Source organism: Sitophilus oryzae, unplaced genomic scaffold (assembly GCF_002938485.1).
Source record: "Sitophilus oryzae breed Bouriz unplaced genomic scaffold, Soryzae_2.0 scaffold_1110_pilon_pilon, whole genome shotgun sequence".
In the NCBI taxonomy this organism is placed as follows: domain Eukaryota; kingdom Metazoa; phylum Arthropoda; class Insecta; order Coleoptera; family Curculionidae; genus Sitophilus; species Sitophilus oryzae.
Window position 1 is genome coordinate 808,283 of NW_022145739.1, and position 68,033 is coordinate 876,315.

The 68,033-nt window shown below is 33.1% G+C and overlaps 2 protein-coding genes across 2 annotated transcripts in view; both read right to left on the minus strand.

Annotated features, from left to right (window-relative positions):
- The window catches only part of LOC115881375, a 651-nt gene extending 290 nt beyond the window's left edge, over positions 1–361 (minus strand). Inside the window, exon 1 of the mRNA XM_030898832.1 lies at positions 1–361. This exon is cut by the window's left edge and continues 290 nt beyond it. Within this exon, the coding sequence (XP_030754692.1) occupies positions 1–361 (361 nt within the window).
- Positions 362–23,708: 23,347 nt separating this feature from the next.
- Positions 23,709–57,152, minus strand: LOC115881383. The gene is made up of 3 exons (XM_030898844.1): positions 56,927–57,152; positions 24,207–24,476; positions 23,709–24,157 (listed from the first exon to the last, which is right to left on the minus strand). Exons 1-3 carry the CDS (start codon positions 57,150–57,152, stop codon positions 23,709–23,711), a joined length of 945 nt encoding a protein of 314 aa, XP_030754704.1.
- Positions 57,153–68,033: the final 10,881 nt, after the last annotated feature.

Sequence of the window (68,033 nt, forward strand, 5' to 3'; positions counted from 1 at the left end):
TGGGTAATTTGTTGGGCACGGTTAGGATACCAGATTCATCCATGTTGTACAAACGGTGCGGCAGTATTTTTTTCTCATTCAAGATTTGTCTTAGGTTTCTGAAAAACAGTTCTACTTGAGGCCTATTAAAGCCAGCAGCGCGAGCAAGGCTTGTTTTTTCTGGAACACGTAAACTAAGTTTATGGCGCTTACAAAATGAGTACACCCAATCTTTTCCGGCCGATCTTTTTTCTTTATTAAATCTGTGGTTTAAGTTATTTCTTTCGGCATACTCAAAAACCAAGTTACCAAGTGCCTTAAGTGTGAGCCCATAGAATGTTTTATCTAAATCTCTACAATAAATAGCCAGTTCCTCTTCCATTTCTGGGGTAAAACTAATTTGAAGCGACCCAGTGATGTAGGCACCGTTCCTGCTTTTAGCCGTTTTCTTAATGTTGCTTCATGTACGCCGATTGAATCTGCTATTGAGCATTTACTCATTCCTTGCAGCAGTTTCTCCTTTACTTGTTCTAATAGTTCTGCCGTAAATATTAACTTCCTATCAGTCTTGCGTCGATATTTACCCATATCGATCTAAAATAATAAAACATACTTTAAAACTGTACTATGAAAAATCTAACAGGTAAAAAGTACGCATATTAGGCTAAGAGCACGCATCCAGCTAAGAGTACGCATGCGTACTCTTAGAACGCGTACTCTTAACCTTCTCACAGAAATTCTATTTATTAACTCATGGACACTTTTTTTCAACATAACCTATAAACTTAACACATCGATCAAAACCTCGAAAGCATTAGTTTTTAATAATACTTACATAAATTGAACAATAAGCAACAGGTACTATTCAATCACTACCAAGTTACACGAAAAAACTAGATCAAAACTGGTAAAATTCTTAATTATTGGATTTCCGCGCGACAGCCGCTTGAGACACAGAGAAATATTGTTTGTTCTGAACGTACACACTAAAATGAATAACCGATCGGGTCTATAGCACCATCTACAAGTGGGCGTCTAAACTAAGGGCAATGCGGACTCTTGGTCGACGCGTACTCTTACCCTTCATTACCCTATAGAGTTAATTTTCTATACTGCATACATATAAGGTGTTTAAATAAATAAACTAAGTAATGAATGTTTTGCATACGGCAACCAATAATACACACACTATCATGACAAGGACTACAATGACGTCACAAAGCGAAGAGTTTTCGCATGCACCTGGTAGACACTTTCTGCTGAACGAGCAGTCCTATTAGGTTAACTGTTCTTGGACTTATGAAAGACTGATATTCCCATTTCATTTGTTTGGCTTCACTTTCCACTCATTGTGTAAATGGGCTATTAACCATATAGTCTTTAAATATATTTGTTCTGGACCTATGAATGGGATTGCAGGGGATGAACCTTATTGGGCCATTTCATCTGACTTTTGGTTACCCTTGTGATCTTCGTGCATGGTGTCCAGGCTACAAAATTATCCTAAAAGTTACATGGTACATAATTTTCTAGGTAGGTAAATATTAAATAAGTTAGAATAACCCCCTCGGGTTTGTTTTGCAAACGTATTGCTGTTGAATTTTATTTAGCGTAGGTGATTGTTGCCGCGGAATAAACTGGTTGTGTATGAGCGAATAAATTATCGTTTTGTTTGGTTGCGTGACGGTTAATTTATTTAAGCTTGTAAAATTGTTTAATAACGATTGAAAAACGTGGTATAAAATCGCAAATTATCAAATAACAGAGAATAAAAAAGCTTTTAAATTTGAAAACAAAACACCCATAAGGGTATACAGGGTGCTTCTAAATAAGTGTCCGATATTTCTATGGGTAATTTTCAAGTATTTTTAAGGTAAACAGTTTATGTTAATATGTGCCATAAGGGTATACAGGGTGCTTCTAAATAAGTGTCCGATATTTCTATGAGTAATTTTCAAGTATTTTTAAGGTAAAAAGTTTATGTTAATATATTCGTACGTTTTATACGTTAACGAATTTTACATACAAAACACCATATTTGACTTTAACAATTTCGCCATACAATAAAATGGTTTTTATTTTTTCACGCGAAAACCGTGCGTCTGACAAAAAAGGAAAGAGACACAATTTGTTCTAAAAGGAATGAGAATCCTAAAAATAATTTTTATTTTAAGAAAAATCGTGGGTACGATTTTATCCCTCAAAAATATTCATTAGGTACCTGTATATCCTGTACGAACGCCACTGGTAAAAATTGAAGAAAATATTTTTCATCTAAAATGCTCCTTAATGGTAAAAATTTATGTAATTCTATTACTTTGGAGAGAACTATCTATCTATCTATCTAACATAATTATAAATATACAGGGTGGTCCGAACTATATTCCGGGAACTTCGGCAGCATATTCTGCAGATAAAAATAAGTAAAAGAGTTCTTATAAATGTATGTCCTAAAATGTTTAGTTTGAGAGATACAGGGTGTAGAAGTTTCAATTTTATTTCGATTTTTTCCAAATAATTTTTGAAGTAACGTTAATATTTGGATGAAAATTGGTGTATAGGAGTTTTTTGACATGAGAAATTTGATTTTGATGTCAATATGACTCCTATTTATTAATATATATATATATATATATATATATATATATATATATATATATATATATATATATATATATATATATATATATATATATATATATATATATATATATATATATATATATATATATATATATATATATATATATATATATATATATATATATATATATATATATATATATACAGGGTGTCCCAGAAATGAGTGCAGATATTTTAACTGGTAGTATAGTTCAACCCCAGAAACACGCCTATGAGGTTTTTTTGCGAAAAAAAATGTTGAAAATTTTATATTTTTCTTGACATTTTCCGAAAATGTTGAAAAACTTTGAGTGCCACTGTTCACTCCCCGGGAAATTCGTTTACCGGACATAGAGAGTGTCGGAGAGAATGCAACGTTGCCACCTCCTACCATACCCACATTCTGCATGTTTATCTATAAATTCAATTATTTTAAGTTGCTACAGAAAAAAATACGAAAATTAATTTTATTCATATTAGTGTAGATTGCTCTACTAATTCTAGAGAAACGCGCAATATTTTAAATACTTTTTACAGTGGAGTAAACTGAAAAAATAAATCTTAACAATTAGCTTCTTTTTTCGCCATATTAGGAAATATTTTCAATCGTTTCAATAAACAATTATAACCTTTAATGTTTAGTTAGAGCTTACCCTTTTAATGAAAGTGTTTTTTATCCAGCACATACAGGGTGTCCCAGAAATAAGTGCAAATATTTTAAATGGTAGTATAGTTCAACCCCAAAAACACGCCTATAAGGTTTTTTTGCGAAAAAAAAATGATTGAAAATTTAAAATTTTTCTTGACATTTTCCGGGAAATTGGAAAAAACTTTTTAGTGCCTGGCAGTGTTGTAACCTCCTATGTTATCCACATTCTACATAGTTCTACATTTATAAATTCATAGAAAAATTTCTACTCAAAAATTAAGAATGTTAAATTTTTATCAGTGCTCATTATTAATAATTATTATAGAAAAAAAACACATTAATTATTTTTAGTACTTACCCTTTCAATGAAAACTTAACAAAAACCACCGAAAATTAACTAAAACATTACGTTTATGACGTTTACGAAAATGATTCATCATATTATTCACAACCAGGTCACAAAAAAGAAATTCCTAAAATGTTTATCGTAATTTAGAATTCCATATTTGTTTTCTTTCATGTTTCTCTGTTTTATTTGAACCACTGATTTACAAAACACCTTGAAAAGCGCACATTACTTTGAATACCGTCTCTTATCGCCACTTTACGAACTACTTTCAATTTAAGACATGTTTCACTCAACAATTTTAAATACGTATTTTGTTTTTTCGCTATTTTTTCGATGTATTTTGACAGCCCGACCGTCGCGTGTCGGCCAAGAGTGCCACGTGTGAACTGGTCCTTTGAGCCGCGCCGTCGTGGCAGGCTTGCGTCAGACGACGATGTTAAGCAACGTTGCCGTAGGTACAACAATTTCAAATTCAAGAGATTCGAAGCAATCAAATTTGTATTAAATTTTAAAAATAAAACAGAGAAACATGAAGAGGAAACAAACAAAACGAAAATGAATTGATTATTCGTCGGGCTGTTTTCGATATATTGAATTCTGAATTACGATAAACAATTTAGAAATTTCTTTTTGTGACCTTATCAATAATCAATTCATTTGTGTTTTGTTTGTTTCCTTTCATGTTTTTCTGTTTTATTTTTAAAATTTAATAAGAATTTGATTGCTTCGAGTGTCTTGAATTTGAAATTGTTGAAACTACGGCAACCTCGCATGACGCAAGCTCGACACGCCGGCGCGACAAAGAAGCAGTGAGCAGTTACCAACCAGTGATGCGTGGCTGTCTTGGCCGACGGATGATTGGGCTGTTGAAGGAATTGTCGAAATACATCGAAAAAATAGCGAAGAAGCAAAATACGTATTTAAAATTGTTGAGTGAAACATGTATTTTCTTAGATTGAAAGTAGTTCGTAAAGTGGCGGTAAGAGACAATAATTCTCAACATTTATTCATTCAGAAAGATATTCAAAGTAATGTGTAATGTGTGCTTTTCAAGGTGTTTTGTAAATCAGTGGTTCAAATTGTGATGAAGCCTATACGAAAATAATGTGTTAAGTTAAAAATGGGGACTGTTATTTTAGCAGTTTTTATAATAGCACGTACAAGTAAAGCAGCACAATGAAGTGTATTTTAGTTAAGTGTGTATCGAAAAAGAGAACTGTCGCAGTTACATCGATCTGTCATAAGTATCTTTTTTAATGTTGGGTAAGTTTTTTAATTTAACTTTTAAACATTTAACTTTTAATTTATTTTATGTAATAATATCACAATCTTAAAAATGTAATGCATCTCTGCAAACTCCTCAGGTGTTGTGATTTTATGACTTACTTGTAAACATATACTTTCTTGTCCATATGGCAACACAGTGCGTCGAATTAACTGAAATCCGGGCTTGATCCGGGTAATTGGATGTAGTTGGCAATACCTGCCGGCGGTTCTCAAAATGTTGCGATTATTTTTTGAAATTTTCAAAGTTAAATAACTCAGTTATTTTCAATTTATTTTAAAAATGGTAAAGAGAAAATATGTTTATTTTGACCAGATCTACCACCTCTTAAAATATCTGCACTCATTTCTGGGACACCCTGTATAATAACTTTTTGTCCGTACTTGTATATAACTACTGAGTTAAAAAATATACATTTTCGTGACTTTTTACGTAAAAAATGTCTTTCGGTAAAAATCGCTACGGGCAACCGTTCTCAAGATATTTCGAATGAAAATAGTCAATACATGTCATTATTGACAAAAAATAAATTTTTATTTATTTAAATTAATCATAAAACAGTTTCTGTTGAACTTTTGGCACAAAAAACATTTCAAATTTATGATTTCAGTCTAATAACTATTTAGTCAGCATGTTTAATTTATGTAACGATCACAGGAATTGATAATTTCAATTCCAAATATCTCGAGAACTCGAGAACTATTACCTACTAGTAGCGATTTTTACCATGATACTTTTTTACGTAAAAAACTTCGTAAATGTATATTTTTTTACTCAGTAGCTTTATACAGGTACGGACGAAAAGTTATTAGTCTTCAAAACAGTTAATCACATGTAGGTAGCGCCCCCTACAAATAGGAGTCATATTGACATCAAAATCAAATTTCTCACATCAAAAAACTCCCAGACACCAATTTCATCCAAATATTGACGTTACTTCAGAAATTATTTGGAAAAAATCGAAATAAAATTGAAACTTTTACACCCCGTATCTCTCAAACTAAGCATTTTAGGACATACATTTATACGAACTTTTTTAGTTATTTTTATCTGCAGAATATGCTGCCAAAGATTCCGGAATATAGTTTGGACCACCCTATATACCACCCCTTAAATATTTGAACTTCTTTAAGACTCTTCCTGTATAACTATGATAAATTGATAGCACCCTGTAGTATCAATTTGTTTACTAGAATAAGAATTACGTAATTTTTTATGTTATTTTTCTTATAATTATTTTTTTTTTCTTATATGAGTTTGCTTTTAGCCTGCATCATTAGTAGAAATTTAGCCGATACCAAGGGCGTAGATAAGGGGGGGGGTACTGGGGGACAGTACCCCCCCCCCTGACGCTTGACGAGATACGAGAATTGAAATAGTCATTGACTATGAAAGGATTTTTTTTAATTAAAATCCGACATAAGAACACTTTGTATGCTTTTAATTATGTTGATTTATCGTTTATAATATGTTCGACCTAATTAAAAGCACACAAAGTGTTCTTATTGGCCAGGACAGATTAGTGGGGTTAACTCTAATCAATATCCATAAAGATATTGAAATAAATGTTGATGCTGTTATTGATAGGTTTTCCAAACAGCGTACTAGAAAACTTGATTTTGTTTTGTAGTTTTATTTATAGTTTATAGTTTTTATAGTTTTTTTTGATAGTTTAGAGTTTTTTTTTATAGTTTATAGAAAATTAACTAATAAACGTCGTTGTTTCATTTTTGTTTATGTTATTTACAAATCTATATTTTAATTTTTGTGTTATGTTTTTATATCTTTTTGAAGACAAAAAAATCGCCGTCGTTTTAATTCGACAAAAAAATTCCGACGGTGATTTTTTTTGCGACTTAATCATAGTACCATCCCCATAGCATACACCTATCTACGCCCCTGGGTAGCGCCCCCTACAAATAGGAGTCATATTGACATCAAAAAACTCCCAGACACCAATTTCATCCAAATATTGACGTTACTTCAGAAATTATTTGGAAAAAATCGAAGTAAAATTGAAACTTTTACACCCTGTATCTCTCAAACTAAACATTTTAGGACATACATTTATACGAACTTTTTTAGTTATTTTTATCTGCAGAATATGCTGCCAAAGTTTCCGGAATATAGTTTGGACCACCCTATATACCACCCCTATAAATATTTGCACTTCTTTAAGACTCATCCTGTAAAACTAAGATAAATTAATAGCACCCTGTAGTATCAATTTGTTTACTATAATAAGAATTACGTAATTTTTTATGATATTTTTCTCATAATAATTTTTTTTCTTGTATGAGTTTAATTTTATCCTGCTATCATTAGAAGAAATTTAGCCGATACACTATCTTCTCCAATGGATTATTTCGAAAATTTCTCTTAACGATTTTAACAGCAAAGCTGAAATAAGTCAGAATCACTCCCCAATCACCATCCTTTGACACCAACCCATTTACACACTCGCATTATCGAACATCGCTCCCATACACGCACCAGCAGCCTACAAACAAAATCATCGCGACACCCAAATTAGATAAATTAAACTGTTGTTTTACGACGCGCTAACCCCTAACTCTCCGAGCCAATTAATTATTCCCAATTATAATAATTGAACACATCATTACTAATTAAGCCCCGCATCTATTCCACATCCCGAACCGGTTGATCCGAAACGCGACCTTAAACGCCACGCACATAAAGACGCTCGACCGGCAAACGAACTGTAACTCCACCTTAAAGCGCCGCGACTGCGTTCCAGAATTCGTAATCTCAGCTACGAAAATCTTCGATCTTTTTCTGACGTGTGGGGTAGGGTAAAGTTCGGGTGCGTTCGAGACAGGGTCGGGGGAACAATCAAGCGAGCTTGGGCTTCATGGCGGCTTCAGACTAGAGCGAGAATCGCGGCGCGCCATGCAAAACAAGAGAGGGGCGCGTTATTGGTCGCGGGGAAGCGCCGCCTCCTCTGACTGAGTCCTATTCAAACGGGAATATTAGGGAGTATCTCGTAGTCAATAGCCTCCCTACACGGGTATTTTTCCCTTTTGTATTAACTGCGGGCGTCAGTTTACGATGGGACTCGGCAGGATCGGTAGCTAGGTTAGGCGCTAACGGCTAGTTATTGTTTTTTTTGTTAGATTTGCGAAAGACTGTCTATATCGGGAATGATTAGTTAGGTTTGTGTCGGGTATTGCGAGTTGAAACTGGGAGTATAAAGTTGGAAAATGATAATTTGGCGGTTTTGGTTTACGGGTATGCGACGGTAAATGGTGTTGAATGATTCGGTGGTGACTTTTTTCGGTGGAAATACACTCAATATGAACAATGAAATAGAGAGTGGAGTGAAGAACTTTTCTGGTATGGTATTTTGTGTTGTTTTGTTCAAATTTTAGTTTTAGGCCTATATGTATTTTTGGCGCTATTTGATTTAAAGGTAACATATTTTCTACATATGTCAAAAAACAATCAATTTAAGACAAGATATCTAAAATCGAATGAAAAGTAATATGCGTAAATAAAAATTTTAAGCATATAGACATAAAACTTATTCTATATTAAATCAAAATATTGTTAAATTAAGTCAGTTTGCATGATGATCAAGTACTGTCTTTATATTTTGCCTTGACTATATAATTATAAAACATTTTCAATTTTTTTGAGTCATTAAATTTTAATTTAAGAAAAAATATAATAATTATATTTATAATTTGTAATTAAACCTTCCTTCCAAATTTTGCCGTTTATTTTTGAGTTAAAATTAATATTTTGTATAAACTCCTACAATTACCAAATATGTCAAATCTTAATTTAAAAAAATACAACAATTTCTAAATAAACTTCCTGTCAAATTTGGGTCCTTGTATGTTTTTGAGTTAGGGCGAATCTACCAGTGGTCGGACAGTTTAGAAAAATCTGTTTAGAAGTTTAAATTGTTGATTAAATTTTCTTTATTGGTGGCATGGGAATGAAGAAATTTTATGAAATAGATAGTGTGGTTATTGGGCTTCACGTTAAATATAACAGTTTTTTTCATAACCATACCAATGATTTTAACCAAAAACTCATGTTTCATTATTATTTCAAACGAAAAAGACAGTAAATGTTATATATCAATTATCAAGCAAAAGACTAAAACAAAAGAATTATTTGAAATAAAAAGTACTTTATAAATTAGATACAAAATTTTTAACTTACCTGACAAACTGTCTCACCTCCATCTTTAACAGGCAAAAATTAGGAAGCCCAAACATGTGGTCACTTTCCAGAATTTTTAACGGTTTCAGGATGACCATTTAGGCGAAGAAAATGTTATAGAACAAAGCGGAAGAATTGGCAGAATTGAGTTTTTAATTATTTCAAGCAATACTAAGCCATATATTTTAAGTTATTTCCCAATAAATACGTTTTGTCCGACCACTGGTGTATGTCCGACTACTGGCATATTCACCCTATTTTATACATTTTTTGGGTTTCCAGTTTTTATATGTTTATATAGTATAATTTTTTGTTTCTCTCATTTATAGCATTTTTTCAAATTTGTACTAATTCAATTGTTAACTGTAATAAGTAAGTTAATCTTCATGCCAACTAGAAGAAAATTTACAAAATATAATAGTTACACTGAAAAAAAGGATCTCTCAGTCGAAATGAATATGACTTTGACCCAAAAGATTGGCGCTTTTCAATAGGGCCAAGAACGACGTTTCTTTGCCCAAAGAGAAATCTACTTTAGAGAATAGAAGAATCTATCTGTCCAAAGTATTTCACTCTTGACCCAAAATTAATATGCAAAGAAGTTCTTGCTACAAGAACAATAGTCTTTGATCATGCAAAAATTCTTGATTGAAAAGGGACATTTCTTGATTAAAGAGACACTTTTCTTAAACCAATAGCGAATACTATTGATTCAACTAAAATTTATTTTGATCTAAGAGAAGCCTATACATCATATACAGGCATATTACGAGGTATATTATCTTCTGATAAATTTAGGTTTTCCTGGTCTGTAGTAAGTAAAGTGATATTATTTTCCTCGATAGTAGTTATTTCTGCTTCTTCACTTCTTGGTATTTTTTGGAGTGGTTCATCACTCTAGAAATTACAAAAAAATGTTACATCACGATTAATCAAAGTAAAGCAAACAAATTATTAAAATTATAAGCTTTGGTCACATTTTGAATTTTCTAATACGACGACTTGAAATTCTTAAATTTTTGTAATTATTTCCAGAAAAAAATCGATACCTATATTTTTATTCTATCTATAGTCACGCATGCATTATCTAAACAGGTGCATTAGGTAAATGTCTCTTACCTTCAAATATAGCAAATAAATGCTCTAATTTCCATTTTTTTCAGAAACTCCTTTAAAGAATCCATATATCCTAAAATTTGTCCATAAAAAATGACAAATGCATGTTAATAACGATCACTAATTTGTTATATGATATGTGTTTAAAAAGCAAATTATGCAAAATTCCAAGCAACAAAATCCGTGCGTAATATGATGTGCGACCTATCACATGCGACGTGAGACTGATCGGACTACCGACTGATGACTGATTGTATATACCATCCTTCGTCATCGTCTTTGCGTGTCGTTATTATTTTTCATCAAAAGAGTATTTAGCTATTGGAAAAATGGCCATGTTTCTTGAATGAAGTACTTCCTAGCGTATTTTTCTTATTATCTTAAAACACAGTACCTTGCACTTGGTTGAATGAAAATAGATTCAAGAGAAATTTTCGAATTTTTCAAGAGAACAAGTTTTCTTGAGTTAAGAGAGTTTTTCTTCAGGGAACATATTTTCTTTTACGCTGAAATAAATTCTCTTGCCACTAATTTTTTTTTTCAAGAACGATGACGACTTTAGTTCAAGTCTATCTTTTTTTTAGTGCATTTAGGCGAAGAAAATGTAATAGAACAAAGCGGAAGAATTGGCAGAATTGGGGTTTTAATTATTTGAAGTAGGTAACACTAAGCCATACATTTTAAGTTATTTCCTTTTTTTAAGTTATTAGATACTACTGGCATATTCACCCTATTTTATACATTTTTGTGTTCCCAGTTTTTATAGGTTCATATAGTATATTTTTTTGTTTCTCTCAGCTATAGCATGTTTTCAAATTTGTACTAATTCGGTTGTTAACTGTAGCTATAGTTAGCCAAGAGAAATAATATTAACGTTGAATCCTAAATAATAACTTCAAAAAAGACTTCTGGTCTTCTCGCCAACTAGAAGAAAATCTACAAAATATAATAGTTATTTTTTGTAAACGCCACGGCATTGACGTTCTGATTTTAACAGAATGTCAACGGTTTATAATGCTATAAGAACTAAAGTTTTGGTGAACTTATTTATTTAGCGTATGGCATATTAAGACACAAAGTACGTATACCATTGGTATACGTATACCTTTGGTGAACTAAAGTGAATAGTTGCATTTAGATATTTTAAATAGATTTTGTCTTTGTTCTTTATGTTTATTTGCTCCCCACGACGGGACTAGATGTACCTTCTGAAACATTAGGCATTTTTTGTCCGTTACATAGGCAAATTTGTTTTTTTAGTAAAATACAGCTGACAAATTGGTCTCCGTTGGATCAACGCAACGGTATTTACAAAAAATGACTATTTTATTTTCTTCTAGTGGCGAAAAACCCGAAAATATTTTTTGAAGAAATGAACCGTATACAAAAGTACCTATATTATCTGCAATAATTATACATTATCTAAATAATAAATTCTAAAGAACAAAAGCAATTAATTTTTCATGAGCGAACATGAGCGAGAAAAAGTACGATAAAATATTTTAGGTACTCAGTTTTTGTATGTTTTTGTATCAATTTCATTTTTAGTCCTCTGCAATTTTTAGTGGAGTTTTCATTTCAACGCAACAATTATTTCTTTTGTAAAGTTCTATTTCATTTATCATGATACAAAAAATATTTCTAATTTGTTGTTAATAATGATAAAATTACAGAAATTAATACAAATTACTATTTTTATATGCAAAATCATAAGATAAAATTATATTCTATAAATTAATTGTTTGAAAATACTACTTGGAATAAGAATAAGAAATAGAAAGTAGAGTAAAACTTTTTGATGGTATGATTTTTAAATTTTATTCACCGTTTATTCGAATTTTAGTTTCAGGCACATGGAACATTCCATGTTTCTATCATGAAGCAATATACCCTTATAAAAGAATATATAAACAAGGAATATACTTATCCTAAACAAATCTGCATTAATATAATAATTTTAATTAAAATAAGTTGACACAAGAGTACCTACCTAATGAATATATTCACATGCATAATTTCCATAATATCTTTAAATTGTTAGAAATATTTTGTCGGTATTGTTCTATTTTTTTATTAATTCTCTTGTTATTTTCTTGATACTTAGTATGCTGTGTCGCTGTGTTTAAAACACTTACTATGTAAATTTGTAGTATAGAAAGTAAAAACCACTTTAATTAATTTATTAGAGTATATTTAAATTAAAAAAAAAACTTTTATGCAAAAGCCTTTTGCTCTAAAATTCACTGATCTCTTTACATAAATGATTTACACTATTTGTATTTAGCCCTTTACTATAGTTTTGATTTATTTGTTTTTGTTTTGATAATATATTTAATAATTTGAAGATAAATTAAACTTCATTCGCCTCGGTTGATTATACGAATACGGAAAGAAGTAGAAACAAAAAATATTTTATGGGTATATGTGGGAAAGTAGGTAATGTGCATAATTTAAAATTATTTTGAAATATACAGGGTGTTTCAGAACTAAGATCCATACCAATACACCTAAGATCCACACCAATTTTTTCTTATGGAAAACCTGGTATTTTTTATTTCATTTTTGGATTCTTGGGCTTTAAAAAGGCATTTATTATAAGGGTTAAATATGTTTACAACTTTGGTTTTTGAGATATAATATGCATGCTATAATAAAATATTGTCAACACCCTGTACATTACTTTTCCGAATTAATTCTTGTGCTGAGTTTAAAGGTAGAGAAATAAATTATACTGAAAAATATGATTGCTTAGTTTAATGTATACAGGGGTACCTACCTATCAAAAATTGCTGGTTTATTTTAAATATTTATTTTACATAAAAACTTCGATATTTATAGAAAAGTTATAATAGTTATTTAATAACAAAAATATCACAGATACGTTATTGAAATACCTAAGTCAAACGTCGTATCCTAATTATTTACAACAAGTAGTTAATAAGAGCGAAAATGCAAGAAAAATAATATAATTAGTTAATTCTATGTGAATTTCATAACTGATTAGTTATGAAAGGTAACGTGTTATTATAGTTATATATTATACTTTATATTACTTGTTACTTATAGCAGTAAAAATTAATCTCATATTTATCGTGATTTTTGACCAAGATCTACCGCACGCATCACAACTATTTAACTGTCTTATTCTAGAATTCCCAATTATGTCACCCATAATTTAGGTTCTGACACAATATCCTTCAAAATTTACTACCTCTTAAACAAAAACAAATACAGAATAAATAATAAATAACATTGAATGGTAAAAAAATAACATAATAATCAAATTCAAATGTGTCAATTGAAACGTCAAACAGATTCGTCGAAAATGGGGATATCCTTCCTTAATTTTATTTTTATAGAGTTTATTTGGAGTTTGATAAAATGCAGATACTTTTATGAAGAATAAAAATTTCTCAGCAAACTTAAGAGTCCATTACGCTATACTTTCGGGTTGCTCCCAGGGGTCGGGTAATGCCGGTATGTAACCGAAGGAAACTGCCTAAGGCTTAGCCCGATCCTGTCGAGTTAAGCCACATCCAAAATTCTAAACACATGGGCTTTAGTTAAGGCTTGATTAAGGTTTGCGGAGCTTCAGCATTTGCCACAAAATAACGAGCAATTTGTTAAAAGACCATATAAATTATATATCAATGTAATCACAAAACTTTAATCTATTTCCGTATTGTAACGGAATTTTAAATTATGTCTTTATTTTCGAGAAAATTTACTCCAAATATAAGCAATATTTTGTTGATGTTTGACCATCAAAATCTTAAAAATAAAGAAGTTCTCTAAAAATGTGCTACATTACGGATATAGTATAATCCTTTATCTTTAATTTCCTTCTTCATTTGTGTAAAACTACCTAGCCAGTTTTATATAAAAAGTTAAATGCCGAACGCTTATTTTGCTACCTACTTTTTCGGACTAGTGAAATGGACTCTTGAAAATAAAATGTTTCCAATATACTTAGAAACATTTTACCAAACGTCTGATTTTCTCCTATTTTAGTTGACACCATTCACGTGACGGCACCCAGCATCCTCAACAAGCCGTCACAAACCATGCCCCAACGATCGCCTTTCGCCATCCAGGAACTGCTGGGACTGGGCGACTCACAACACCACAGATCACCCACCGCCGCGGTATCCGCCATCACTCCCAATGTCTATCCACACCAAAAGGTAAGTTTATTTCTTTCCTGTTCTGTCCAAAAAGTTCATTTCTATGGCTTCGAGTGACTTAAGGTTTTTTCTTTCAAATACTTCACTACCATAACTAATGATGCTTTTAACTATGCTGTTATAAATTGTGTGTTTGTTTTGTTTTGATACTGCCTTATCCCATAGAATACTGTTGAGTTGTCTAATTGCTTATCTTCCTTGGTTGTTTCTGTACTTAATTTCTTCATCAAGGCTACCATCGTTGGTAATGTTCATGCCAGGATATTTATGTTTTTGGGAGTGTTTTTCCTCTTGCTGTTGTTCTAGGATTAAGTTCTGTTGTACGCCGCCGATATACATAGGTATATTCCGTCTTCTTAAGGTTTACCTCCAGCCCCTACTTGTTGTACAGTTCAATTAGTTTGCTGGTTTAATCATCATCGAAACAAACAGTGTAAAGTATCGAGCAGGGGCGGATACAGGAATTTATTTTAGGGGGGGGGCCCAAATCAAAAAAGATTTTAGGGGGGACACGGGCCCCATTGGCCCCCCCTCTGTATCCGCCACTGGTATCGAGTCGTTTAGTTGTATCCCCATCTGTTCGTACTTCCTTTTCCACGTTTTCAGGGCTTGTTCCAAATATATTTTAAATAGTGTCGGGGATAGACAGCAGCCCTTTTAAAGACCTCTGTTTATGCTGAATCCCTTTGACACTGTTTGTCCTTTCTTTACTTGGCTAGTGTTGTTCTTATAAAGTTCTTGGATAGCCTCAATTAATGTTATGCTGATATTAGTTTTCTCGAGAGCTTCCCGCAATTTAGATTGGGGTACACTATCATATGCTTTCTTGAAGTCTACATAGAGGAGATGTGTTTCTTGATTTCTTGTCATCTTTTTCTCAATTATCTGTGTTAATGTAAATAAATGGTCGACCGTGGATCTACCAGCTCTAAATCCCGCTTGTTCTTCAGCCTCCATATCCCGGTATTCTTCCTCATTTCTCGTTTTGACCAATTTTCCATAGACCCTTGAAGCAGAGCTCAGCACGGAAATTCCTCGATAGTTATCGCAATCGTCTTTACTCCATTTCTTGTGTATCGTTGTTATATATGATGTTTTCCATTCTTCCGGTATATTTTCACCATTAAGGCACTTTTGGAAAAGACTAGCGAACTGCTTATATAATTTATCCTTGCCGTAATTGAGTAATTCTGGAGGAATTTTACCTGGACCTGGCGATTTCCCTGAAAAATAGAAAAATTATATTATACATTCTAAAAATATCATAAGCTTGGCAAGAAATTTCTTTCTACGAGCTTACAGAATCACACTTCTGCTGGTGTAAAATACATAGATAATATTACATAACATCGTCCAAATACCTTCTCCAAAACTAACTGCAATCTCCTTTTACAGCACTACCAACTGCAAACGCCCGCCGGCTTTCACCCCTCCGAGCACGGCTTCAGCCACCACCACATGACGATGGCGGCCAGCCGCATGGCCTACTTCAACGCGCAGGCGGCGGTGGCGGCCGCCTTCCTGCCTCACGGCATCGCGGCCGCTGCGCAGATGAACGCGGCGGCGGCTGCAGGGGGTGCGGGTCACGGGTCGGCGGCGGCGGTGCTGGGCTTGGCGGGGCACCATCAGTCTGCCGGAGCCGGTAAGTACCACATTCAAAATAATATAAAAAATCTATAATTTGAAAAATATCCGAAACAACGATTATATTCATAAAACTAGCGTGTACCCGCGACTTCATTCGTATCGAATTAATCATTTGTAATGGTGATGATAAAGCAAAGCAAGAATTTCCATTAACATACAAACTGGATAAAATTTTCTCACATTTTTGTCAGCATGAGAAAAAACAATATGACGATATTATTATATAACTTGGTAATATTTGAGAGGTAGTTTCATCTTGTTGGAATTTAACTTTCGAAAAATCCGTTTGCCAAAAATACGCTTTTTATGTCAAGCAGTTTAAGCAAAATCGTGGTTAATCAATTACCCAACTTTTTGGAACACCCTGTATGATTTTTTAAAAATTTTTAAAATATGTAAAAAAACAAAATAAATTATGCGTGTCCAAGCGTTTTCCCGAAAGACTAATCGTTTTTTAAATAACAAGTATTATAATATTTGAGGGGCATTTTCACCCTTTTGGAATTTGAGATTCGAGAAACCCCTCCTTATCGAACCTCTACACCACACAACCAAACCGTTTGCCAAAAATCAGCTTTAAAGGTAAGCAGTTTAAGCAGAATCGTGATTATTCAATGGTCATATTTTATGAAACACCCTGTATAAATTTTTAAAAAATCTTAAAATATGTAAAACAACAAAATAAAATATACGTGTTTAAGAGTTTTTCCGAAAAACTCACCGGTTTTTAAATAAAAAATATTCTAATATTTGAGGGGTGGTTTCACCCCCTTAGAATTCAAGTTTCGAAAAATCCCTTCTTATTCTATCCCGTTTGCTTTTTACGTCAAGCGCTTTAAGCAGGATCGTGATTAATCAATGACTAGATTTTTCAAAACACCCTGTATACATTTTTAAAAAAACTTAAAATATGTAGAAAAACAAAATAATATATACGTGTCTAAGCGTTTTTTCGGAATCTTGACCTTTTTTTTAAATAAAAAATATTGTAATATTTGAGGGTTGGTTGCACCCCCTTGGAACTGGAATTTCGAAGAATTCCTTCTTATCGAACCTGTACACCCTAAAATCAACCTGTATGCATTATGTAGATTTTTCGAAACACCCTGTATGCATTTTTAAAAAATCTTAAAATATGTAAAAAAACAAAATAAAATATACGTGTTTAAGCGTTTTTTCGGAAACGATCGTTTTTTAAATAAAAAATATTGTAATATTTGAGGGGTGGTTTCACCCTCTTGGAACTGGAATTTCAAAAAATCCCTTCTTATCGAACCTCTACACCCTAGAATCAACCTGTATACCAAAATCGAGCTTCTTACGTTGAGTGGTTTGAGCAGGATCGCGTGATTAATCAGTGAGTCACTTAAGGATTTTATATATTAGTATAGATTATCCAGAACGTGTTTAACGAATTTATACCTGGAATTTCTACAGGGTGTTTCAAAAAATATGTGCTATCTCTCGTAGGGAGATTCTTCACATAAAAATAAGACTTATTTTTTATATCTAAAAAAGCACCTATATCTTGATTAAGTTGTTAAATTGTCATTGAAGGCTTATACCTATACAGAAATATCATAATAATAGCTCCCGTATATAGCGTTTAACGCCTTGGGAGTAGCAAGGTACAGCTTGCCATGCTAGAGCCGTTCGGTATACAAGGAAGGTAATGTGGCTAGCACTACGTTTCAACCGTCTATTATTACCTCAGGATTGTGAATCCCAAGTACTCATTTAAGGCTGAGTCGACCTAGGTACCCAAACTATTTTTATTTTAATAAAAATAGTCGGCTGATGAAATGCCGGGTGTAGGATTCGAACCCACTACCTTGAGATTGGTAGACGAGAGCTTGTACCTCTACGCCACCGGGCACCTATACATACAACCTATACAGAAATATTTATGCAATAACATATACTAGCACTGGTCACTAGAAGTGTCTAGCCCTAGCAGTCAACTATTAAGCTTGACCAATCAGGTTGGTTAGCGTGGTTATTTGAAGGGTGTTAATTCATTTGTGTTTGTCAAAAACTCTAACGTGATTGGTAGGGCTTAATAGTTGCCTGCTAGGGCTAGACACAAGTCTGGTCACTTCATCTCCGTGGTCTGTATTTAATACATGCGACAGAGATAAATGACCGGTTGATAAACAAAGAGACATAATAAAAAGCGGCCTACAGTGTTGCCGGTTTTTACAGTTGTAGGAAAATGTGTGTAGAAAAACATAATTTATTTAAAAAAAAATTTAAACAGGTTGCGCATCTCATGCGACGCGGAAACTCCAAGGAGAACAATAATTTATATCGAAATGAAATTTTGACAGCATATGTAGGTTAATTCTATAGAGCACTTTTTAAAAATATATAGGGTTATACAGAGTGTCCCCAAAAAAGTTACAAATCAAAGGTGTGTTTTTTGTAATGGAACACTCTATATATTAATTGATTTTCGGATTCCAGGAAAAAAATAAAGGTGAGTTTTATTAAAGGAGCATATGCCTAAATTGTAAGGATATTGACATATTTCTCATTTTGTGGAAATGAAGAATATATTTTAAATATCAATAATAGCTACCTAAACTTTAGTTGACCTTGTATAGCCTGATATTTAATTATAGTAATTATTAGCGATGGGAACTATCGAATGAATTAGACTATCGAATGGTTAATGAATGAATGATTTCAACTATCGAATGGTTTTATTCGAATAAAATCATTCATTCATTTGTATACTATAGCATATGTGACAACCTCGCCGTGCGACTAAATGGTTATCGTTGAACCACGACTATCTATCGAATGCTTTTGATAAATGAAATTTAGTATTCGTTTGATTTTTGTATGCGTCAGTGCATTATTAGTTCTTCCAAATTTTTATAACTTCGCCGTATAAATACTGTGCTATTTTTGCGTATTAAAATAGTTAAAATACTAAAATAGTAGTTATTTTTTAATTTTATTTATTGACGATTGTGTGCATGTGCAGGTGGTCAAAATTTTTCCGAAAATTTGTGTGGTTTTCCGTAGCCCGATCTTTCAATTATTTAATTTTATATGGTATATGGTCTATTTTTTAATGGGAAATTTTGAGAAGTAGCAATTTTTAAGAGAGATGAGATTAACTTACAATTAATTTTAAAAATACATATTTGTATTTTAGATGTTTTAATAATATGAATTAGTTGAACTTAATAATCATATTTAAGTAATGTGGTTAAGTAAATGGGGGGTTATCGAACTCAAACTATGGGGTGAGAAAATTAAAATGAAAGTTTTACACGTGCCAATTTAGAAAAAAAGTTAACGATGTTTGTATTTTGTTTATGCTAATTCTCTTACATGTAGTTTTTTGCGAAGAAATATTTCATTTATTTTTTAAAGTAAATGCCAGTAAAAGTAAATATAATTTTTAAATAGTAATATAAAGCACCTAATATAAATAATTTTGATTTCTAATTTTTTATTACACTGCATGCTTAGAAAATTAATAAATGTTTATATTTCATGATTTAAAAATTTGTTGTTAATATAACAAATTAGTTCTGTAATTATTATTATTTAATAAACCAACGTTGCCACACACAAAAAATTTAGAGACTATATTATTTTTAAATAGGATCTAATATAAATAATTTTGACATCTAATTTGTTGTTTATATTTTGCTACTACTTAAAAAAAATATTTATATTAAATGATTTTAAATTTTGTTGTTAATAGGTATAACAAATTATTACTGTTATTATTATTTATTAAACCAGTCTTTGCTTAAAAACATTAAAAATCATTTTCCTACATCCAAAATAACAAGTATTATTGCAGTGTGAACAACAGAATAATAATAAAAAAAATGCGGAATATATAGACATACTATCCCTAATTAACTAAAGCCAAACAATAATATTCTTTGCTAATATCAACTAATACCAAAATATGGCAACAGCGCCCTTCATAATGTATTTTCTGTGGAAATACTAGCATCTCAATAAAAAAAATAATGTGTCCTTATCTATATCTGACTCCGCAAAAAATCAAAGATGCCGGCTTCTTTCATAGCTTTCGGGTTTCTCGGAAAGACACCTACGTCGCCGGGCGACAACTAAAATTCAGTTAATATTTTATTATAATCGATCCTGACGAATAAATGAATTTCATAAATGAATGAATTTTATAAATGAATGGTTTTTGCTGCCGAATTACTAGAATACAATATTTCAAGGCAGATGACGGATTATAAACTGTAGTATATAGTTCACGCGCGTCCAGTGTAAAAGTATATATTGGTGTATTGTGGTGATTTAGTGTTTTTATTTTGCTATCAATAATAGCTACCTAAACTTTAGTTGACCTTGTATAGCCTGATATTTAATTATAGTAATTATTGTATGTTAAACCAAATTAAAATTTGACCAGAAAAGTTATACAGATTGAAACAAAATTAATATGGAACATTAGTCACTTTTAAAAGCAAGTTACTCTTTTATTTTAAATGAAACACCTATAACGTATATTATTTCTGTGTTCAATGGGGAATTCATATATTTTCAAAATATTATTAAAGTTGCCTACCCCCCAGACACTAGATATTTTACAGTAGATCTTTAGTGATATACCTTTTGTTAATTTAACAAAAAAAGTAGAGTAAAATACTTAACGGTAATAAAAATATACACCTTTAAAACATATTTTAATTATTACAGAATTAAAACTAGATATAAACCTATAATTATTCGACAAAAATTAGCTAGCTGAAATCAAATGCTCAAAATGTTTCCTTTCCTGTTAGTTGAATAAAATAATTGCCTTTTCAAAAGATCTTTTTATTTTAAAAGGCATATGTGGAGAACTACTTCGAAAAGCAGCTACAATCATTTTTCTGATGTTGTTTATCGACAATAGTTGGTCGAGTTTTGTAAACACTGTCTTTAACATGTCCCCATAAAAAAGCCCAGACTAGACAAAATCAGGAGCATTTAAGTATTCTATTAATTGGTGAATGCACACCTAGCTTCTGGCAGAGATGGTTTTAAATCCAGAAGTTGTTTTCTATCATGTTCAATTTTCTGGACTCTTAAAACCATCTATGCTAGAGGAACTGCCAACAAAAAATAATAATAATATGACTTTTCAATTATACTCACATTTCAAAAACAATAAACACTATTTTATAGGTGTGTTGATTAGGACAAAAAAAAGCTGCTTTTATTGCCAAAATTGTTGTAAGTCGTTATTGTTTTATTGAAAATCGAATATCTCCAACTTTAAAATGCTACTGAGATGAATCACAAACAAACTATCGAGAAAAGATTAATAAGTGTACTAACTAAAAGGAAAATATATCGATATTACAAGTTACATTAAAAAGAAAATTAACATTTTATAGTAAATTATCTTTAATTTTCAACATATTCAACATATGTCTCAGTTGCTGCGTATCTTGCAGCTATTTTTAATTAGTTTCAAACGGTACCTTCGTCGTCTTTTCCGTAACGTGGTGTTTGTTTAATTATTGTGGCTTTGCTGCAATCGCTTTGATACATGATACGGTTATTTTTGACAGGCTTTTTGATGTGTCGCTGTGCTAGGATATAGGTTATTTGAAGATAACATTTGGCTTGACTGAAATATTTTCGGATTTAGCCTATTTGTATTCGTATTTGTTTTCAAATATTGTGAAAAACATATATATTATTTTAAACAGATTATATTTCGTACCAATATTAGATATATTTTAAATACGTAGAAATAATAGATATTATTAGAACAATTTCCAGGCCGCACAATTTCCACACTGATTTAAAATGTTTCTGTATTTTTTTCTTCTGATTGATAAAATCTGCACATCTTTGTGTCTGGACCGTCAGTCCCATCAGTTTTAAGCCGGCCCCACACGATGTGGTAAACATATTCCAACGTTGGACACATGCCACATCGTGTAGGAAAGAATTGCAGTATTGTCGAAGCCTATGCCAAACGATGCGGCCAACGTTGTTTCCAAGCCACCTTATCTCGGTTAATTTTGATCTGAGCAAAAAAAGTATAGAGATCATTTCTATGTAAAATTTGACGCTCCACAACTTTTATTTGAACTTTTTTTCTGTCTAGTTTATTTGAACGTCTTTTTTAGATCTTTCAAAGTAACTTATATCAATAACTATATAATAAAACAACAAATATATCAAAAAATTATAAATTTCAATTAAGCTTGTTTTTAAATTCACCCCGAAAAGGGGTGAAAAATATAAATGAAGTGTTTTTTTTTCGAATTTCAGGGAAACTTTACTTTGAAACAAATGTTTCAATAAAAGCTGTCCCCCAGCTTCTAGCCACCCTATCTGGGTTAATTTTGATTTGAACAAAAAAAAAGTATAGAGACAATTTTTATGGAAAATTATACGCTCTATGTATGTACCAAACGGCTGGTTTGAAGTACATTGTATGTAACTCGATTTTTGCTTAGAATTGAAGAAAATATACAATAATAAACAGCGGGTTCCATTTAAAAAAAATAAACTTTGATGTGCCACGACTTTATGGCCGACCCTGTATACTTAAATGTATTACTCGCTAACAGACATTTAAAACACCTATAACTTTTATATTTAAGTTTTTGCGCTACCTCATATATTTTGCCTGATAATCGACCGTTTCCATACATATCAGCTACCCTGTATTGTGTGACCAACGGATCTGTAGCTACGGGGTATCGGCAGGGGAACGCAGTTGTAAATAAAACACGCCCAATTTCATTCATAAAATAGACATGGGCGTACGGTGTTTTATGAAAATAATGTGCATCATGAATATAATATTCAGATTAATTTTTTTTTCAAAAAAATTATGCTATAGTTTTATTTTATTATTGATTAGTGATTTGCTAAATATAGTTAAATTTGTTAGAAAGCGAGTAATAATTAAAATTTGCACAAATAAAGTTAAATTCTACGTTCACTTAAGCATAATGATTTTTCATATGAGATTTCATCTGACCAAGAAAATTTTAGAGAGAATAAATAGTTACAATCACCAATATAATAATATTATCACTAATATAATTTTATGTATTAATGTAAATTGAAAGGTATATCGTTGGTTGGTTGGTTGGTTGGTGGAAGTGCCGACCGCTTGACGAACTCTAATTAGCAGAATAATGATTGTCGTTTAAATACCACTTACTCTGAGACCCTATCCCTAGGTATGATAAAATTGAATTGTTAAGTGTTTATAGTCATTCGGTGGCATTGAGGTAACGGGTAACTTCCGCTCTGCTCTTCCCGGCATCATCTTCAAGATTTATGTGGCTGTAGCCTCCTGGGAAACGATAACGTAACCCAAAGCAAGGTTATGTCGTACCTACTTGCTATGTAGGTTAACTTGTCATATGTTTCTTTGACTATTCTGGAGGATATCCTGGATATCGTATATAATTTCAGCACCGACATGGCTAAACAGCCATGGCTGTCAGTGATTATCGCAGTTTTTCGCTCGTAAGACGTCTCCTCGCTCAGCCATTCGCAGGCCTTCCAAATGGCATGTATCTAATAAATATATATATTCCAATGAAAAGTATACAATAAATATGCCTATTATTTTAATTACCTATAAAAGTATAGCTCTAAATCTAGTATGGACAGACTAGCGTTACTTAATGTTGAACATCATCAACTTAGTGTGTAGTTAGTTACTTAGTGTTGTTCATCATCATCATCATTAGTATCGCTATCATCATCAGTCTCGCTATCGTCATCTTGCCCTAAATTTATTATGAGGGGTTCGACCTCTTCCATATGTTGGTCCGTTTCCCAAAATTTATTTTCTATGTTTTTCACATGTTGACAAAACCTCTTCCAATCATCAGGGGATATCAAAGACATTGCTCCTTTGGTGACTTCTTTTAAAACAGATAATGTGAAATTGCCCGTTGTGTTTTGGCTTCTTATTAAAAACTTTAATCTTGCCCAAGCTAATTCGATTGGGTTTAACTCACACATATAAGGAGGTGTTCTCAAAGGAGTATGCCCATGCTCTCTAATGATCCGGTCTACTACATAATTTTTTTGGTCATCGGGAGGCTTATGAAGTAATACCAGATCAAAGAGATCAAATTTTCTGGCATTTGCGTCATGGTTTATCCCTAGAAAAAAAATAAATGTGATGTTTTGTTCAGTTACATAAATATGTACCTTTCTTTGTTAACCAGGCAATTATATCTTTTTTTAAGGATGACCTTGTAGGAGTTTTATCCTCCTGGACGGAATGGTATGGAGCATTGTCAAGAACAATAACCGATTTGGCCGGTATATTTGGAAGGAGTTTTTCCGTAAGCCATCGAGTAAAATTCTCCTGGTTCATTTGGCCATGGTAATCGCCTGTTGCTAATCCAGCTTTAAATATTAAACAGGCATTTTCGACAAACCCATTTTCTGAGCCCGCATTGACAATAATAAGTCGACCTAACATATACAAGATACATACATATATTTTAATACTTGTTAGAAGTTTACTAATTTTTGTAACAATATAAAATATGTATTTAAAAATCAAGTGTTTTGGGATAAATCGTTGCTCTTGAGTTAGCAGATAAACACTAAAAGCTTTTATTAAAGTTCCCTTAAATATTTTGAATTATTTTATTATGTGTTGCGAATAGAAGAAACAATTATCAAAAATAGTCCAAGATCCAATTTTAGTTCAGAGGTATATTTCGTACTAACAATATTTTTTTTTCTGTAATACAATTTTAGACACTAACTATTTTCAGCAAAAAAAAATCTTGGAAATAGTTATCTTTGGAAGCGCGGACAAAACATAATTTTACTCACCAGTAGATCCAATATTGCCTATTACACCAGATATAGTATCGCTCTGCCAGCACTTTTTAAAAGTTAGGTCATTGTCTACCCATGTTTCATCCAAATAGATAATACTTCGGCCCTCTTGGCGATATTTTCGAATTTGGCGTATATATTTATATCTCCAGTGCAATATATTAGGTCTCTCCATTAAAATTTTTCTGTTATTTTGGCATTTACGCCAAAAAAATCCATTTGATTTTAATAACCCCCTAAGCGTTTCCCTGCCAAAAGGAAAATTCGACTCTTCCTGCAATTTTTGAAGAAGCCTTCTAATTGTAGGGACGACTTTGAATTCCAGATAAAATCTATTTATCAAATTCCTGACCACTTGGAAATCAAAGTCATCGAGCTTTTCAACAGCAGTCTCACGTGGTCGTTTCTTTCCAGGGCTGGATAACATTTGATTGGGGTTAGTTTCCAGCCTTTTTTTGTCTTCTGTGTGTATTTTTTTTATAGCCGCTACGCTAACTCCGGTATAAAGAGATATCCGCTCAAGTTTACGTTTAAGCGGCAACTTAAGCGAACTCTCTGTAGCTTCTTCGTCGCAAACCCTATTATAAACACAAGGAAATAAATCAAATGAGATTTCATCCACGTTTATTTATACAGGGCCCGGCAATAGTGCGTCGGGCATCTGTAGCTCCTAGAATTAAAAAAACTTGGGAATTTTGTTTAAGTACAGACCTAAAGTATGTACTAGGATGTATTTCAGGAAAATATTTTAATTCCTATAGAGTGGCTCAAAAAAGTGTGAGTGGATCAGAATGATTTTTTTAAACGGAACACCCTGTATATTATTGCATGTTTGGCTCTATCTTAGGATTATGTAAAGTGATATGAAAGGAAGCCAAAAATGCAACAATGTACAGGGTGTTCCATTTAAAAAGATCATATCGATCCACTCATATTTTTTGAGCCACCCTATAGAAGTTAAAATATTTTCCTGAAATACATCCCCGTACATACTTTAGATTTGCACTTAAACAAGATTCTAGAAGCTAAAGATGCCCGACACATTACTGCCGGATTTTATTTTAGCTTAGCTAAATTATTGTCGTAAAATATGTGATTTTCAATTTAGCCCCATATTTTATTTTAATATTCTAATAATTAGATTATTATTATTCTACTTACCTATATACATTAGCTACTATTTCTCTTGTTTGGCTATGTAGCGTCTTACCCTTAATAAATTTGTTCATTTTAAAAGACAAATATACGATTAAACTTAATATTAATAATTAAAAACTACGAACGAAAAACAATATAACAAGATAACAAAACAATAAAACACAACTTAACTATTAAATATATAGGATAACTGGTAGAAAATAATGAGAAAGTAATAATGATCAAAAGAATGACACCGCCACTGGATATTTCAATAGGAATCAATATTTGTACTCTTTTCAGAAGAGACCGTGAAGTTGGGGATTACCCTAGCCAATAGGAAAGGCGTCAAAGCCATGGAAACCGCGTGGTAACAAATCCTGTGACGTACTCTTACCAATGATGTTCGATGAATAGGCGGCCATGCGCGGTGATGCCGGCTTGCCGATTATAACCTTGGAAAATCTTCAACTTTCAAAAAAAGCAGATTATACAGAATGAAAGAAATAAGTTATTAAATAAAACAGATCGAACAATATGCACTACGTTACAATTCCTTAGTAATATACGTAAAAATATATGCTGAACACATTATATATATTAAAAATATATTAAATTTATAGTTCATGTCTGGCAATTTTGCAATTTTATAGATAAACGTGGCAATATCGATTTTTTTTTCTCGCATTCCTTCCGTAGCTTCAGATCCGCTGGTCAAACAATATAAGTATGTGTATACAGGGTGTTCCTTAATAACATGCTAATATTTAAGGGCGTGATTCTTGGGCCTATTCTAAAGAAAAACTATGTATGTAAACTATGTACCTATAGGGAAATTAAAACAACTTTCATTGCACGTCATCAATGACACCATGTGTCGTCTTATGAAGTTTGCTTAGTCGTATTGAGGTCGTATTATGATGTGCAACGAAAGCTATTTTAATTTCCGTATATGTAAACTGTATGCCCTAAACAGCTTAATTTCTGAGAGGGTGGGAAATTTTTCTAAAAAAACTTTTTTTCATTATAATTCTGATTTTATTACAGATATCTTTATGAAACTTCATACACGTCTTCTTTGCATCAAAATATCTTTTTTGGTGGACAAAGAATTTTAATTATTTCAACCAGTGCCGTCGATACGGGTTTTACATTGAATATTTTTGGAGAAAAAAGTGGTACACCACTAACTTCTCTTAAAATAAAAATTATTTTTAAAATCTCCATTCATTTCTAAACATTTTTTTGTCTCTTGATGTTTTTTCGTTCGGCGCACAGTTTTGGTTAAAAAAATTAAAGTCGGTTTATTTGAGGGTAAAATCGCTAAAATTATGATGCGATGACTGTTATGTGGAAATAATTTCTCCATCGGCTGGAAGGAAATTAAGAATTGACCAGTGGCGGCTCGTGGTCATTATTGTAGGGAGGTCAATATCTAAAAATATTGCGTCGATCTTTTTTAAGACGCGCCCTCGGACGCGCCCAAATTTAATTGGTCTCTTACAAGGTACTTGTACGTTTAGTTAAAGGAGTATAAATCTAAAAATAAATATAAATTCTGTTGAAATGAAATCTACTCTTACATTTTTAAACAGGTGGTCTAGTGCCATTTAACTAAAAATCCAGTCAATGTTCTTTATACAAATTTTCCACGGTGGGATTTAAAAGACACTTAAATAATAATGTCACAAAAATATTGATACTTATATACACATACACAATTCTAAAAGTTTTATTTCGCATTTTTTTATATTTTAAGTCAATGCGGCATTCTTTCTCTAAACGTTTTTCAAAATTTAAGCAATTGTTTTCTTTTAACCGCACGATTTCACGAAATAAGCACCATGTTGTCTATTTTAAAATATCTATTCCAAAATCAATCAACAACAGTTCATCATTTATCCATAACCAGAAAATTATGAATTATTACCAATACCAACACAAATTTTGCACTACACCTCAAACACTCGGCTACGATAAAGCGGGAGACGGAATTTCTTTCGATATTAAAAATTTAAATATTGCTTTATATTGGCTAAACGACTAAACAAAACATTATACCACAGTTTAAAGAATATATAGGTACTAATATAGTATATATTCTTTAAACTGTGATTTTACGCCGATAAACGATACAAAAACCTAGGTTGTTTTATAATATGAGTTTTTATAAACACACAAACTGCCCAAACGGCGAAATTTTTCCAGCCATATGACTGAAATCCTTTGGCCAATCCTTGAATGGCCAATATAAACTCTATCTATCGCACCTTAACCCCCTGTTATTTTCTATACGTAGTATACCTTATCTTGTTGGCGTCACGAGTCGCGGCATTTGGAGTTTAATACGTGCAAAACATAGCGGGTACGAAGGACAAAATGAAATTTTGAGCGGCAGTAGAGAAAATGGGTAAAATAAAACGTTTTCAAGCAAAAATTGGACATATTTTTGAGAATAGTTTTGAATATCTTAGGATGGGGGGAAAAAGTGATTTACAAAAAGTATAATTTAAATAGGTATTTTCTGATTTTTTGGGAGGGCATCAGGGGTGGATGGGCCATATGGGAAAACGGGAAAATTCCCGGTGGGCCGGTGGAAAGATGGGCCGGTGGACCGGTCCCGATCAGAACTCAAAAAAAGATTGATTTAGTTAAAATTAAATGGTTAATCTTCTAACTAAAATTACGTAAGATTCTAGTGACTGCCTAACTAACTAATCAGTTTGCATCAATATAATGGTTAGTTGCTTTTAAACATAAACATCAATTTTTAAAATAACTAGGTATTGTTAGATGTTTTCCTCTGAGACACTTATAACTTTAATAAACATCTAATAATTTTGTTTGTTGTTCCATTTGAAATGATTTTTTTGTTTGCTTTCTGCAAATATTTTCAGGGCTGGTAGATATGAATAAAAAAACATACTATATTCTCTTTGCCGTGTTTCAAATAAGTCCAAAATAACCGAGTTATTAAAGTTTGAATTCAAAAATGATTTATTACTGATTTTTTAAAAAAAATTTGCCGCCTAAATCTTTCTGTATTTGCATCACTTTTTGTGCCGTAATATCAAAGATTAAGAAACTATACCGTGGGAAAATTTGCAGTGAACAGGAAGTTTTAAAAATTTTTCTAAAATATACAGGAAAATTTAAAAGAAAAAGCACGATTTTCAACATCTTTTTTTTAAAAAAAAAACTCATAGACGTGTCCTGGCACCTGGTGGTGACATAATATACCACACCTGAAAATATTTGCGCTTATTTAAGACTCATTCTGTATAGTTTTACCAATATTCTTTTATTAAAACACATTTATATCCACTGCTTAGGTATTGCCTAGGTTTTTTTCGTTTGAGTCATGACATTATCATACAAGATGCCAAATGTAGAAACTAGGAAAAGTTACGTGATGAGAATTATACCAAAATTAAGACACGTATACATGACGAGGCTGCTGCTGTACCAGAAAAAAGAGACTTTTTAAGCAAAAAATGCTTTTTTGCTTAAATTTTGAGAACCACTGGATCTTTTCTGTATTTTCTTTCATGTAAATTTAATATACTACCTATTGTCAGTTGGCAGATTATCAAGAAATTATGTTTTCTTAACTTAAAACTAAAAAAATTCCAAAAATTTCTTCAAAAAATTCCAGATTTTCGCAAAAAAAAACCTGATAGGCGTGTTTCTGAGGCCGAAATATACTACCAGTTAAAATACTTGCACTTATTTCCGGGACACCGTGTATATTAATAAATAAAATATGTTTCTTCGTTATGGTCATTTTGTTTTTGTGGATTCGGGCCGGTTGCCTGTTATTCCCGGGCCGGTTTGTACTTCTCCATCCACCCCTGGAGGGCATTGACCATTTGACTTTATGGTTAAGCCGCCACTAGAATTGATTTGATTTAAAATTTGGTTTTTACAACTTCGATTATTTCTAAGTGAAGATTCTTATTCCTCTCCTCTTCCCGAATATGTTTATACTATATAAATTCATATGAAAAGCATTCCTCGACCCAGAGAGCACAACGAACACATCTCACATTACCTCCACCAACGCACCGCTAGAAACAAAAGTGTGGATAATTAACTGGACCTTGGAATCTCGGCCCATTCATCTCCATCTCGATATTGCTCGGCATGTACGAGGCGCGTGAAAAGCCCCGACACCGGCTCATGTCAAGAAGGGCGAAAGCCCTACAGGGCAGGACGGGGGCTAGAGGGGGCAGAGGGGGTGGTTTCCTGCCTCTGGTATTCAGGGCTTCGGCTGCTGAATAGGTCGGAGGTGTTCGAAAATAACTAACTGGCCCGTTTTCTCAGCTACCTGCTATATCAAGTGCGAACGAGTCTGCTGTGTTTGGGTTTGACGATTATGCTTTGCGTGTGATATAAAGCGAAATATTATTTAGATTAAGATATTACTGATAATACTATTAAGATTTTCTGTATATAATAAATAAATAAATAATACACTCAGATGCGAAAAAAAAACGCAACGGAGAAATTTTGGTTAAATTTAATATGTTATATTTTTGTTATTTTTGGCCCTATTTACATGAATTTTTTAGCAAACTGTTTATAATTATATGAACTTTAAATCGTAAACTCAGTTTTTATAAACTTTAGTATTTGGTATATTATACAGGGTTAATCGAGGGGTTGTTCTTTTACCCTAACTTTAAAACACCCTGTGCAATAATTTCGTCTGCAAAATTTTCTAAAATATAATTTTACGGTCAGAACCATGACTCCGGAGCATTTTGTTTTTTGATTGATGTCAATACATGTTTTGGTTAATTTATAAGAGCGAAATGAACTGATCGTAATCAATTTGCAATTTTTTCAATTATAATTACTTTTTGACGTCATTTTTTAATATGACGAGATGGTAGATGGTTCTCGTGACTATTGTCGTAACGTCATATTACGCTGCATTGGATACTCTATACTAAATTAAAAAAAAACGTAAAAGACTACCGATACAGTCCTGGTTTTAATAAACGATAACAGAACTAACGATAATAAAGAAAACATCTGTAATATTCAAGAATACGAACAGAAAAAAAATTGTAAAATATACCCTAATACTTTGTGATGCCTCCATTGGCTGCTATAACTGCCTGTATACGTTCCTTCATACTGTCATTGAGGCTGCATATATTATACTGCGTTGCTTTCCCATTCTTCTTTAAGAACCCAGCGAAGTTCATTTAATGAAGCTGGTACCGCTTGCGACCTCTAACCCTCCTGCATTTTCCAAACGTCGAACATGATGGGCAGTTCATAGTAGTATATATTTCACAATAATCACCAAAGCCAGCTTGTCATATTGAAAATTGTAAATTGTTGGTGGCAAGTTCATTTCGCTCTTAAAAATTAACTAAAGCGTGTATTGACATGATCCAAAATGGAGGAGGATTATTTATAACAGGGTGTTTCAAAACAAATGCGAATAACTTCAGGGGGTGATTCCTTGTTCAAAATGAAGGGTAGTTTGCTTCATAAACGTTGGGTCAAAAGTCAACCATTAGGGAGATATTGCGGTACAAAGATGGCGGAAAAATAATGTTTTTATTTTTTATCTTGAAAACGAAAAGAGATAGAGTGATAAAATTTTATGGAAGCATTACTGTTATGAAAACACACTTTCTGGTAATTCTTTCACTTTTTTAAAATGAGTGGAAGGGGTTGAAATAAACTACCCCTATCATTCTTGTTAACGAAATTTAAAGAAAAATCTTATCAAACACATGCAAAAAAATTAATTTGGATAGTTTAGTTTGTTTAAAAACTTTTTTATCTCTTGTATTTTTTTGATAAAACTCACCGATTTGAAATTAAAAAATAAAATGTAAAGCATTACATGTCAGGACAAAAAACATTTTCTGATAAAGAATCTAGTGGGCTGCTGTAATTTTTTTAGGAAAAAATCTAGTCGGCTGCTGTTACTTTTTAGGATGTTCCTAATATTATTTTATTTGACATTACTCTACTGCAATACGTTATTATCTAGATGATTATTATTATCGTTATTATCACTAGATTCTTAATCTAAAAATGTTTTTTGTCCTGACATGTAATGCTTTACATTTTATTTTTTAATTTCCAATCGGTGAGTTTTATCAAAAAAAACACAAGAGGTAAAAAAGTTTCTAAACAAACTAAACTATCCAAATTAAAGCATTTGCATGTGTTTGATAAGATTTTTCTTTAAATTTCGTTAACAAGAATGATAGGGGTAGTTTATTTCAACCCCTTCCACTCATTTTAAAAAAGTAAAAAATTACCTGAAAGTGTGTTTTCATAACAGGAATGCTTCCATAAAATTTCATTAGTCTATCTCTTTTCGTTTTCAAGATAAAAAATAAAAACATTATTTTTCCGCCATCTTTGTACCGCGATATCTCCCTAATGGTTGACTTTTGACCCAACGTTTATAAAGCAAACTACCCTTTATTTTGAACAAGGAATCACCCCCTAAAGTTTTTCGCATTTGTTTTGAAACACCCTGTATATTATGTTGGAGGATTCCCATTCCAGGTGTCTTCCAAGTTATTCAGTTCCGCTTTAAGTTGGATTCCACTTATCAAGCAGAACGGTTCTGGTCCAGTTAATGGAATGTTCGCTCCTTTTCTAGCGAGATTGTTTGCTTCTTCATTGCCTTCTATCCCTTGGCGGGCTGGTACCCAGAGTTGGAAGACTTTATTTTCTTTTCTTAATTTGTTCAGCTTCTGTAGGTGTTCTTTAAGCAACTTCGAATTGATGGTTAATGAGTTGATCGCTTTTAAGCTCTCTTTCTTGTTTCTGATAGTTCCTATAAAAGATAAGTTTCACTCATCTTTGGATAGCGTAGATTTTTGCCTGAAGTATGCTAGGTTAGGTGTCTAAACACTCCTCTATCCATGTTGCTTCTCTGGATTTGGAAGTATCTGTATACCACGTTATGGTACGGTCTTTTACCTGCTGACCAAACGTTTCTCTCTTCCAAACCTTTATATTGTTCAATACCACAGTGAGGTGTTTCTCAAAGTTGTATATTCTTGGTATATCATCCACTGAGAGTTGGAGGAGTGTTGCTACTGTTGATATATCCACCGATGGTCCAATAGCTCAAATAACTCAAATAAAAGAGGCATTTAAATAAATCATTTTCAACATTCGAAACACTAAAAATGTATGTAAATTTATGTAAAGGATATCGTCAGCCTGGAGGATGGCTAGCTCTCCAAATAGGAACAGAGAAACAACAATACTCAGCCTCAGCAAGGTGCAAAGACTTGCTTGTCTGAGATTAAAACAGGGACAATAAAATCAATGCCCACTGCATAAATGGAGACGCTTCTGGATATTCCCTTTCTTCACATAGTGATCCAGGCACCGGCAAATAAGGCTTTCGTCATCCTTACTTGGAGTGTGGTAGACAATGATTCAGTATTAAAACTAAAAGAATTTCGGACTTCCATTGTCTTTATTTATTCGGAAGTCCTAAATTCTTTTAGTATTAAAAATTAATCCTCTATAAGAAGTATCTAACAGAATCGGTAACGACTGATACCAGATTAGAAATTGGATTATGGAGAAACTAATAACACATTCCCGGAGCGTCTCGAGGATAAACCCATAGAAAAATTAGCATATAATTGCTTGTTAAACTTGAACCCCACATTCGGAATTATTTAATCAATCCGATAAGCGTCATCGCTGTCTCTGTCGTCGATATAGCTGTTTTCCCCCTCGTAGCACCATTCTTTCTCTTTCACATAGAGACCCGCTGTGTAATTTTGATGAACCTTAGGATCCGATTTAACCGATTAACGATTTAAGATGACATCTTAGTACCTATTACCTATACAGGGTCCGGCAATAGGGCGTCGGGCATCAGTAGCTCCTAGAATAAAAAACTTGGGAATGTTATTTAAGTGCAAATCTAAAGTATGTTCTAGGATGCATTCCAGGAAAATATTTGGACTTCTATAGGGTGATATTTTTTAAAGGAAACATCCTGTATATTATTGCATTTTTGGTTTCTTTTCAGATCACTTTACATAATCCTAAGATATGAGTAAATATATTTCGATATATAGTTTCAGAGATATTAATAAATAAACAAAAAATATATATTTTTAGATTTATTAGGTATTTACTTTAGATGGTTTGGGTACTTACTTTGTGCTATAAATATGGTAATCTTAAATCATACAGGATGTTCAAAATTTTATGCCAAACTTTCTAAAATATACAGGTTTGTTCACCACATACGACATGGAGTATTGTAGCTAAACGATGAGATTTTTACAAATTGTAAGTTTGGGGTTCGTTGAAGGACTATTAGAGCTACAATTTAAAAATATTTTTACAAGATACAGAGTGTCCCAAATAAATAAAAAATATCAAAGTTGTATTTTTTTAAATGGAACACCCCGTATATTATTACATTTTTAGTTTCTACGATTAAAATAAAGGTAAATTTGATTAAGGTTTATTATACTTAAACTTTACCGTTTTTGAAATATTTTCAATTTTGTGAAATTGTAGTCAAAATTTTAAAGCTTCATTTCTCCAAGGGTATCAATGTTTTTAATACTAAATATTTAATGAAGTTTATTTATTGATCAGTTATTGTGTTGCAATAATAAAAATAATAGTACCTTATACACAGTGTCTAAAAATTTATTTTAAATAATTATTAGCTTCAAACGGCAATAACTTCTTTAATTTAAATGGAATGCCCTATATATTTTAGGAGAATCAGATGCACAATTAAATTGTCTATCAAATTGTATTATACCATTTTTTACCTATCCCTTCAAGTTTTCGTAGAAAATGCATTTTCTTCTAAATTAGACCTCATTTATCAATATATCTATGGAATATTGACATTTTAGATTGTTTTTAAAGCAACAAATGTACAAAATGTACAGACTAGTAATATTATCGTTTTTAGCAAAACGATAATATTACTAGCCCATTTGTATGCAAAAAGAAAACTATTTAAATCTTTATAAAAGGGTATACCATTAATTAAATATAACACCATTATTTCCGCCCATATACTAATTAATGACATACTTAATTGTGTTCGCTAATAAATTATTATAAATAAATGTGGATTTTTGAGTCAGAAATCAATATAATAATAAGTTATCAAATTAAAGCCTTTGTTGTTATAAATAAGCATTTATTAAAAAATGAAATATCATTTTTAAGATGTTACTTTTTATCACACTGTCTAATGCCCATGCAAAATTCAGTTTTTTAGTATTTGGAGCAATTATTATTAATCAACGCAAACAGTCAGTTAATGTAGTTTGAATACTGGAATCATATTAATTGGTCCTCTTTAACAAATATTTAAACAGTTTTTTTTTATTTTTTAATGAAATAAACGAATTATATCGACAATATTAGTATCTGTCTCTTTAAAAATTTGATACATCTTTAAAAATAATCTAAAATGTCAATAGTCCATGGATATATTGATAAATAAGTTCTAAATTACAAGAAAATAAATTTTCTACGGAAACTTAAAGAGATAGGTAAAAAATGGTATAATATAATTTGATAGACAATTAAATTGTGCATCTGATTCTCGTAAAATATACAGGATGTTCTATTTAAATTAAACAAGTTATTGCCGTTTGAAGCTAATAATTATTTAAAATAAATTTTTAGACACTCTGTATAAGGTAGTATTATTTTTATTATTGCAACACAATAACTGATCAGTAAATAAACTTCAGTAAATATTTAGTATTAAAAACTTTGATACCCTTGGAGAAATGAAGCCTTAAAATTTTTACTGCAATTTCACAAAATTGAAAATATTTCAAAATCGGTAAGGTTTAAGTATAATAAGCCTTAAACAAATTTACCTTTATTTTAATCGTAGAAACTAAAAATGTAATAATATACAGCGTGTTCCATTTAAAAAAATACAACTTTGATATTTTTTACTTATTTGGGACACTCTGTATCTTGTAAAATTATTTTTAAATTGTACCTCTAATTGCCCTTCATCGAACCCAAAACTTACAATTTGTAAAAATCTCATCGTTTAGCTACAATACCCCGTGTCGTATAATAATTTTTCTTCGTTTTTTTTTTAAATGGATCACCTTGTATATTATTTTCTTAATAGATTGATTTCTATTCTGGTTCGATTGGATATTTCAAAATTTTTAACGGTTTCGCAGATAATCGTGGTTTGTAGAAAATTTTCAGTAAATTTTTTCAAAGCCACCCAATCATTTTTCTCTCGTATTTTACCGTTGAAAGAGCCATAAAAAATAATACTGCGTGTATCTGCGAAACCATTAAATATTTTGAAATCCTTTAAATACAAAAAATGTTCATGTTTTAATTCTCCATCTAATAAAAAAATCATATACAGGGTGTCCCATTTAAAAAAGAAACAAAGAAACATTATTTTATATTTTAGAAAATTGTGTTAACTATAATATTCTTTGGTTTGGCGTAGAATTTTGAATGTCCTGTATGATTTAAGATTACGATATTTATAGCAAAGTAAGTATAAACCATCTAAAGTAAATAGCTGATATAGATTTCAGGACAGTTCTTGTATTTGTAACAATTATTGTAATAATTGGTTTCGCATGCATAGGTCATGACTGGTAGTACACATTGGTGGAATGTTTTCTTCTTTAGATATTTTTGGTCTATTTGGATATCTCTATCTATACGTACTACCACAAATTGAAGAACAAGAACTCACAGAGGTGAAATTCTTATGGAAAATAAAAGGAATAAAGGAATAAAAGAAATAAAAGGAGAGAAGACCGAATATGAAATGAACTAAAAATACAACCATTAAAAGGAAAAGTAAAAGTATATAAAGACAAATGGAAGAAACACCGCAAAAACGCTATGATATCAACAGGAAGGAGATTCCAGGAAGGAGAATTGGACCACCAATACAGAGATGGTGAAGCAGAACAGGTTTTTACACCTAAACCGGATAAGGAATTAATTTTACTACTACTACTACTACTGCAATTACTCAGAAGATGGTTACGCAAGGCGTTTCCTTTCATGAGCTTTTCTATGACTGAAAAGCCCGATACGTAATGTTATCTCTCTTCCCTACTCCGAACATTCAAAAATCTCATTGCTTTATTGCCTCTTTACTTTTTGGTTGTCGTTGTTAACTGAGTTTACAATTTCTCCATTTCGTTCTATTATGTGCTGCTTCTTTCCATTGATTCTGCCTGCTTATCCCCTTTCAGTTTTCGTGGATAATATCTTTGTACCTTATGATTTTCCCACCCGATTTCCTCTTACCGTCTACAAGCTCACCGTAAAGAAGATATTCTGGTAGGCGGTTTTTTTGCATCTTACATACGTGACCAGCCCATCTTAAGCGGGATTTTGTCACCATGGCTTCAACGCTCTCGCAGCTAGCTTTTTCAAGGATTGATACGTTTGATTCTTAAGAGTTGTTTATGGTGTCTCTGTTGCAACTTGTTTATTGCGACCAATCCTTTCATACAACATTTTTTTTTCATAACAAGGGGCCGTCCTCTGCCGGAAACACTGCGACCTTTAAGGCCTATTGTGTTTGTCCCCCTTCTATATCTGCACCCATTCTCCTATCCCTGTGCTCTGCACTAGCTTATGCAGGTCCTTGATAGGATGGGAGCATAGTTCCTCCGGTTCTAGCCTAGCTTTCCCAAATAAAAAGTGCCGCTTGCGATCCAGAGCCTCGCAATGTGCTCCGCAGTTTCAGGATCTTTATCGCAGAGTCTGCAGCAAAGACTTCCTTGATGCAGGTTGAGCTTGTTCAGGTAACACTTGACAGTCATGTGTCCTGTCAAGAGGCCTGTTGTAATCCGCACGTTATTCCTGCTAAGCATTAGCAGTTCTTTTGCGGTTTTAGAGCTAAGTCCTTGGATAAAAGCCTTGCTGTGCCTGTGCCCCTGTCTGTTTCTCCAATGGACATTGTGCTTTTCCCTGATCAAGAGTTTTAGTGCACTACGGGCCATACATTTGGGTATTCCCAGTACTGGCTCTGGACCAAGATAGGATGCCGATGATCCCTGCCTAGCTAGCTCATCGGCTTTTTCGTTGCCTTGGATGCCGCTGTGGCCCGGCACCCAGAATAATTTAATTCTGTTCCTTCGTGCCAGAGCTCCCAGTTCACCCAGGCATTCCCAGACGAGTCTCGACGATACCTTTGGGTTCATAAACGCCCCAAGTGCCGCCTGACTGTCTGAGCATATATTAATAAGTTTACCTGAATAAGCTCTTCTATTGCTTTCTCTCGCACATTGTATGTTGAATACGGTTGAGTGTTTATCCACGGAAAAGGATAAGCTTGCCCTTGGTCTTTCCCCATATACTCCAGCTCCTGTTCCTTCAGCGGTTTTTGACCCGTCTGTATACCAGGTTAGTTCATCCTGAAGTAATGTTATATCTGTCCACATTCCTAGATCCATTTTGTTCAGTTCGAATGGTTTGTGATAGTGATAAAGAGGGGTCATTTGGTCCGATCTCATTTGGAGTAGAGATCCTCCGATAGCATTTCCTATCTTTAAGTGTCCTGTTTCTGTCCTATTTCCCAGAGACAAGACACTTTGTTGTCGATCCCATTCTTGCCTCCGCCTGGATCATTATGTGAAGAGGCGGAAGGTCCAGAAGCGCCTCTATTGATGCAGTGGGCGTTGATTTCATTGCCCCTGTTATGCTCAGACAAGCAAGTCTTTGCACGTTACTAAGGCTGAGCATTGTTGTTTGTTGCATTACCTTAGGCCACCATACCAAGGATGCATATGTTACTGAAGGCCTCACCACTCCAGTGTACAGCCAGTGCACCATCTGTGGTTTGAGGCCCCAGATTTTTCCATGAAGTCGCCTGACTACCGCTAGTGTAGTCACCGCCCTCCTTGTGACATTTTCCAAATGTCGGTTCCAGGTCAGGTTGGTATCCAGCATGGTTCCTAGATACTTGACCTCCCCCGAGAGAGGAATCTCATCACCGCAGAGTCTTAGAGATCCTAGTCTCTCCAAAATTCTTCGTTTGGTGAAGGGGATTATTACGGTCTTTGTAGGACTAATATTTAGTCCCGTGTCACCCATGATTCCACAATCTTCAGGGAACATCTTCATTCCACAATCCTTCACCTTCTTCTTTTATACAACATGGTGGGGATTATTATTGCTCGGTACACTTGAGTTTCGTTTTTGTGCTCAAGTCATGATTGTAAAAAAACTTTATCTTTTAATTTCCAGCATGTTCTTGAGGCGCTGCTAATCATGTGCTGAATTTCAGAGTCGAAATTGGCCTTTTCCTAAATCAAACTGTCGAGATAATTAAATTCCGCTACATATTCCAATATTTATAAGTCTTAAAATATCACCCCCAATATTTAATAAAAATCGATGAAAAATGACACAAGATCAGAGCATTCGGAATCTAATAAGGGATTCCTGTCGCGTTTGGATTATAAACCAATAGAAAAATTTGCATATAATTGCCGGTTAAACTTAAACCCCACATTCGGAATTATTTAATCAGGGCGCTAAGCATCGTCACTTCTCGTCGATACCCACCGTTCATCCATCTGTCTCTCTCTCACTCGTCATTCGTGTCCTTTCGCTTTCGTAAGCGGGACCGCGTGATTTCGGCCCTTAGGACCCGTTGCCATAGGGACAGGTTTGGCCCGAGGACCCCGCTCTTTGTCTGAGGCGACTACGACGGTGGCTTTAGGGGGATTAGGGAGCTGCCGCCGGTGGCCGCATTCTTCAGGGGGGCGAGATATCGAGCAAAGGAGAGCGTAATATAATAATAAGGTCGGAACGCGAAAAATTACCGCGTTCGGTCGGTATTAGCTGTTCATTTGGGACCGGCTGCAATATGATATTTTGAAATATTTGTTGTACAGGGTGAGTGCCTTACTAAATAATGCCGGATGCACACACAGAAAAAGCAGTATCGTATCTACAAAGATAATATCATTACGCCAAAGATACACTACTTTCCCTATTCCCCGACTATAACAGTGTTTGAATAAAAATGTATCATGTTATTGCTGACGGAATATACAGGGTGAGTTTCCTACGATGTTCTCTATGGGCATCTTGGAAACTACTGGAGATAGAGAGTCGGTTAAATGGGGAAAGAATTGCAGTTTTGTGGGGTCATAAATATGCGCCTTTCAGATTTTTGAAAAAGTTCATGGCTTACTAGATATTTAAAAAAAAAACAAATTTTGCTATTTTAAAAATTGTCCCTAATTCCATTACAATCTATTTTAGACAAAAAATGTTCAGATAAAAGTTGTAGATATTCACATTCCTAATAAGTTTGTGTTCTCCGATTTTTATAAAACCTGTCATTTTTGACATATGACACAATCATATGTTTTTTTAAATGGAAACCATAGTTGGCTATGACTTCATAAAAGCGCCATTTTTAAGCTTTTCAGCAATATAAGCTATAATAAGTTGCTTTCACAAAATTACTGAGTTATAGCCAATTCTTATCTTTCTTGACTAATTTCACTTAGTTAGCCATGGAAACAAGTTCAATCGTCGTTGCTCTCAGAAATGTGAAATTGTGTCACATCCAATCTTTGTAAATTAAAATAAACAAAAATTGTAAATAAAAATTTTTCAAATGAAGAAAAGCGTGTAGGATTATTGGTTCAACTTTTCTTGGCTATACAGGATACGTTGCCCGGTGAAAGTTACTTACGTTTTTTAGAGAACGGTTTTCAATGGTGTTCAAATTTTGTTGTGATTTATAACTTATAAAAAGACAAAATATGTTTTTAAACGGCTCTTTACAATTTAGATTACACAAACTAAAACTCAAAAAAATTATTTTAGCAAATGTTCAAAAAATCCGCAATTATTTTGAGTACATAAATGCATCTTTTTAAAACTGAATTTCTAGCTATTGTCACAGAACGACCGGTCGACTTAATTAAACTTCTCCTGTTCCGCCTCTTCGAGTGCCTCTCTTAATTCACAAGTTTTTTTGTAAACCTTGTTGTTAACCATACCGCATAAAAAAATCTAAAATGGATAGGTCAGTTGACCGAGGAGACCCATGCAATTGGTCCACCTCCATGAGTCTACATAATTATGATATAAATAAATTTTTAAATAACATTTCTTTCATTGTGGGGGAGGGTTGGTGCATCATAATGAAAGTCATGTTGGAACCACCGTATTAATGCGCGAGTATCTAAATTTATATTTACTAACATGTCTAGAAAACCGTTTTCTAAAAAACGTAACGTTCACCGGTCAACATATCCTCGAAACTGTATGGCCAAGAAAAGTTGAACCAATAATTCTACACGCTGTTCTTCATTTAAAAAACTCTTATTTACAATTTTTTTTTGTTTATGTTAATTTACAAAGATTGGATGTGACAATTTCATATTTCTGAGAGCAACGACGATTGAACTTGTTTCCATGGCTAACTAAGTGAAATTAGTCAAGAAAGATAAGAATTGGTTATAACTCAGTAATTCTGTGAAAAAAAACATATTATAGCTTATATCGCTGAAAAGCTTAAAAAACGGCGCTTTTTATGAAGTCATGGCCAACTATGGTTTCCATTTAAGAAAACATATGTTTGTGTCATATGTCAAAAATGACAGGCTTTAAAAAAAATCGGAGAACACAATCTCATTAGGGATGTGATTATCTACAACTTTTATCTGAAAACTTTTTGTCTAAAATAGATTATAATGGAATTAGGGACAATTTTTAAAATAGCCAAAATTTGTTTTTTTTTTAAATATCTAGTAAGCCATGAACTTTTTCGAAAATCTGAAAAGCGCATATTTATGACCCCACAAAACTGCAATTCTTTCCCCATTTAACTGACTCTCTATCTCCAGTAGTTTCCGAGATACCCATAGAGAACATCGTAGGAAACTCACCCTGTATAATACACTGTCTCAACTATAGGAACTCATTGGTTTCCAATACATCATTTAACGATAACATTAATTGGATTTCAATGGGGATGTTTTTTTATGAAGAGAAATATTATATGACACTATGATACTTATTTATAAGATACACTTTATTTGTCACATCACAGTTTTTGTCAAATATTAAAGAATTTTTATATAGCACAACAATAAATTAAAATGTATTTCACAGATTTCCGGTGTTCAATGGGGAATTTATATATCTCTAAAATATTATTAAGGTTGCCTACCCCCCAGACAAAGATTTTCCCAGATATTTTAATTTTTATGATTTTGCGTCAGTAAATCTTTATTATTTGAAATCATCTAGGTGGCTGTGTGATACCTTTTGTTAATTTAACAAAAAATAAAGATTGTAGAGTAAAATACTTAAGGGTAATAAAAAGATACACGTTTAAAACATATTTTAATTATTACAGAATTAAAACTAGATATAAACCTATAATTATGCGACAAAAATTAGCTAGATGAAATCAAATGCTCAAAAGGATTCCTTTCCTGTTAACTGCTTAAAATGATTGTCTTTTCAAAAGGATTTTTTCATTTTAAAAGGCATATGTGGAGTTCTACCTCGAAAAGCAACTACAATAATTTCTCTCATGTTGTCGACACTAGTTGGTCGAGTTTTGTAAAAACGGTCTTTAACATATCCCCATAAAAAAAAACAGATTAGACCTTCTATAACTAATAGAATCATATCAATTCTCTCTGATGTAGGATAAGTTTGCATTTTCGGCAAATTTCTTAGAAATTTTTTGTTTTAACTGACACAAAATGATAACTAGTTGTTAAAGTTGGACTAATTAGACAGCTATATCACAGCCCACCCTAGATTTTATCAAATAATAAAGATCTACTCAGATTAAATCATGTAAATGAAAATATCTAAGAAAATCTTTGTTTAAGGGATAGGCAACCTTAATAGTATTTTGAACCTTTATTTTTCACACAGAATCCGATTAATATCTAGGGTGTTCCATTACAAAAAACATAACTTTGATATGTAACTTTTTTTGGAGACACCCTGTAGAACTCTCTATATTTTTAAAAAGTGTTCTGAATTAATAACCTACATATATGCTCACAAAATTTCATTTTGATATAAACTGTCGTTCTCCTTGGAGCCTCCGCGGCGTGTGAGAGGCGCCACCCTGTACAGGGTGGGTCAAATTCGACGCTTTTAAATGGAAACACCCTTTTCTATAGGAGATAGACAAAAACTAATATCGGTGTCTGGAGCTCAATTTTTGTCAAAAACATGATAGTGAAAACCGCATATCGATACCTATTACCGTTTCGGAGTTACGGGGTGTTTTTCAAAAATATGCATTTTTAACAAATCGCTGTAACTTTTTTGCTATGGAAAATTTTGTATTTTTATGAAAACATTTCCAAAGCACCTTTTTACGTAGGATTTAATGGTTTAAGTATTTGTTTTTTAAAATTAATAATTTAAGAATTACCAACAGAAAATTTAATTTTTTATATGGGACACCCTGTATATTTTTAATTATTGAAAAGAATTTAAAATTACCTCTCCAAAAATATAACACACTTGATATTTTGCTCGATTCCTCTTCGAGATATAGAGTATATAAAAATTCGCCCGCTTTAAATAAGTAGGCTTTGAACTTTGAACGGCACCGGCTGTAATGCAAAAAAATTCTAGCTGTGAGCATCAATTAAAACGAAAATAATATTTGCTATGAGAGATGCAGAATTTTATAACAATTTAAAATATATTTAACCAACATCAACACATTTAAACTATATCTAATAACAATAAAAATAAATAGCAAACCAAGACATGAGATTTTGCTACAGGTGTTCGACATATCAACCGTCTTCTGTTAAGGACAGACGGGGCACTTTTTGAACATTTCTCGCGGAATTGATTAACTCAGTGGGGGTGAAATATACCCTCTCATAACTGCTAAGTATGTCTAATTCTTGTCTAGATTATAAAGAAGGAACCTTTATTCTTTCGCAAATATATCCATAGGATTAGATCCATGGGCACTAAGTCATGCGGCCTCGACGGCCAACGGCTGGGATCTTGGTTAACTATTCAATTATTCTTGAAATTGGCTGCAAAAATTTGCTGATACCTTCAGCGTTCAGAGGCGGTGCGTCGTCTTGCTGGAAAAATATGTTTTCGAGTTCCATTACGGGCATATCATTAATAAGAGGTCCAAAGCCTACTAGTTAAAAGTGGCGAACTTTTAAAAATTTTGTATTTCGAAGAGGATTATAATAAAATATCAAGTGTGCTATATTTTTCGATAGGTAATTTTAAATTCTTTTCAGTTAATTAAAAATATAGGGGATATCCCAAATAAAAAATCAATTTTTCTGTTGATAACTCTTAAATTATTAATTTTAAAGAAATTATACTTAAACCATTAAATTCTACGTAAAAAGGTGCTTTGGAAATGTTTTCATAGAAACACAAAATTTTCCATAGCAAAAAAGTTACAGCGATTTGTTAAAAATGCACATTTTTGAAAAACACCCCGTAACTCCGAAACGGTAACAGATATTGGTGTGCGGTTTTCACCATCATGTTTTTGACGAAAATTGAGCTCCAGACACCGATATTAGTTTTCGTCTATCTTCTATAGAAAAGGGTGTTTCCATTTAAAAGCGTCGAATTTGACCCACCCTGTACAAGATGAAATAAGTAATATTTTTAACTTAAATTTAAACTACACCTGCGTTTTCAGGTATATAAGCAATTACACTATTCTCTACATTTTTTATTTTATTTATCTTTTTCTGGGACATTACATTTTATGTAAACCTGCTTATTCATACTGGTCACTGCAGTGGCGCATCTAGAGATTGAGTCTGGGAGGGGTAGTGTGAATCAGTGAATATTCAAAAAAGTACTAAATTTGAATTAAATTTTTGCTGGAAGGTATTGTAACTGTGGAAAAAATCTACTTGGATTGGTTTGGATATTCTGTTTTAATTTGTATTATTAACTTTTTTGTAACAATTTTATTTTATACCAAATTTTATCTTATTAATTAATTTCTTTTTGGGAGGGGTAATTGTATAGGGCTTGTTTCTCTCTACAATTTCCTGTCTCACAATGTACCGTTTGTGTCCGGGAAGGGATCATAGTTTCATCGTTGTCGATTTTCGAAAGAAATCAGAACATGTATATTATTTCGTATATTTTTCATTTTATTGATTTTATGGAAAGAACTGTTCATTAAAATGTTGTATCCTATGTTATAGGGCTTATTTCTCTCTACAATTTCCTGTCTCACAATGTACCGTTTGTGTCCGGGAAGGGATCATAGTTTCATCGTTGGCGATTTTCGAAAGAAATCCTGTATATTATTTCGTATATTTTTCATTTTATTGATTTTATGGAAAGAACTGTTCATTAAAATGTTGTATCCTATATTATAGGACTTGTTTCTCTCTACAATTTCTTGTTTCACAATGTACCGTTTATGTCGGGGAAGGGATCATAGTTTCATTGTTGTCGATTTTCGAAAGAAATCAGAACATTTATATTATTTCGTATATTTTTCATTTTATTGATTTTATGGAAAGAACTGTTCATTAAAATGTTGTATCCTATGTTATAGGGTTCATTTCTCTCTACAATTTCCTGTCTCACAATGTACCGTTTGTGTCCGGGAAGGGACCATAGTTTCATCGTTGTCGATTTTCGAAAGAAATCAGAACGTGTATATTATTTCGTATATTTTTCATTCTATTGATTTTATGGAAAGAACTGTTCATTAAAATGTTGTATCCTATGTTATAGGGCTTGTTTCTCTCTACAATTTCCTGTTTCACAATGTACCGTTTGTGTCGGGGAAGGGATCATAGTTTCATTGTTGTCGATTTTCGAAAGAAATCAGTACATGTATATTATTTCGTATATTATTCATTTTATTGATTTTATGGAAAGCACTGTTCATTAAAATGTTGTATCCTATGTTATAGGGCTTGTTTCTCTCTACAATTTCCTGTCTCACAATGTACCGTTTGTGTCCGTGAAGGGATCATAGTTTCATCATTATCGATTTTCGAAAGAAATCAGTATCTGTATATTATTTCGTATATTTTTCATTTTATTGATTTTATGGAAATCACTGTTCTTTAAAATGTTGTATCCTATGTTATAGGGCTCATTTCTCTCTACAATTTCCTGTTTCACAATGTACCGTTTGTGTCGGGGAAGGGATCATAGTTTCATTGTTGTCGATTTTCAAAAGAAATCAGTACATGTATATTATTTCGTATATTATTCATTTTATTGATTTTATGGAAAGCACTGTTCATTAAAATGTTGTATCCTATGTTATAGGGCTCATTTCTCTCTACAATTTCCTGTCTCACAATGTACCGTTTGTGTCCGGGAAGGGATCATAGTTTCATCGTTGTCGATTTTCGAAAGAAATCAGAACATGTATATTATTTTGTATATTTTTCATTTTATTGGTTTTATGGAAAGAACTGTCCATTAAAATGTTGTATCCTATGTTATAGGGCTTGTTTCTCTCTACAATTTCCTGTTTCACAATGTACCGTTTGTGTCGGGGAAGGGATCATAGTTTCATTGTTGTCGATTTTCGAAAGAAATCAGTACATGTATATTATTTCGTATATTATTCATTTTATTGATTTTATGGAAAGCACTGTTCATGAGAATGTTGTATCCTATGTTATAGGGCTTGTTTCTCTCTACAATTTCCTGTCTCACAATGTACCGTTTGTGTCCGGGAAGGGTTCATAGTTTCATAGTTGTCGATTTTCGAAAGTAATAATTAAAATAAATTAATTTCTTTCTGGGAGGGGTAATTACCCCCATTACCCCTCCGGTATATGCGTCCCTGCTGGTCAGGTATACCAGATGGATGCTTACTGAATGATTTTAAAGTTTAAAATTGGTTCAATTATGTCATAATGCCAAGGCTTTACCAATATCAAATGAACCAGGCAATTGATATCTGTAATGCAGACGGATTGGCATCAAAGAGAGGTGACCCATTTTTTGTAAGGAAATAAATAAATAAATGTGGCCATTTGACATTTTTTACAACAGAGCTACCACCTGAATCGCCAGCGGGAAATTTAAATTCTAGTTAGTCAGCTCGGCTATACAAATCGGCTCTAAATACCTTCATGGTTGGCAACAATGAATGGAAAAATCGCGACATCGATGACGCACCTAAAAGTTTAAATAAGGTTGATTCTCACTATACACCTTTCATATCAGCTCCCTTCCGTTTACATAAAATATTAAGTATTTCGGGTTCTCTGGTTCTTGGCTGCAAATTGGGGCTTTAGGCTCCCGTTTGCTCCTTTTATTTTCCATCTTTTATTTTCGTTTCTTCATCAATTTTTTTCCATCTCCTGGGTTGCACACGGTGCCTCGTTGCATCGTTTGCTTTCTGTTTTTTTGTGTTTTGGGATCGGTTTCTTAGCTTCCTGATTCCTTACCGTACTGATGAAGCCTGAAGGCAGTTACATCAGTGTGCACTAGTGTAGGTGTGGTTGTGTGAGTGTGCGTGTCTGCACTGGTGTACATTGGTGTATACGGTTATGAGTTGTTGAGGGCTGAGCAGTTTAATCTTTTTTCTTCTTTTTTATACATTTCACTCACTATTTCTTTCTTTTTCATAAAATATTAAGTATATCATGTAAATGAATAGGACAATGAACACTATCCGTTCCGTTTCCCTTTCGTTCCATATCCTTTCTTTCCATACATTCTTATGGCGGACGAACTGAAGCCTATCGGAAACAGCGTTCAAGTTCTTACATTTGTACCAGGTCTGTTAAAATTTTGCTGATATTTATTTATTCTTTCACCTCTTAATTAAATCTATTACCTTTCTCACAAGATACAAATTTTTAAAATAAAACTTTCGTAATGATATAAATTGTACAATAAAAAGTATGGAACTGATACGGAACGGAAGCTTACGAATAGCGTAATACAATAAAGATACGGAACGAATATGGAATGGATATGGAACGGAAACGAAAGGCATAGTGAGAATCAACCTTAATAATAGGTATCGTTTATATTACTTATATCTTATATCGAAGTAAATTAAATAATTGTAAGTCGACTGATTGTCTAATGAATAGGCTATGTTAGATACCTACATACAATCCCGTGATCGTATTTTTCCTATCTAATCATACTGACATTAAATTACCAATTAGAGCCCGCGTTCGGATCCGGTGCCTTAATGAGCCATTGATCCTCATTAGGCGCGCGTTATACTACGCGCTCTTCCACCCTTCCAACAACACAGGGCGCCTACAGTTCGCTCGCGGGCGCCGGCCAACAACAATTTTATAATTATTCGACCCGTATGTTGGTATCCATGACGGAAAACCGAATCCCGATTGGCTTTGTTATCGAGAAAATGGCCGGACTGGATGCTTACCTATTTATCTTTCCGGGCCGCGCATAGCTGGAAGGGTATCCGGTGACGACCGGTGCGATATGCAGCGGCGGAACACGAACGGGAACAAAAAATGTTTCGATTCTATATTTATTTCCGTGTAGAGATGGGTACATAAACCTGAAAATGCAGGTGTAATTTAAATTTTAGTTAAAAAATATTACTTCTTATTTCACCTTGTATATTTATTTAAATCAACACAATGGGTAACAGTAGGTTTTACTTATACCCCGGTACAGTCTTCAATCCTGGTACTAAAAACCCTACAAAAAACATTACTACTCTTGTTTGAAAAATTACCATAAACTTACCTCGTAATATTTCGGGGTTTCAATAATTATTAAATTCGGTTTTTCCTCTATCAACCATCGTACTCTTACTCAGAAGAAAACACAGTGTCAACAGACGTGCCAAATATGGATATCTCAGTAATGGTTGGTATCTCAATAATAAGTCTACTACTCGTAACATACAAGATATTCACAAAAATGATAAAGAACAGAATACAAACACGCTAGACGCTGCACAACCACGGGAACAAGCAGTCATTTCATATTAGTATTATATTATTTATATTATTATATATTCCTATTATGAGAGAAATGAGCCCTATAACATAGGATACAACATTTTAATGAACAGTGCTTTCCATAAAATCAATAAAATGAAAAATATACGAAATAATATACATGTTCTGATTTCTTTCGAAAATCGACAACAATGAAACTATGATCCCTTCCCGGACACAAACGGTACATTGTGAGACAGGAAATTGTAGAGAGAAATGAGCCCTATAACATAGGATACAACATTTTAATGAACAGTGCTTTCCATAAAATCAATAAAATGAAAAATATGAACGGAACGGATACGTTAAGAGAAACTATCAGCCGAACAAAAGAATGCGAACTTCCACTAGCCATAGCCTTTATAGACTTTGAGAACGCTTTCGACTCGATATAACCTAAAGCAATAACCCAAAGTCTTAGCGAATCAAGGTATTAATAGGCCTTATATAGAAATTCTCGCCAATATATACAAAGAAACCAAAACAAGAATAATGATATATAAAACAACTCCAGAGCTCCCAACTGACAAAGGAGTAAGACAGGAAGGCACAATATCCCCAAAGCTGTTTACAGCAGCACTAGAAGAAATCTTGCGTCAACTAGACTGGACCAACAAGGGATTAAAAATAGATGGAGAATATCAAACCATCTAAGATTCGCTGATGATATAGTCCTAATAGCCAATAGTCCTGAAGAACTATAAACACAAATTAACGAACTAAATGCAGCCAGCAATTATCATTTACCATTCATTGGTCTCAAAATGAATTTAGCAAAAACTAAAGTAATGTACAACGAACTAGTAGACAGAAAAGACATTCTAATAAATAACACAAAACTGGAAATAGTAGAAGAATACATCTATTTGGGACAACTAATGTACAGTACGTCTGCTGGATCTGTGTCTATGAAAGGAATGCGGACAAAAAACATTTAAATAAACAGCAATATATTTTATACGTCGACTTGACGAGTACGTCACCGCAAATCGCTCCGCCCACTCATTTTATTGGCTACTTGCAAACTTGTCGAATTTTTATTGAAGGGACGTGTCGTTTAATTTTTTACGAGAAACATCGAGAGAATATCGTTTCCCCTCTCACGGATACCCCGTAGCTACAGAACGGACAGACGTACTGTACAGCTCGGGATCTCTATTACCAGAAATCAACCGAAGAATTAAGTTAGCATGGAGTCCTTATGGAAAAAAACTCAATCATATTTAAATCTAGAATGCCATTTTATCTAAAGAAGAAAACATTCGACCAATGTGTCGAATACAAGATACGAGGTACTGATGACATATGCATGCGAAACCTGGACTCTTAAAACGGACGTTATAAGGAAACTGCAGGTTGCACAACGCTCAATGGAACGAAATATGCTAGGAATAACCATTTTTTTTATAGATTGGAAACGCCTTATTTAGGGCCGGAGTGTGGGAATCTCCCTCACGCGAGAGGGCCTACCCACTAAAAACCCATCTGTGCTCTAAGCTCGCCAATCTCGGTACCGCCAAAGGCATTTCATCAAGATTAGAGACTTATCATTCTTCTATGTTGGTCTTGTCTGTATAGGGTGAGTCAACGATAAAGTCCATTATCTTATTTGTTTCGGGGTTTACAAAAAAATATTAAATATAAAAGTTATAGGGACGGTTAAGATACACATTTTAAAATTATTATAGAGTATACAGGGTGCTTCAAAAAAGTGTGGCGAATATAACATATGTTTTTTTAAATAGAACACTCTACTTTTTATTTTATTTTTAGATTCTGCGTAAAATTCCATAATTTTTTTATATATAACGTTATATACCTAAAATTAATAGTTTTTGTAATATTTAAATTTGTTTAAACAAATGTTACATTGCAGTGCGATAACAAACTGTCAGTGATGACATGGTTTCTAAAGTTGGAGAACTAAAATTTGGTAGGAGAATTTTATAGAGATATAGAAAAAGACCTATGTAAAGATATTTTAGTTAGATGCTACAGGGTGTTCAAAATATATTTACGAATTTCAACTACTTAAAATTAAGAAATTTCAAATTTTTTAAATGGTACACCCTATATATTATCATTTTTTCTGATCGATTTTACAAAACTCTTCAACTTTTATTAAGTATGTTATTTACCTATTTTTAATAGTTTGCGATTTATTCCAATTTTTTCTATTTTTACCCATATTTTTAATACAATTACGCTATAACATCATAGTTACCATGACAAAAAGTAATAATTATCAAAATTTCTTGTCTGTTAAACAAGTTAAGAACAAAATTTGAATTTTAGTTTAATTTGTTGTAATAAGTATAAATTGTGGAGATAATTGTTACAGATTTTCTGTAACAATTTAATTATCTTATTTTCTGTTTCAGATGAAATGAATTAGTCAATGTGACTGATATACACGAACAAGCCAAGAAAAATATATTTTTTGGTTCAGTACTATATATTATAGAGTACTTTGGCTAGTAGTATAAGAATAGATGTAGATTATCTAGAAAACATCTTCAGTGTGTAATGGGACGGTTTCGCGGCAGTAGTAATATTGGCTTTACCAAATGAATTATAAACTAGAATTACTACGAGAAAAAAACTTTACTGTATGTCGAAGAAAATTCCTATATCAGTAGTCTTCAACAATTAGGTAATCTAGTATTACCTTAATCTGTGGCTATTCGCCCCCGACGCGCGACGGAAAATCAAGTATCCTCTTTCATAATATAGAAATACACCAAAAATTCACGACTGCGGTTTTAGTTTATTTGAGTAAAGTTAATTAATTTTAACTAATACCAGCAATTGCAACTAATTATTAAGCTACTTGTTAAAGATAAGTAATAAATAGTTTGTTTTGTCATGGTAACTATGATTTTATAGGGTAATTGTATTAAAAATATGGGTAAAAATAGAAAAAAATGGAATAAATCGCAAACTATTAAAAATAGGTATATGACATACTTAATAAAAATTGAAAAGTTTTGTAAAATCTATCAGAAGAAATGATAATATATAGGGTGTCCCATTTAAAAAAAATGCGATTTTTTAATTTTAAGTAGTTGAAATTCATAAATATATTTTGAACACCCTGTATCATTTAACTAAAATCTCTTTATATATATATATATATATTTTTTTTTTCATCTCTATAAAACTCACCTACCAAATTTTGGTACTCCAACTTCAGAAACAATAGCACCACTGACAATTTTTTACAACACTGCAATTTAACATTTGTTTAAACAAATTGAAATATTACAAAAACTATTAATTTTAGGTATATAACATTATATATACAAAAGTTATGGAATTTTACGCAGAATCTAAAAATAAAATAAAAAATAGGGTGTTGCATTTAAAAAAATATATGTTATATCCGCCACACTTTTTTGAAGCACCTTGTATACCCTATAATAATTTCAAAATGTGTATCTTAACCTTCCCTACAACTTTTGCATTTCAAATTTTTTTGTAAACCTCGAAACAAATGAGATAATGGACTTTACTCTATCGTTGACTCTGTACCCAGATCTTGTCTATTTCGTCCTTCGCCTTTTTCTTCATAATGTTCCTTAACATGCCGCAAATCGCTTCGATATTTTCATTCGATGATGTTAGAAGGTTTCTGACGTTTAGTAATCTTTGTACCACATACTGTTTCTGCGTTTTCCCGTATATCTTCGTGCGCGAGACACTCAAATAGTGTATGGTTAGCAGAGTCTGACGCCTCGCAATACCAGCATGTAGGAGAGTCAGCCTTGCGGATCCTGTGCAAATACTCGCCAAATACTCCATGACCAGTGACTTGCGTGTTTAGTAGTCCGTGTTTGCTTGGTCGCATATCATCCAATCTTTAATATTGAGTATGAAAGTCTTTGTCCATCCGCTATATGCTTCCCATCGTGTCTGCCATTGCTCTAGTACCATATTTCTGGCCTCTTTCCGGAAGAAAGTTCCATTTTTATATATTTGGTTTCTTTCCTGGATCAGTAGACTGATCAGAGGTATCTTAGCAAGACACAGTACCGCTATTGTTGGACATGCGCAGTATGCCGATGCAACCCTGAGAAGTGAACCTTCTTTTGAGGTTTTATAACTAAATTATCCAGCTTAGATGATTAGATCCTTTACCTTGCGTTGTCCAACGAGAATGACCAGCTCAGTTTTTTCTGGGGTCAGTTTGACGCCCATGCTTTCCAATTTATTTTTAATCGCTAGCGCAGCCGTCTGAACCTTTCCTTCAAGGATCGTGTAGGTGGATGCAGTTATTAAGAGGGCTAGATCGTCCGCATAAGCTGAGATCGTGTTGCCAACACCTGTATCGGTTCTAAGTATCTGACCGTAAATGCTAGGAATAACCAAGAAAGACCGTAAAAGAATAGAGTGGATACGACAAAAGACCCAGGTATAGATGTCATCCACAGAATCAAATCCCTCAAGTGGAAATGAACAGGACACCTGGCAAGAAGGACAGACGACAGATGGGCCACAAAAATTACAGCATATGGAGAGCTTAGAGAGCTAGTAGAAGATCAAACCTGAGATGGGACCATGGTAATAGGAAATTAGCAGGGATAACTTGGGTCCGCATAGCCAACAATAGACAACAATGGGTCCAATTACAAAAAGCGTATCTAAATATGTGAGAAAGGTTATACACCATAATTGAAAATTGTTTGAATAAGCTGAAAATGATGATGATTAATGCTAATAAAAATCTAAAAAAATATAAACTGTGTACGGTATCAATCTATATATTTGCAATAATCACAGTCCGAAAAATTGGTTATTTTCTTTTTGACTGTTGTGCAAAGCTGTACGATTAAGACTACTTTCTCCTAGATTTTGAAGAAAGTTTTCAAGTATAAACCTCTACGAACCAAACCCACACCTCTATCGACTGACCACCGGTACCAGCCCCTTTTTCACACCCACCCCCTCTTTCCCAGTGCCGACAACGAGCCTATACACCACCCTCAGCCCCTATTCTAGCTATTTAATCGCGCTCGGGCGTACTTAATTCGGAATTTCATTTGTAGCGAGGCCGCGTCAGGTCGCAAATCAGGAAAAGGGTAATTTCGGCGACCGGCTCTCTCTTCCTAAATTAATACCGTTACCGGCGGCAGCGGAGAGAGAAACTGCGCTAACTTTATTACCGGCCGCCTCAAGTGCCGTTTATTCGCGACGAATCGAGTTATTTAAGTCGATTATAAACTTTTCGCGCACCTTAAATTCTCTCAAGTTGCGCGACGTATGAAGCTTGCTGGATATTGACTCGGGTTTAAGCGCTTGTTATTAAACGTCTTTGGGAAATTAATTACAAGGTATTTCTTTTTTTAACAACAAGCTTTAGTTTATTAACTTTGGTACAACATTTTTAAACTGATGCAAAACATTTAAACAAAGTGTTTCAAATTCGACTATCATCATTAGAATTTGGGAAACAATAAAAGATACAGGTTAGTTCAAGTTGCGTGTCGATAATCCCAATGATGTAAATTGTATTGCGAGTAGAAGGGGGGATAATTACTGCGACTTTATAGATCTCCTAGCGTGTACCAGCGACTTCGTTCGCGTCGAATTAATCATTTGTAATGGTGATGATAAAGCAAAGCAAGAAATTCCATTAACATACAAACTGGATAAAATTTTCTCACATTTATGTCAGCATGAGAAAAAACAATATGGCGATATTATTATATAACTTGGTAATATTTGAGGGGTAGTTTCATCTCGTTGGAATTTGACTTTCAATAAATCAGTTTGCCAAAAATAAGCTTTTTACGTCAAGCAGTTTAAGCAGAATCGTGGTTAAGAAATTACCCAACTTTTTGGAACACCCTGTATGATTTTTTAAAAAATTTCAAAATATGTAAAAAACCCAAATAAATTATGCTTGTCCAAGCATTTTCAGGAAAGACTAACCGTTTTTTAAATAACAAATATTGTAATATTTGAGGGGCGTTTTCACCCTCTTGGAATTTGAGATTCGAGAAACCCCTCCTTATCGAACCTCTACACCCAATCAGTTTGCCAAAAATCAGCTTTAAACGTCAAGCAGTTTAAGCAGAATCGTGATTACTCAATGGTCAAATTTTATGAAACACACTGTATAAATTTATAAAAAAATCTTAAAATATGATAAAAAAATAAGTTATACGTGTTTAAGAGTTTTTCCGAAAAACTCACCGGTTTTAAAATAAAAAATATTTTAATATTTGAGGCATAGTTTCAGCCCCTTAGAATTCGAGTTTCGAAAAATCCACCTCTACACCCTAAGGTAATCTGTTTTCCAAAAATCAGCTTTTTACGTCAGGCGCTTTAAGCAGGATCGTGATTAATCAATGACAAGATTTTTCGAAACATCCTGTATACATTTTTAAAAAATCTTAAAATATGTAAAGAAACAATATAAAATATACGCATTTAAGCGTTTTTTCAGAAAATTGACCGTTTTTTAAATAAAAAATATTGTAATATTTGAGGGGTGGTTTCACCCTCTTGGAATTGGAATTTCGAAAAATCCCTTCTTATCGAACCTCTACACCCTAGAATCAACCTGTATGCCAAAATTGAGCTTCTTACGTTGAGTGGTTTGAGCAGGATCGTGATTAATCAGTATGTCAGTCACTTAAGGATTTTATATATTAGTATAGATTGTGTCCCCCTTTCGTGAGTTATAATGCATCATACAGTCTATAACCAATTCGAGGCGCAGTTTCGAATCTAGACAAAGTTTCAAGAGCTCAGAACCCAACTTGCCGATAAGCAGATTTATATGCGAATGCTCATAAGAAAATTAGCAGGTTAGGTATGAATAAGCTGTGATACTACTAGGGGCTACACGAAGAAGAAATACTGTCCCTACCACAAGACGACGCCCCAGAAGTTCTCGTTGGGGTAGTAGAAAAGGCGCTTCAAGATATGAAAAATGGAAAAGCAGCAGTGTGTACTAGCAGTCATGACTTATGCATGCGAAATCTGGACACTTACAACGGACATCATAAGGAAACTGCGGGTCGCACAACGCTCAATAGAACGAAATATGCTGGAAATTACCAAGACAGACCGTAAAAGAATGGAGTGGATACGAGAAAAGACCCAGGTAATAGATGTCATCCACAGAGTCAAATCCCTCAAATGGCAATGGGCCTGAACCTGGCAAGAAAAAAGATTGACAGATGGATCACAAAAATTACAGCATGGTACCCACGAGGAATTACGAGACTTAGAAGAAGGCCGAACCTGAGACGGGACCATGATATTAGAAAAATAAGAACGGAACAAAAGATAATGGGCCCAACTACAAAGAGAGTATGTGAGGGAGGCTACACCATAATTGGAAATGATTGAATAAGCTGAAAATAATGATGATGGTGATGATTCAAATAAAGCAATATAAATGAAATAGGAAATATTTGGAAGTATTTAGAATTTTTGACCAAATGGCGCAACTATGTTCCCTCGAATCTCTTCGCTTGAAGCACCCTGTAGGTACACGCATCATGGTATATCAGAATTATAAATATACCTTTCTCACGTTTATGGAATTATTCGGTACAAGTCATACTTAAAGCCATTTCCCAGCGAAACAAAGAAGTACCGTTTAAATCTCTTTTTATTAAAAAAACCTCAATTACTTTTAAGACTGAAAATCTTTTGTGTAGAAAACGGCGAAACGCGATGAAAAATGCACCGAACAATACCTACATCGTCCAAAAACGAAAAAAAAAAAAGAAAAACACAAGGAGCCTGGCAGCCGTATGCGCCGACAGCAACATGATTAGGCATTTCCAGCACAACTCACACATAGACACATAATTTTCAACCTTAATTATGTCAAATTAGTGCAGGTAAAATGACTGACAGCTCGAGGCGTGCGCTCGTTATTATTAATTCGTTAAAAAAATAAACGGAAACGTTAAGTGGATAATTAATTCGTCGTCGATTTACCTGACAATGGAAACCTACCGTCATCCTGCGGCTTGACTGACTGACTAACGCCTCCTTTCCACCTTAACAAGCCAACCGTTTTGTTTAAACGGTTATTAGAGGTGGAAGCCAGGGTGTGAACTGAAAGTTTCTTGGTGCTATTGGTTAATGGAACGATACAACTGATAATTAATGTAATACTTCCTTTCGAATTCCCGTAATTTGCTAGTAGAAAATGCCACGTCATTATTTGAATATTTTATCTGTAGTATACCTGGTGTTTTGAGATGGTAACTAGTAATACAGTAAACTTATTCTCACAATGCCGCGTCCTTTTCTAATTCGAAGTTCAATAAAACACAAGTTTACTTAATCGGTGTAATGAGTTGCATAGAGGCCACTAGCTTTTAATTTTAACAGCCGGGTGGTCGGGGTTCAAAGATCTTAATAAAAGGGAGCCACGAGATTATACTCTATGAACTCGGCATAAAAGATGTTACTATTAAGTAGACTTCAACACCTAACCTGTTGAAGTTAACTAAACTGTTGAGTGTAACTACCATGAACTTCAAATCTTACTATAATTATTTGAACTTAAGTGACTCTAACTTAACTATGAGACTAGACTGTAAATAATACTACTAAAAATGATTAAGCAATTTATTAAATGTCAAAAGTTAATATATCAAGAAATGAAAGAAATGAAATTTAAAATAAATGAAATTTAAATCAAGAAAACTAACTAAAAGTATGACGTCATAATCCCCCTTACTTAAACTAAGTACAAAATCCTGGGTGGATTACAAATATCAAACTAAATCTAAACAGTCTTACTCTAAGTCTTGAAACTACTTGACAATTCCTCCGGCTGAGCTACGGTGCATAGCTATGGGGGCTACGACGGTGTACAGCAGCTCGATGCGATGTCACTGGAGCCCACGGATGTCAGCAGAGGTACAGATACCAGGCAGGTGTAGGACTTCAAAAGATGACACAAAAAACCCTAAATAATATTGGTTGTCTTAGAAAAGAGCCTCAATTATAGAACAAGGACTAGCACAACGTGTAGGTGTCAATAAAGGTAATAAAGAAGGACTAATTAAATCTGAACTTTACCTCAACGAGGGTTTATGATGTCCAACGGGTACCTCTACACGGACAACAGGAACGGATGAAATTCTGGACTGTTCGGTGCTCTACGGTCTGGATCGGTCTTCTTGCTCTATAATTACGAACAACCAAATAAGATTTAAGAAAGATAACACTCAACTAATCTTTCTACACCACGTGGGCGTGGAAAAGTCGAAAACCAGACAACAATATGAACAAAAATCAGTTGAGCATTGACTTGGCATTGAATAGGCAGAAGAATTATAGCATACCTTGGAACTATTCGGGGACTTCTTGGGCACGTGGAATCGGAATATCGGTCGGACAATTTGGCTATTTTAATCCCATTACGGAAATTGGTTGGCGGTCCATACAATAAAATACAACCACGTCTCTAACCAAATATGCTTCGGAAGACTTAATCCTTCTCTAGGAAGACCTGTTAAACAGGGAATGCTTCAACAGAACTACCAACAGGGAATGCTTCACAAAACGGCAACCAGTTCTTCACGACGATACCCAGTCGGTGGATACACAAGTGATGCAAGGATTCGATTTCCTTCACAAAATCAGATTTCAACCGGAAATCTCCCTCCAGGATATAGATAGAGAACTATATATCTCGACTGGTCCAACTCACAAAAAGGCATAAATAAAAAATGATGTTCTAGAATATTTTCCACTGCCATATTTCATATCCAGTCAATGAATGACTTAACTCAGAAATTCAAACAATTAAATGAACGAATTGCACACTGCGATCCACATCAAAAATAAACAGTTTAACTACGAAATTTTATCTGATAATTATAAAATTTCAATAACCAAAACAAAGGATAAATAAATCCAAAAACATGTGATTTGATCTGACAGTGACAAGTGACGGACAGGTGATATCAAAGATAAAGAGAGCTCGACAAAAAATCTACTGCTGGGCGGCCGTATCCAGTGACAATATTGTGTAGCTGTAGCTGTATAATATCGCGGTGTATATCGGGTTGCATAATTGTAAAATTTAAATAAAATAATATTTAACAATAAAATTATAGTAAAGATGATGCAAAAATAATAGTTATTTGGCGATAATTTATGAGCTAGCACACAGAGGTCGTAGCGAGGAAATTTGACTGTTACAACAAGGATGAAACCTTAGGCTCTCAGTAATAGCTCTCTACTGATAGATGTATGTGCTTTGAATACCGGCCTGTTTGGGGAGTTCGCCCTGTGACACCTTGGCAGATACAGGGTGAAAAAGGTAACTAAAATTAAGAGTTACTTAACTTAAATTTGTATGGCTGATTTTTGTATAAATATTGTAGAATATTACTCTGAAGTAGTATCAAAAGTATCAGACACTTTTCATGAACCTGAACTTTTATCAGACGATAGCAAATCAAAAAGTGGATCTTTGATAAAGATAGACTTTATCAAAGCTCCACAAAAAATAAAGGAAGGAACAAAAAAAAGTAACTTTACTTATTTTTTACATGTTTTTTACGTATGTTATTAAGACAGCTACTATTAAGTTATATTTAAACAGTCAGACCGATTGAAATGACCAAACATCCTCTAAACATAAAAATTATTTAGCCATAACTATGAGCGCGAGAGAACTATGCGCATGCGTTTCCGAGTAAAGTAATTAAATATTTTAAAAATACTTACTGCTTTCGATTATTTTTGCATCTCTATTTAAATATGAGATGAGCTTTTTTATTAAAGCAATAATTAATAGTTATTAAAGTATTAATTTATTGAATATAAACTACTCAAAAAAATTATCGCATATTTTCTAAAAAATATTAGTTTGAAAAACAAGATACCTTGAATTCTCTGACTTACGTTTTTAAATAGTTTGGATACTGTAAAGGGAAATATACAAACCAAACCAAACTCAAGAAGGCCGTAGAAATGTTCACAAGACTTGCATCTTTTTCCCCAGCATATTGGAAGTAAGGACTTAATCAAGATGCAGCTGACAGTACCACTGGCGACAAATGTTCCAGTCATGGTACATTTGTTGTCAATGTGGTACCTAAATGCGACTGAAAACTGAAAGTGATATTTTGGAGTGGCAAAATAACCCCAGAAAAATCACTAACCGTGCACTTGTTGCTCGCGAATTTTGTAACTTGGAATCTATCACACCGTACCGAACTCTGATTCTGACGTAATAATTCGAATTTTATTGTCAGCTCCAGAACCCGTAATAGTCTTAATTACACTTTATAATTTTTAAGCTTCACGATCATTCATAAATGCTCCAAAGCCCAATATTTAGCTTATAAAACAATTTTTTTTTTTTTTTGTTAATTTTTTTTTGACGGAAGATAATCAAGGGCCAAAATGAAATTCTTGTCCCGAAGTTTAACTAGTGAAATATAACATATACATAATATGACCAACAATTCTCTAGAATGATAGAGAAGTTCACCAATTTTCATTTAAACAATTACACAAAAAGAAACTGCTACATTGTTGCTTCGAGCTCTATCAGACAGTAACTGTCTAGTTAACTAGCTAAGTTACTGTTTGATCGAGCTCAAAACAATAATGTAGATGTAGCAGTTTCTTATTGAATAATTGTTTAAATAAAAAGTGTATTTAGATGTATAGTATTTTACAATGAAAATTCTTTGTGATTCCATTGATGTAGAATGTAGAATGAGTAAATGAAGGGGTTAACCACCGCGACCTTAAAGATCTATTGTGTCTCCCTTTCTTGATTTATAGCTCATCATACAGTCTATACCTCATCATACATGGGGATCTTCCTGTTGTAGAGGGAACAGGGTATTTCTCATCCTCCTCTGACAACAGATATTCATCCTCCGAGGAGTGAGCATCTACCTCCTACGAGGGTATACCCTTCCACGGTTGGGGTTTAGCCTTCCGTGCCCTTCACAGTGGAGGAGCTTGTCTCCGGCTGAGGTACTGTGAGGTACCGTGAGGTGGAGGCTGGAGGATCTGTCTCCATTTTCTCCACCTCTTTAACTTGGTCCCTCCTTAGACCTGATGTCCCGAATCTATAATAGAGGATATATCCCACTTTCTTTATTTCCTCCTACCATATTGCCAATTTGAGGTCAATTACACCGCAAGCGCTAGTCGGTGCACTTCTACAGAGCCCAGCATGTAGAAGTAATAATGGAGACGTGAATACAACGGGTTGCTTTCTGGTGCCCCATGGTTGAGACCAGTAGAGGCTAGTAGTGATGGGCAAAACTCTTATTTTTAGATAACAGTTGAAACTGTTATAGTTATTTATAAAAAGCAACTTAAAATAACAGCTTAAAAATAACAGGTTTCTTTATTTCCTCTTATAAAGACAATCTGGGGACATACTGTATAAACAAGGGTAATATCTAATTATAGTATTTCAAGAGATTAATTTTTCTTAGTGCGATTCCAAATAATTTGAAGTCTGTATAATTTAGCCTTTACTTGTTTTAGTAGTTGAAAAGTAATATCTTTATTTAGTGTATTTTTAGTATCTATCGTTTGTTGTATCATTATCTCTGAATAGTAAATTTGTTTTTTGAAGAGCTTTAAATCGCAGCAAAACCAACGAATATACTTATTTATTATAATTATTTAAAATTAATATTATACTCAATGTGTTTGCTACCTTTTAAACAGTCTTTTCTTAATTTAGTGTTTTTATTCTTATCACCATCTATAACAGTAATCGCGTATAGTCAGTAAGTGGTGAAAAATACAAAACTATTACTTTGCAACTACTGTATTGTAATAATTTAAGACTGGGAAAATTTAGAAAAACTCAAAAAAAAATATTCATATTACTAAATAATTAATTAAGGAACTTCTCATTATTATAATAAATAAATTAATCACTAAATTTCTAAGCACCATTCACAATTTCTTAAAGTAAATCTTAGTAAAATTGTCTTTGAAGAGTTTTAAAATGTAGCAACAACAATGAAAGTATATATTTAAAGATATTAATAAATAAAAAATAACTAATTGGAACTTAATAACTAAGTACTGAAACATACAGCGCCCTAATATCTCGACCTCCGCCCGTTATGCTCGTAACAGGTTGAAAAACAATGTATGTAAAACAACTGATGCGTAATTCTCCAACCTGTTTCGAACATCCATCGACAATCGACCGATGCAGCAGCGTTGCTTTCCCACTCCGATTATCTCGACTGCCGCTTTGTTATGCTCGTAACAGGTTAAAAAACAACATACCTATCTAAAATGACTGCTTATTTTCTATACGTTATTCTCCAACCCGTTGCGAGCCTGAATCGACCGATGCAGCAGCGTTACTTTCCCACTCCTGTTATCTCGACCGCCAGGCGTTATGCCCGCAACTGTTTCAAAAAAGCTGCTTCTTTTATATCCTATTATTTTTAAGCTGTTACAAGCCCAACATGACCATCGACCGATGCAGCTACGTTCGCCGTAGCGCATTCCCCACACCGTTATCCGTTTTAATACTCGCCTGTATCGATGCCGCCTGTATCGATGGTTGTCGAAATAACATGTTTTCCATCCATACTAGTTGTTTTTTGGAATTGCTTCGAGCCGCATAGAATTTCGTGGCGGTGCAGAGCGCCGACTTCGTTTCACGAGCGGTCGATCTTTACGTGTCGTTATTTTATATCTGTTATTTCTTAGAAGTAGTAACGGTTGCGTTATGTTATTTCTAAATAATTGTTATAAAATAACAGATAGTTAAATAACAACCCATCACTAGAGGCTAGTCTTCTATCTAGCCACACATCCCTTTGGCCTGGCCCTGCCATCATAAGATTTATGTTTTTAGTGAGGTTGTCTCCTCTTGGTCCGGGCGGTTAAACTAAGACCCCCCACACCCTCTGGCCGTGATACATGATCGCAGACAGTAGAGGATGCCCGGTATGATAGACAGGGTAGTCCCATCCGTTATCGTTATACGTCTTAGTGCAATTCTCTGGTACGACACTAGAGCCAGGGACAAGACAGTGAGATGCTCCTTAGGCTCAGCTAAAGTGCCTGAGGGGATTCACTCTAGCAACTGGCTAGGAGCTTCCCCACCAACGTCAAGATCTCGCATCTCCTAGAGGAAGGTCCAATGATGTTAGTTTGTCAGAGGATGTTACTTTGTCAAAGGATGTTGTTTTGTTAATTAACTCTTCAAACTGTCCTGATGATGAGAATACATTTCTAGAAAGTTTGATAAATTGAAAAGTAGTTTTATTAGCCCATGTGGTGCTTATTGACTGCATCCTTATTAGAATTAGTAGTCTTTTATATTTAAAAATATACAGTAAAATAGAAGAAAACAATATAAAAATTTGTTGTTTCTTGCTATAATATTAAACAGCAAAAGTTCAATGAAAAGATTTATGTTTATTACATTATACATTATGTATTAACATTAACATATTTTATAAATGTCAAGTCTCATTTAAAGTTTTAAGATGCAATTCCGCCTTTTCTGTAATAATTTACAAATATATCGAAAGCAGGAAGTGAAAATTGCGACTGGATGTATTATGTTTGTTTCCCTCCATATAAGCGTTAAAGTTAAAATTTATTTTCAATTCTGGTTTTCATTTCGAAACAGGGGATACTAAAGATGTTAAATAAGTCTACTTTATTAATAATCTTTATTTTCCTTTTCTTTTATTGAATATACCATACGAATCGTGACCTTTCAAATGACAATCGATGATTATAACCATGTGCCTTCAGAGTTTAAAATTAAGTGATTTAGTATTTTAGTCTAATATGCCTAAAAGCTATTCTGCCTAATACTAAAATATTTCTGAACTAGAAGTTCAAAATACCTAATTGTTAATTAATTATTTTCTAGTTTTCAGTGCACATAAGATAAAACCGTTTAACTTAAAAGTCTTTTTACCGATTTTGTATTTTTTTTTCCTGTCGTTGCTTTTTAGAAAATCAAAAAAAACTAATTACATATTCTCATAGCCACTTTATTATATATTTTCCAATTAGCTGATAATTTGTGAGATACAGAGGCCAACTTAATTTTTTTAAATACGGACCTGCATTTTTTTACTTACTTAACGTCATTTGTAAAAGTGAAATCATTACATCTCAACATTTACAATAAAGAGTACAAAATGCATTCGGAACTAAAAGAAGATCTGTTCAAAGAGCTATAAATAAAATTGAACGAAAAATGAATTTGTGCAATAGGGAGGGTGGTAACCCTTTTGAACATGTAGAGCATTAGAAACTAGTTTGCAAAGTTAATTTATTTATAATAACTACGATTAATATAATGCATATTATTAGATCGTACACTGAGATTTCAAATTCACAATAAAAAAATTTAAAAATAATATCTTTAAATTGCTGACCTGGATACAATTTATTTGAATCTTTCAATTGGCTCGATTTTCATTATTCAATGTTAATTAGCGATGATCAATATTGTTGCGATGAATACAATCAGATTAAATAATTTAAAAAAACCAGAGCCGGACTTGAAATTATTGTAAATAATAATTAAATAGTTTTGTTCTTGTTAACGTACCCAAAACAAAAAAAGTATAAGTGTGGAATATCATTGTACTTTTGTACTTAGGCGACTGAGTTCTTTCAAAATGCAGGTCCGTATTTAAAAAAAAAAACAAGTTGGGAGAATGTGCAATTAGTTTTTTGATTTTCTAAAAACTAACGACAGGAAAAAATAAAATTTATTTTTCAAAAAATCCGTTCTTTTCCGAAAAACTCAGCAATCCTTGAAATTTTTAAAACTTTTTTGATGGCGTCTTGGTAAACATCCCAAAGCGCAACTTTGCCACAATTTAACCATCTTCGTATCCATTACGGTTTCGGAGATACCAATGCTCGTACCCCGAATTTGTAGCACCCTGTAAAATTATTTCTTCACAAAAATCCTATGGGTTTATTATCCTTACTTGCACTGTAAGAAAATCTAAAAAAAACCTTAAACGTGTTTGAATTAAAGAACATAAAGATTATTTAAGACCGATTTTCACAAATCTAAGATTTGTGAGCATTCATGGGACACAGGGCCACATATCCTAACGAAAAATCTACACTATTACAGAAACTTCTGAAAAACCTTTGGTTATCGAGTTTACCTAGGTTATTTACGAGTAATAACATATATTACCTCGAAAATTTTAATCGAAAAAGTAATTTTCTTTCCGAAATTCAAGCCTTTACCTTTAATGAGCACTATGTAAAACAAATTACAACATTAAGCTGAATTATATTACATTGCGGCCTAATTTATCGGCGCTTTTGTTAGAGTAAATCATCCGAACTGATCTTGCCCGGGTAGAGAGAGCAGAGCTGCACTAAGTGCAACAGGTAAATTGGGGGTCGTATTAAAGTAAGATAAACTGTTATGGAAGCCCTCGGAAACAAAGACGGTGATAAATCTAGAAGGCCCTGTGAAAGTGACGTAATTAGCAAAATTAATATAGCGTTCGACTAATTATTTCATCAAATTTTAAAGTTTATCTTTAGAGAAAGTGTTGTGGTTATCTATACTAATATTAAAATCCTTAAGTGAGACTGATTAATCACGATACTGCTCAAACCACTCAACGTAAAAAGCTCAATTTTGGCATACAGGTTGATTTGTTTTGTTTGTATAGGTTCGATAAGAAGGGATTTTTCAAAATTCCAGTTCCAAGAGGGTGAAATCACCCCTCTGTTTTTAACACTACCTAAATACCTCTGGTCTCTGTTTTTAACACTACCTAAATAATTGCAACTAAACTCTCTTATTAAAATTAGCAATTAAAGTTTTATTTAATATTGTAGTTTATATTTTTTATATGTTTTTTTAGTAATTTTATTGTATTTGTTGTAGATTTACTTTGTATTATTATTGTTAACCTTTGTGTTGTTGAATATTTACCATTAACATCTTGATTGATAGTTAATTATTGTTGTTACTGTCAGTATAGTAAAATGAAGACTTCCCGTATATTATTAATAAATAAATAAATAAATAAAAATTGAACCATACCATATTATGTCTTGTGGCTGTAGTGGGTCTAGAACGTACCTGGAAAAAAAATTACACATAATTATTTAAAAAATATAACTTCTTATAATTGTATAACAAAAAATATTCCCACATAGCGTCCAAATCAATGAAAGTAAAATTGAAAATACTTGTTTTAAACTAATTGTAACTACTGTTACTTTAATATAGCATATATGTATTTTAAAATTCCTCAACACCGAACAGCTAACTTCCAAAAATCTTTCAGTTTCATAGCGCCACATTTGTGGAATACTATTTCTAATAACTTTAAATTTCAATCCTTTGGAGAATAATAAAAAACAAATTAAAAATAATTTACTAAATTCGTGAAAATTATAATATCTTTGACTGATTTGTGAGGTTCTTGTTCTTCCGATATGTCCGTTATGGGTTGCTGTTCCGGATTTTACACTGTTTCGTTGTGCTTCTCTGATTGTCTCCGCTCATCCCTGATAAAATTATATTTTATCTTTTTTTTGTTTATTTATCTAATTTCTGTTTATTTTTGTAATGTGATTTATTTCTACTTTGTTTTTGGAGTGGCACCACTCTGGCACTTTGTGTCTTTGTATCGGTTTTTTAATCGCGGTTTGGTCCCTTTAGACACACATTTATTAAGAATAGTAAAATTATTAATCTGTAAAACGTAATGGGGTCTAATAAAAAAATCTGAATTTCAATCTAGAGATGGGCAAGCTTGAACGATTCATTCATTTGAATGAGTACTTAAAATGAATCTTAAAAATCGATTCATCGCTGAGAATAGAATTCGTTCCAATGAATCTTGATGAGTACAATTTAGTATTATATTTTATATTATTCATAATATAGTCTCGGAATTAAAGGAATTGTTCGTTTGAACAAGTATTATTAAAAAGTCGTGAGCAAAGGTTTATTTGAATGATTTGTTCAAATAAATGATTTGTTCATTACAAGGTTTGTAGTGTAGTAATAGATATTGGTCATAAAATCATTGTGTTATTTACATTTTTTAATATTTTATGTGCTATTTTACTAATTTTATATATTAGTAGAAATAAAGCAAATTGTGAAAACTGTGTTTTTATTTACAGGGTGATGCTTTTCATACAACGCGTAGGCAACAAAGGAGCACGACAGTTTATATTGGAATTAATGTAAGGTTTTTGGAATATTTGTCATTTTCTAAATAATATAAAGAAACATTTTTAAATTTCAATAAAAGCTACCTAAATTGTAATTTTCCTGTTATAGTCTGATAATATACACTCATCAGGCTATAGAGGTCACTTTTTAAAGAAAGTTACTCTTTTATTATGACTGAAACACCCAATATGTTATTGCAATATTCAATTGCGATTGCGGTATTTGTAACAGGCGTTGCTTATTCTTTGTTTATCGTTTTAATTTAACACCTTGTAGAAGCTGAACAAATTAGGCAAAGAAAATAAAGTTCTCCTACTTTGGGTGCCCTCTCACCAAGAGATACGTACGGAAACCAAGACGAAAACAGTGCTGGGAGAATTTTCAGGTCAGGGGCTTGGAACACCCTCGAAAAGAAAATTCCACTTCTCCAACTCCCAGTGGATAACATACCAAGAATTTACAACTTTCAGAAACACCTCACTGTAGTATTGAGTAATAAAAAGATTGGAAGGAAGAAACGCTTACTCAGCATATAAAAGACCATACCATAACATGGTATACTGATGCTTCCAAAACCAAAGCAGGGACAGGGATAGGAGTATTTGGGCCGAAAACTAAATACTCCGAACCAATGGGCACCTACCAAAGTATCCTTCAGGCAGAAATTTACGCTATCGAAAGATGCGTACAATTTATCTTAGATAGGAACTATCGAAAACAGGAAATTGCCATTCTATCCGATAGTCAAGCAGCACTTAACGCGATCATCAATTAGTGACCATCAATTCGCAGTTGGTCAAGGAATACCTAGAGAAGCTCAACAAATTAGGCAAAGAAAATAAAGTCCTCCTACTCTGGGTACCTGCTCACCAAGGGATAGAA

What these genes read in the sequence shown, in the direction of transcription:
- LOC115881383 (XM_030898844.1), bottom strand. Translation starts at nt 57,152, where the DNA reads ATGACGTGGCATTTTCTACTAGCAAATTACGGGAATTCGAAAGGAAGT. An exon ending in CGGTAGGTTTCCATTGTCAG is followed by an intron (nt 24,477 to 56,926) that starts GTAAATCGACGA and finishes TGTATATGTTAG; the next exon opens with GTCGACTTATTATTGTCAAT. An exon ending in TGCCTGGTTAACAAAGAAAG is followed by an intron (nt 24,158 to 24,206) that starts GTACATATTTAT and finishes TTTTTTTTCTAG; the next exon opens with GGATAAACCATGACGCAAAT.